The 72089-nt window shown below is 40.7% G+C and overlaps 1 protein-coding gene across 1 annotated transcript; it reads left to right on the top strand.

Annotated features, from left to right (window-relative positions):
- Window positions 1–20704: 20704 nt before the first annotated feature.
- LOC140738511 (uncharacterized) lies at window positions 20705–48707 on the top strand. The gene is made up of 3 exons (XM_073065884.1): window positions 20705–20747; window positions 25241–26500; window positions 48514–48707. Exons 2-3 carry the CDS (start codon window positions 25408–25410, stop codon window positions 48705–48707), a joined length of 1287 nt encoding a protein of 428 aa, XP_072921985.1. The 5' UTR covers window positions 20705–20747; window positions 25241–25407.
- Window positions 48708–72089: the final 23382 nt, after the last annotated feature.

Below are 72089 nucleotides of genomic sequence, written 5' to 3' on the forward strand. Positions count from 1 at the left end.
GGAACTGGATAAGATGTTTCCTCTGGAGGAGAATTCAGAACTAGTGATCACATATTTTTTTTAATTAATTCTGCATGCAAAGCGAGTGTGATCTATCCTGAGGGAAACTTTAGAGGGAATCAGCTTTGATTAGTCTTTTGTCTCTACACCCAAGCCAGACAAACAATATGCATGTCAGAACGGCTGTCAGCCTCCAACAGGTTTTGCCTGACTTTGCCCTGCCCAAGCAAAGTCCTGAATAAGGGCTCAACTATTTGAGATAGAATTGAGGCAATTTCTTTTTCTCTCAGGGATTGGAGACCAGTAGTGGCAGAGTCCTTCAATATTCCTGGTGGAGGGGGACATAAATATTATGCAAGCAAGAAGTGACAAGCTACTAATTGAGGAGTTAAAGTTGCAATTAGATCAGTCCGTTTTTATTAAATAGGAGAGGTGATTCATATGTCGAACAAGTGTGATACCTTGGTGGATTCCGCTGACTGAAAACTCCCTTCTTGAAAGGAATGGATAGCAATTATCAACATGTGGCAAGACCAAAAAATCTGGAGGAGCTAACAGAAAGTATATGTCTGTTGTCTAAACGATGTCTAATTATGTTATAGCCTCAAAAATATTCCATTGGAGCACTGTGGAACAATCCAAAATGAAAAATGCAGTTCATTTATTTCCATTTTTCTGAAGCCAAAGTGCTCCACCTTGTTTTAAAAGATCATTCTGATCTATTCTTTTGCACACAGCATTTCAGAATGAGTTAACAGATTGATTACAATAAATTTAATATTGACAAAGATGATGTTCTGAAGAATTAGTACCATTCAAGACAAAACAATGCACTAGAAATTTACAAAGTTGGATTAGATAATTTTGGGAAGTGGCTTCAAAAATATTATCTAATTGTTAATCAAAAGGAAAATGAAGTTACTAAAAACTGTGAGTTTCCCCATCCTTAGCATGCAAATCTGCTAACTGACAGTGGTAGAGGCTCTGAAGTATTGTTGAATATACTTGACAAAAATACAAATAAAATAGAATAAAATTATTATTTGTTTCAACTACATAAAGTTTGTTCATGGTAAGTAAATAGTAGTTTCTTTTTATGTATAGTCTAAATATTTATGGCGTTCTCATGTCTGTACACATTACTAAATAATCCATGCCTTGGCATTTGTAACTGAGAAGTCGGAAATCTTGCAGGAAAATGTTTAACCTAAAGACATACAAAACTCATCATAGTTTGTGCAGTAGATGTCTTCTATGTTGCCTGTCTGCACAAGTTCCATTCTTGAAATATGATGCATCTGACTTACCAGTTACATAATATAGTCAGCTTGAAGACTTAATTCAATAGAATAATTTCTGAGCAACACATACAAAATGCTGGAGAAACTCAAAAGACCAGGCATCATCTATGGAAAAGGGTACAGTCAATGTAACGGGCCAAGACACTTCAGCAGCTCCAGGGTCCCGCTGATTGGTCTCGGCCCAAAATGTCGATTGTACTCTTTTCCATAGGTGCTCCCTGGCCTCCTGAGTTCCTCCAGCATTTTGTGCATGTTGCTTGAATTGGTGACTGAATAATTTCTGAAGTAGGTTTCTGATATTACAACATGGAAACCTTGAAACTGGAAGAAACACAAAAATCTTGGATATTATTAGATACACAGGATATTAACTTCTCATTAATTAGAGCAAGGAAATTTCAATAAAGAACTGACAGATACAAAATTGGTTTTACTCAGGAGATTATTGGTTAGATGTCCATCCCATGAAGCAATATTTAAAAACAATCAAAAGCTAATTACCATCTTGATAAATAAGAAAAGCAATATGGTCAAATTAAATTACTATGTCTGGAAAGCGATACTGCCTCCTGTACCTAATAAAGTGGCCACTGAGTGTATATTGACATCTTCTGTTGTAGCCCATTTCGTCAAGGTTCAATGTATTGTGCATCTAGAAATGGTCTTCTGCACACCACTTTTGAAAGTCGAGATTATTTGAGTTACTGCCACCTTCCTGTCAGCTTGAACCAATCAGTCCATTCTCCTCGAACCTTTGTCATTGACAAGGCATTTTCGCCCACAGAACTGCCGCTTACTGAACTTTTTTTTTAGTTTTTTGCACCACTCTTTGCAAACTTTAGAGACTGCTGAGCACAAAAGTCCAAGGAGATCAGCAGCTTCTGAGATACTCAAACCACCCTGTCTGGCACCAACAATCATTTTCATGGTCAAAATTATTTAGATCACATTCCGTCCACATTCTGACATTTGTCCTGAATAACAACTGAACCTCTTGACCATGTCTGCATTTTTTTTTATGCATTGAGTTGTTGCCACATGATTGGCTGATTAGATATTTGCATTAGTGAGCAAGTCTATCAGTGTTCCTAATGAAGTGGCCACTGGGACTATATATAATAATTAACGGTGGAGCAGACTTAATGGGCCAAATGGCCTTATTCTGCTCCTATGTCCTATGATTTTACTGCCAGGAAATGGAAGCTTTAGGTGGTGAAATCTAAAATAGCTGTTTAAAGCATTTTAAAAGCTATCCATCAATTTTTTTCAGCTTTGATCATTCTTCAGCTAATCATAGGAAGTTATATTTTTGACACACATTTGGATGTTCTGAATTTTATTTCCCTTTTTTCCAAAAGTGCTTCTTCTTTCCAGGGTACAGTGCTGTGTGATATTATAATCAACAGCGAAGGGAAAGAATGAGTAGCTTGGAACTACTCATGAGCTATAACTTAAGTGGAGTGAATTTTTGGAGAAAATCACAGTGTGATTCTGTAACTATTAGCTTGTTTAATGCTTCCAGTCAGGATGAATTTCTTAGTAAATGTCTTATAGAATTTTCTCAATTATATTACATGCTTTCTTCTTTCTTTGCTCCAAAACCCATAATTTCTCAAATGTCTTGGCCAAATATCTGTTCTGCGCGTGTAAGACTTCCCAAGGCAAATTTTGATGAATAAGTTTTATACAGATGTGAAAAATGAGCCAAACTGCCAGAAATTTTCTTGGGACCACTTTGCTAATTTATATTTCAATGGCTCCTTGAACTCTCGGAAAACCAAGTGGAAATTAATAAATTTAAATTAGATTCCCCATTATACAATGGGATCCTGATTTTTAAAAAGTAATATATTGACAGGACTATTGGAAAATTTGAAATACACCATGAAAATGGCAATGGAGATATTAGTAATGTGTTGTGAATTGGCTGTCATTGTTAATATTTTGGATCAACTCCATCCCGATCTGTATTCATCTGTTATGATAGGCTCACATATTAGGAAAAGCAGAGACTTAGAGAGAGACAGAAGGAGAACAAACATGAAACCTAATTACATTGAGCAAAGAAAAAATGCAGGCACGCATGAAATCAACATTTTATACATACAATAAGAAAAGACCTTATAAACCTATTGATACCCACAGTTATCACAACTATTCATCTCATTGTACCCTACCTCTGATTAGACTCTACCATTCCCCGGTTCCTCATGTCCGTCCTATATGCTCTAATGATGAGATTTTCCACAAAGGTGCCTCTAAACTGTCTTTCTTTCTGACTGCATATTCTCCCTCTACCTTTGCTAATCAAAGCCTTAATTATATCTTATCTATTTTCTGCATCTGTGCCCTCACCAAGCCCCTCATGAGAAACAACAAGCTAACAGTACCAGTCCTACCACCTTATCAGCTTCTGCATTCAACAATTTCCATCACTTTCAGAGTGGTTTCACCACCAGACACATCTTCGCTTTTCTTCCCCTTTCATCATTTCTATGGGAAGGGTAAAATGTATTTTTTTCCAGGTTTAGGGGTGTATAGAACTAGGGTGCATAGGGGAGAGATTTTAAAACCATTTGACAGACAGGATTTTCCTACAGAGCATACATGGAGCAAGCTGCAAGAGGAAGTGGAGGTGGGCACAAATACAAAGCTTACAAAACATTTGGACACATATGTGGATAGGAAAAGTTTAGCGGGGTATGGGACAAATGCAGGAAAGTGGGATTAGTTTGGAGAGGTATCTTGGTCAACATGGAGAGATTGGGTCAGATTGATTCCATGCTGTACAATCCAATGAATATACGAATTTTTGCGACTCCGTGGACCACTTTTCAGTTCCCACCAATCACCACCATTACCACTTCTTCCAGCACTTTCCCTTGCATCTACAAACAATTAAAAGCACTCGCCCTTTCATCTCTTCCCATTCCACCATCCGGAGACCCAGACAATCTTTCCTGGTGAAGCAGCAATTCACTTGCTTCTTCCTGTCCAGCATGCTTCATTCAATCCTTGCAATGTAGCTTCTTCTACCCTAAAAAAAATCCAATGCAGATTGGTTGATCACACTGTGGAGTGTCTGTGTTCCACATGGGCAACCCTGAACTTCCAGATGTCTGACACTTCAGTTCCTCAGCCCATTCCCACTCTGCCCCATTGGTGTCTGGCCTCCCTTACAGCAAGCTTAAGCAACAACACATCGTGTTCCATCTGGGTATTGAATTCTTCTGGACTCTATTGAATTTTACAATTTCAGGTAACTTGATTTCTCAATCTTCATTCATCATTTATTCACCATGTTAACTCAGCTTCAGTTTTGTTTCCATCATTTTTTACTCTAAGCATGAAGGATATGCCCAGCTTTCCTCGTTATGCATTTTGTATCTCTTGTTTTCTTAATTTTAATTTACTTTTGTCTGTGTTCTCAACCTTCCACTGTTCCCATTCACTTACTGACTAAGTAACTTGTTTGCAGCTTATCCCCATGGTCAACCCAGTTTTACCCTCTCAGCGACCTCCCCTTTCAGCTCAAATGAAGGGTCTCTGACTCAAAACACTGACTTTTTTCTCTCTCTGCCTGCAGATAGAGCCTAACTTGCTGAACATTTCCAGCATCTTTGAACATAGAACAGTACAACACAGTACAGGCCCCTGGGCCCTCAGAGTTGTGTCAATATTTTAACCTAAATCTAAGATTAATCTAACACTTCCCTTCCACATTGCCCTCCATTTCTCTATCATTCATGTGCCTGTTTGAGAACCTCTTAAACACCCCAAACGTATCTGCCTCTACCACTACCACTGACAGCACATTCCACACACCTACCGTCTCTCAATGTAAAAAAAACCTCTGACATCCTACAGTCACCTTAAAATTTTATCCCCTCTTATTAGTCAGTTCTGCCCTGGAGAAAAGTCTCTGGCTGCATACTTGATCTATTTCTCTTATTATCTTGTACACCTCTATCAAGTCACATTTCTGCTATTGTTTTAGATTTCTAGCGTTTCCTTTTTAATTTTCAAGGTATATCTGTTGACTGAGTGAAAGCAATAGTTTAGGAGCTTAACTATTTTTATATATCCAAAATTTCCAGCTGGTGTTGTAGTGGCATCAGCACTGGACTCTGAGGCAGATGGTCCTGAATTCAAATCCAACCGGGTCCCAGGCTAGGCAGCAGCAGTATCTGTGCAGAAGGAAGGAAGGCCTGGCAATCTACTTCTGTATCTTGCCACAGAGACCCTGTGGACAACTACAAGATCCATAGGGTCACCACGAGTCAACGACAACTCAAAGGCACTCAACAACAACAAAATGGACTCAATGCTGGTAAAGAGATTGGCATGGAAGGGTACTGTTTGGTCAGCATGACCATGATGGACTGAGGAGACTGCTTCTAATCATAATTCTCTGGACTCCATAATTTTACGACTTTAAAGAAACTAAAGAGATTAGATATGCATAACGCTGATTTCCTCTTGCACCATAAATTTCTTTGCAGAAAGGCATGTGCAAGATGAATGGGATTATTTTCCAAAAGAAAGAGTACGTAGTTATATCACTCTTGGGCTGACATTTATTATCCTTGACATTTCATAGTTTGAAGGTTCAAACACCCTTTCAAGATTTACACTTTTGATCTAGCTTGATACTTTAATACGGACAACAGTGAGTCAGTAAACCAATCGTCCTTTCCCTGCTGAAGCAGATATAAAAAATCCCATGTCAACGTACCCAGTGTCCTGTCCAACATTTATCCAAGCATCATCATAAAACGTAGATTTCCTGTTCATTTATTTAATTCCTCTTTGTGAATTTTATAGTGAACAAATTTACTGCTGCATTTCCTAGCAAAATTATGGATGTAGAGCAAGTGAAAATAATTTATTAACTGATGTGCAATTTTCAGATAACCTGAGGACTTGAAGCAAGTCAGATTAATCTGAATTCTTTATAATTGTCCATCACTTCCTTAGTATGCCGAAAATACATTAATGTGTAATCCTGGCATCAATTTCTAACTTCTTCAGCCTGTTACCTCTTCCACCTATCACCTTCAACTTCCCCACCCATTCACCTTCCCCCGTCATCTGGTCTCACCAGCTTGTACTCCACCTACTCCCCAGCATCTGATGAAGGGTCTTGGTCTGAAACGTTGACTGCTTATTCTTCTCTGTAGATGCTGCTAAGTTGTTCCTGAACTTTGTTGTGTGTTGCTTAAGATTTCCAGCATCTGCAAAATCTCTTGAGTTTATTATCTGTCAGTCCTGTCTATTTTTCACCTCCCTGCCCATCCCCTTCCAATCCCCTTCCACACTTCTTTTCCAGAATTGTCAACCTTGCAGAAATACAAGTGACAGCAGAGGCGATAACCCGGCTCAGAGTGCATCAAAGCAACCGAACCCAGTCTTTGGATAACAATTTAAGTGCTGTGCTGAATTGGAAAGGTTGGGTACAGGCCAAATCGAAGCGGTGGGGTCCAGGCCAAGAGCGAACCCAATGTTTGGATGATGATTTAGGCACCAAGCCAGATTGAAAAGGTCAGCTTGTCAGGACTCGAGGTGAGGGATGAGCTGGTTCTGATCGGTGCTCCACACTGTGCTGAACTAAGTGCTGTGGTTGGACTCTTTTTGCAGATTTCAGATCCAAATGCTATTTGCTTGCATTTATTGTTTCAGTGATGTGTTTCTTTTCTCTGCACATTGAGTGTTTGACAGCCTTTTTTTTTTGAATGGGTTCTTTTGGGTTGCTTATTTCATAGCTGCCTGTTAGGAAGGAGACAAAACTCAGTCGTATACATTCAAACTCCACATAGCGCCAATTTATTACAACACTTATTCAATTCTTGGATATTTTTAAAATGACAAAAATTCATCCTAAACATCACTTACAACTTCATAACAGCAGCCGACATTACAGTACACATTCAATCAGCCAATAAGAGTGGTTTACATACACTCCAATCCAATCACATATTAGTTCACGCTCTGCTTCCACCACATATGTAAACATTCTTGCTCCCTCACCAATTTATTCTGGGGGTTTTTTCACCCATAATCTCTGGAAAATGGCCTGCAACTTTCAGTGAGGTTAGTACATCTAAGATGTCGAGGAATAGCATTAACATGGATGTGAAACTGGAAGTGACATGGGCGTTTGGAAGCTGACGCCTCTTTGAAACTTGTAATGTTCATCGAGAATGACCCTGACTGGGAGCGAAGCAATAAGGCAAAGAGAGGTGTTCTTGACATGATTTCCTGCTATCAACAACCGGTTCATGAGAGGAAGCTTAGGAAAAGGCAGTCAAATCTCGATGCCTACTTGCAGAAGGACCCATAGTTAGAGGAGAACCCAGAGCCTTGTCCCTCCTCTAAGACGTAGCCACCACTATCTGCTGCGGCTACAATGTGTTGCTGCACAACCAATGTACAGGTTAGGCGTATCTGTGTGTTTATTTGCATTAAGCAGGGTCTGAGTGCAATGTATATGTACTTTGATAATAAATGTACTATGAACTTTACTTGGAGTGACAAACAACTTGTTGAATCAATTTATTTTTGTCATCCGACTGTCCCAGGGGACAAGGACAAACTTCTATCATGTATGCAGAACAGTTCAGATGGGAGCCGGATAATCTGAGGCAAAATCTACTTGGAATGTCCTGGATATCTCACTTCAGAGCCCAGAGGGCGAGGAGCACCTCAAAGCCCCTCTCCATCTGCACCATCTCAGAGCACTGCCAAGGGCACCTGAAGTCCTTGCTGTTTACAGGAACTGAACATCTCTCTGGCTTGACCAACATCTGTCTGCCAGACGTTAGAGAGAGCCAGAGAGAGAAGGGCCTGGGGTTTATGGGGGGAGGGTGAAGTGGCAGTGGCAGAGAAGGTGAGACTTGGTGATGGTGGGAGGGAGCGCATGGTGATTTCCCATGTGAGGTGGAAAGTGTGCTATTGCGGATGAACACACATTGGGAGTCGCAGGGTGACTCTTCAGCTAGGCCTGCAGCGAAGGGCAATGGGTCAGAGGCAAATCGTCAATGATGCCAATATCCGTCTGTCCTCTCCCTCCTGTGACTAGGATCAGACACATCATTTTCTTTCCCTTTGGAAGCGGGCGCCAAACAGTCAGCCCACTCAATCTCTGAGAACAGGCACCTAACACACTATCTTTTCCTTTCTCTGGGACTGGGTAGCGTCATCTCCCCCATCTCTGGGACTAGTCATCAGACACACCATCCATTCCCTCCTCTGGGGCTGTATGTCAGACACACCGTCCATCCCACCCCCCCCCCCCCCATCTCCAGGACTAGTGATCGTACATCCCATTCTCCCCCTCTGGAATCAGGCATCAGACATGCAATCCTCTCTCATAAGCTTATGGTGCTTTATGTGTGCAGAGGACAGATGACATCAAAAAAGTCTCACTTGCACTCCCTGGGTCAGACAAGGAGTGTGTTCCCTCTACACCATCCCATCACTCACTCCCAGGTCAGAGAGTGAAGTTCTCACTACACCAGCCCCTCACACGTTCTAGGGGTTAGACAAAGAGTGAAACTCCTTCTATTCCTGCCTCATTGTAGAGAAAATAAGACATTGGACAGGAAATGATTCAAGAAAAGATGAGGGATCCCTTCACCTGTCACTTGGATGCGCAGAGGAAACATCTGAGTTATGGAAATGATGTGGAGGCTTTGGAGAGGATGAGGAACAGGTTCATCGGGACGCTCTCTGGATAAGAGGGCATTATCTAACAGGGGTAGTTGGACAACTAGAAGCAAAAAAGGCTGAGGGAAAACCTAATAGAAATATATAAGATTACGAGAGACATGGACTATTATCTGTAATCTTTCTCCCCTACGATGTAATTGCTAATACAACATACTTATACATTTCAGTGAGTTTACAGGAGAAGTGAGGGACAGGTTTCCTACACGTAGAACAATGGATGCTTGGAATGCGCTGCCAGGGATGGTGATGGTGACAGATACAGTAAAGTTAGTTAAGAAAACTATTAGAATGTGTAAAGACGGAGGGATGCGGGTGATGTTTAAGAAGAAGAGATCAGTTTTGTTTAGTGTTTAGTTACTATAGTTTAAATAATTTGGTAGAACATCATAATCTGAAGGGACTGCTCCTGTGGATGTCCCCCAAGGAGACTCTAGTATTGAAATATCCAAAGATTCAACACAAAAATATCCTGAAGCAGGAAGTTCTGCCTCACCCTCCTACAACTGTTAGGGCAGTAACTCAGTAAAACCAACCTGCTTTACTGAACCATTGTGTACTGTACTTCTGCATTTATATACTCACCCAATTTTTAATTTAATCTTCCCTTGTGAGACTTGAAATAATGTCAGCGCCTGACTGATGCCAAACCTCAGCTTCTGAGAACACTCTGTATGGTTCCGTTCCCCGTATCCTTGGGTCAAACCATGCCAGGAGCACAGGCCCGGTCAGTAACGATTCAGCAACTTCCCACAATGTTCCCAACCCTTCTGTAGGTCTGATTGTCCATCTACAATTCCCTAGGATGGGCAGCAGGGGACCCAGACAAGCCATAGCTCCCTGCCAGAAACTGCCCATCTTTGATGGGCCCTCAGGGGAAATGGAAACAATTCATGTGCACATGGATTATCAGATTCAAGTACTAAGGGTTAGGCAGTGACATTGTGAAATGTAGGTTAAATCCAGAACGGGCTGTGTCAGACTCACACCAGGAACACCGAGCACAGTTCCTGATTCCACATTCCTTGGAACAGACCTCACTCCGGGAATACCATGCACAGTTCCCATCTCTCTATCCCTTGGTTATACTCACACTTGGAATGCCATGCAAATTCCTGCATCCTTTTCCCTGGGTCAGACCAACAAGGGGAGTATCATGTACGATTCCCAACTCTGTCTCTGGAACAGAACCGCACTGGGAGCACTGTGCACAGATCAGGTCTCCATATCCCCTGGGTCAAAACAATACTGAGGGCACCATTCACATGTGGAAATTCCAGAACCATTTCTTTTAGTTTAGAAATTCTAATCTCTCGCCCCTCTCCCTCCTTCTCCCAGGATATGACCTGCCACTTGCTAATAATGTCCTGCCAATCTCTGTCATCCCTGGCCAGTTCCTGCTGCTCTTTTTTCACTCTGACAGGGTAGCCATTTTGTTCAAAAATCCACTCAGGTCCTGACGTCAAATAGGATTTTGGTGCTGATGGGGTCCCATTTCCTGGTGGTGAGGAGGAGCACAGTTCTCATGGTCTCTCAGGTCCTGGTGGTGAGAACGACAGTGGCCTTGGTACAGTCCTAGCCTCCATGCCCATTCACCTTCACCCTGACCCTCACAACTGTTCCCTACGGCCACACACTCACAACCCACAGGAGGACCAGTGTCCAGTGACTTCCTCAGTTGGCCCTTGAGCTTAGCCAGACCTTAGAAGATCAATCATCTGTCTTCATGGCAACCAGCCTCCTCCCCAGGACAGCGCTCACTACTGGTACCTCTTATCTGATGGGAGATGACCCACCGAAGTATAGGAATTCTCCCAGGATATGGAGGTATGGGAGGGCAGTGAATAAGTTGCCTGGGCCCCAAATGATATAGGGAAGAAGATCTGGGCAAGCACCTCCTCCCAGGACTCAAGCTGCAGAAGCAGGCTCTAAGCCAGCTGCTGATGGGACAGGACTCCCCGCTGCAGGACAACCAGCTGGTGTGGGCAACAATCTAGATAACTAGGCTACCTTCTACCTTGCCGGAGGAGTGGAAGTGTCGAGGAGGACACAGCTTCGTGGCTGGCCGCCAAGAGCAGATCAGTGGATCAAGTGGGATCAGGTCATGAGGGGGTGTTCCACACAAGTAGGGAGAGTATTGTTTTGGTCTCATGTGCAACTGATTAGTGAATGGTCAGCGTTAACAGGGTCTAGCCCCTATAAGACCCGCTTTGAGCCTAACAATGGGCATGGACTAGCACATGGCTCCACCAGTTTTAAATGGTACTACTGAGGTCAAGCGACAGCTGACTGGTGGGTTTCAAAGCAATAAATACAATTAAATACTTTTTTAATTACAGATGAATGTCAAGGTTGTATAATAAATGTACTTTGAACTCCAGTGTCTCCTACTATTCCTGGTGACCTCGTGTAGGTTTTAAGGGGGTGGGTGTGTAGGAGCTGGAAGTGGGTGTGGAAGGTGGAGAAGGAGTAGGAAGAGGTGAGGGAGAGGTAATAGGAAAGGATGAGGGAGAGGGGAGAGGGAGATTTGTATTAAACAATAAAGTGGTTATTTAGAAAAAGATGGCCTTCCTGCTGTCTCAGGGCTGGGTGGGCTTGTAACTTTCCAATGCCTTCTATGTGCTCAATATTTCCTCCCCATCCATCCCACAGCAGACTTGCCCTCCTTCAGGTCCTTCCCACAATATCCCTTGCTTCCTTGTCACCCCTCCCGCTCCGTCCCTACCCCTTCATTACCTCTGCCTCAGGAACAAGCATTGCAGAATCCTCCTGTCTCTGCGCAAATAGTGGGGGAGTGTGGTGTGGAGGGAGAGTGGGAAATGGACAATTCTACCTTCCCATTCCCATGCATAAGGGAACTGGAGAGAAGGGGAGCTCTGAAATTGGGGCAGTGGAGAATAAGGTGTTCCTAACAGAGAAGGCACTAGTGGGGAAAGGATGGAGACAGAGACTCAGAAACTGGGTTCCAGAATGAGACACCACCATCCCGCAGGAATTCCCAGAGATGGAGAGTGAGATAGAGGGAACGGGAAGGAGAGAAGGGCGAGAGTGAAGGAGCAAGAACCTGGTGAGAGAGAGAGGGGAAGGGGCAGAGAGGGAGGAGTACAGCTCAGGAACAGGCCCTTCGGCCCGAGATGAACGAATTAAACTAGTCATTAAGTGCCTAACCAAACTAATCTTCCCCTACTAACCCACACTCCACAATATTTGGGAACCGCCTAACAGAATAATTTTAAAACAATGAAGCACGGAGCTCAGTTATGATGAGGTGAGACTGGAGCAGGAGATGAAGGACTGGGCCATATCAAAGTGACAGTAACTAGTGAGGCTGAATCTACAGTAAAGAGAACAACAAACACAAGAGAGGAAATTATCCCACTGATACTGTGATATACAACATGGTACAGGCCCTTCATCCATGATGTTGCACTGACCTTTCAACCTTATCCAAAATCAGTCTCACCCTTCCTTCCTACATAGCCCTCCATTTTTCTTTCATCCACCAGCTTAAATAAGAGTCTCTTAAATGTCCCTAATATATCTGCCTCTGCCACCACTTTACGTGACGAAATATAACTAATTATAACAAACCTGAACTGATTGCTTTATTGCTTTGCAAAGATTTTGTAGCTTCGTAAACCTTGTACTGTATGTTTGCTCCCTGTGCTCTCTCGCACTGGAGCAGTGATTCATGTTAGCTTACTTATTTCTTATCATCTCTGCTTTGAAGGACAAATCTCTCATTTGGAGACTTTGACACCCCAGAGACACTCAGCCAGAGAAGCATCAGCTCCGCATCACAAATTTTGAACGGTGCAATGTGATCTACATTTGGGAGTGTACAAGTCTAATCTGCTTAACCTCACCTTACATGACAAACGCACTGCCCCAGAATAAATCTGACAAATCTTTCTTGCACTTGCAATATATCCTTCCAGGTGCAGAGGAATTTGTTAGGAGCAATTTGAAGGGTCTCTGCTCAGTGTGGGTGGTGATATTTTGGTCCCGTTCTGTACAAAACATGCAGAAAATATGTACAGCAATCGGGAATGTGAACCAGGGACCATGGAGACTCAGATGTGCGTTTGCACGTGAGCATCTCCTCCGAGGAGAGAGGTAGGAGCATCAAGCTTCTGGGAGTGCACATATGGATGGTTTCACCTTGACCCACAACACCATCTCTTAAGTTAAGAAATCACAGCAGCATCTCCACTTCCTGAGGAGGTTGAAGTGAACAAGGCTCCTTCTCATCCTGCACCCCTTCGCCCCACCCAGTTCTCACCAATTTTTACAGGAGCACCTTTGAGAACGTCTTGCCCAGCTAGATCATGGTCTGGTACAAGACCTTGAAGGCTTCTGTCTGCAAGACCTTACAAAGGATTGCGAGTACTGCTAAGAGGATGATTGGGTGTCTCTTTTCCACCATTAGAGATACTTATCAGGAGCGTTGTGTACACAGAACTCTTAGCATTATCAATGAGCCCTCCTATCTATCCAACAATCTCTTTGATCCCTACCATCAGGCAGGAAGTACTGCAGCATTAGGACAATGATTGCTAGGATGGGAAACAGCTTCTTCCCTCAGGCTGTGAGACTACTGAACTCCCTGCCACACCCAGGTCTCATCACGTATGAAGTGTGAGTAGCAATATACTGTCTGCTTTTTAACTTGTATTGTAAATATACCTCATTGTTAGTTTATTTATGGTAATATTACTTTATGCATTGCATGTGAGTTATATGTACTATGTACTGTGGTGTGCACCTTGGTCCAAAGGTTTCATTTGGCAGTATGTGGTTGACAGACAATAAAATTGTACTTGAACTTGACTCTTGTCTTTTAAAAAACAACAGAAGACAACTAAAAAGCCCTTAAGGAGAGAAAAGATGAAATTTATTAGTTAAGCCAGCTAATAATATAAAAGACAATACCAAATGTTTTTTTCAGATATATAAGAGTAAACAAGAGACGAGAGTGGATATTGGGCAAACTTAGTATTTTGCACCAGTCTTCACTGTGGAAGACACTAGCAGTGTGCCAAAAATGTGAGTGTCAGGGTCAGAAATGAGTCTAGTTACTATTACCTAAGGAGAAGGTGTTTGAGAAGCTGTGAGGTCTAGAGGTGGATAGGTCAACTGAACTGTATGGACTACACCCCAGGGTTCTGGAGGAGGTAGCAGAACAGATTGTGGTGACAGTAGTAATGATCAAGTTCAAGATCAGTTTTAATTGTCATTCAACTATACACAGGAATACAGGCAATTAGACAACATTCTTCTGGGGCCAAGGTGCAAAACACAGAACCATCAGTCACACATAGTGCATATGGCACATTCCGTTATGATAGCAGAAAAACATACAGTTGGGAAAAATATATTTAAAAAAGTAATAATAGACCGCAAGTCCCTAAGTGTCCTAGCCCATGGATTGACGGTACATGGATGTTGTCTTGGAGCCTCTGGACCATAAGATGAAGCAGCAGGATTAAGCCATTTGGCTCTTTGAGTTTGCTCTGAAATTCTATTGTTCCTGATTTATTATCCCTCATCCCATAAACTTTGAAGCCCTTACTTATCACAAATCTCTACTTTAAATATACCAAATGACTTAGCCTCCCATAGCCGTTTATGACAATGAATTCTCAGCACCCTCTGGCTAAAGAAATTCATCCTTAGCTCTGTTCTGAAGGGATGTCCTTGTGTTTGGGTGCTATACCATGCCACTGTACTGCCCCTTCCTTTATAGCTAACCAAAACTGGTCAAACTCAACTTTTGCACTGGAGTAGTGCAAAGTTTATTCTTTTCTACTGTACTCTAAGTATAATGTCCAAAATCCCGTTAACCTTCATGATTAATTTACCTGGCCAATGCTTTTGCAAAGTATGCACCCTGACACTGCTCACACTTCCAATGCCCCTAACTGTCTAACACTTAAAAGGTACTATGCTCTATTCTTTATGGGTCTGTGGTAAGTGGCCACACAGCTGATGATTTCAAATTAATTTGTCACAACAATCTGCTGAATTCAAATCCATTTTAAACCTTCCAAAAATACTTGGCACCTGGAGTCAACAACAGAAAAGAAATTTGCAATTGGATCACAAATCATGGCTATTATTTCGAGTATTGTATTCAAGTGAGGATGAAGTGTGATTTTCTCACATGAGGATAAGCTTCTAACTCACTACGATCAAATACTCGAACAGAACTGGATTTTTGGCTTCACAATTTACCTCGCTATGATGCTGTGACCCATTGCCTACTCGAATTGCACTTCTCCAGAAACTTTCACCTTTCATTCAATATTCAAAATTCAAGATTCAAAGTGCATTTCTTATCAAAGAATGTATAAATTATACACCTTGACATTTGTCTGCTTTCAAGCAGCCACAAAGCAAGAAACCTGTAAGAACTCAGTTAAAAAATAGAACGACACCCAGTGCAGAGAAAGAGAGAGAAAAAAAACAAAAATTGTGCAAACGATAGAAGTGAGCTCAGCATTCCCAACTAAATTGAGTCCTAAGATCCAAAACCCTGGAGCAGCCCAGTCTTGGTTTGAGTTCATCACATTAGCAGGGCAAGCCACCATGAAGCTTGCAGACATGGTGAAACACAGCAGGTGGGGTAGTCTCACAGCCTCAGTATCACAGAGAGAGGAGCGAACATCATGGAAGACTGAGTGAAGTCGGCCCAACTCTCACCACCAATCCCGACCTATCTGAGCTGGCATTTAAATCGCCCGAACAGCCATTAGGACCTGGCCCCTGCTGCCACAAAACGCTCTGGGCCTAGACCACGCTGCCCCAGCCCAAAGCCATTCTCAACTTCTCCAAGTCGGCTTGGCACTTAGAGCCAACCCAACCTTGCACTCAGATTAGTTGAACGGGCATCAAAACTCCTCCGCCTCGACTCCTCCTCTCCAAACTGCTCACTCCAACTCCATCGGCTTTGATTTTGTAATGCACCAGCACGCCTCATCCCTCAAATTCGCTTTGGACTCTGCACAGTTATTGTTTTACCTCATTCAAGCTCAATGCACTGTGCAATAATCTGATCTGTATTAACAGTATGCAAGATAAGCTTTTCCACTGTATCTTGGTATATGTGACAATAGAAATGAATATGCCTGTAAACATCAGATTTATGACCGGTAAGATTTTGTAAATTAAAAATTTATTCCACTAATAGCATAGACATAATTGCCTAGTGTTTGCACTTACCTTAACCTGTTCTACACAGAGTAGCTTTTAGATTGTTCCTGTTCCAACCTATTGGATGAGAAATGGACAATTTTGGGGTCAGCTACAGTATGTTTCATCACTAGGATTAAAATGGATTGGGTGCAAATGGATAGCTAGCTGTGCAATTTAAGAGAACATTTACGGCAGTCACTTCATTTGGAGTAAACAATCAGTGCTAAAATTGGCTTGTGGAGAGTATTTTCGCTAGAAGGGACACCTTGTGCCTATTCTGATGAACAGATGTTAATCCTAACACACTGTGCAATCTTGAAAATTAAACAGGTTTGTCTATGATTCACCTATTGATGAAACATTGATGTCCCATTCGTTCATTATGAGCCTTAGGTAACTGCCAAGTGTAAAGTGAAGTATCAGATACAGCACTTAGCAATATCTGGTATATTGCTATAGCAAAGAAAAGGATCAACTTTGCTTGCCGTATACATTTACATGTAATTTGCCTGACATGCAACACGTAGCACCTTTCAAGAATAATAAATAATAAATTATATAAAAACAAAGTTAGTGGTTAAATTGCAGATATAGAATGACATACATAAATACCAATACATATCTACAATGTAAACAGCATTATGAAAAATGGGTTAACACGTTTACAGTGCTCTGTGGTGACTATGCTAATAGAGGGAGGTGGGGCTAACTAATGGTTGATCAGACTAACAGCCTGGAGGAAGAAACTTTCAAGATGGTGTGAAGTTTTTATTTTAATAGCCCTATAGTGCTTTCCAGAAGTGGAATTTTTGGAGAAGACAGTTTGCTGTGTGTGTTGTGTCTGGAATGAATTTCCCCACCCACTTCTTTGTCCTGGACACATACAAGTCGTGCAGTGATAATAGACTGCAGCCAACGAATGACCTTTTCTACTGACCTGACAGTTCACTGTAGTTTCTGTATATTGCACAACGTCAAAGTCATTACAGTGAGGGCACACCACAACTGAAAACCCCTCCCCTTGCCCACTCTTCTTTGAAAGTTTCAACACTTTGTTTCATTTCTACTTTATCAATCAAACAAAGCCACGTTTGAACATCCTATTTGAAGGATAACACATCTGACAATTTAGCATTCCCTCAATACTTCACTCAATTATCAACTGAGAACAAACTGGCAAATCATTTAATGAATCAACAGACAGTTCTACATCAACTGCCAACTAGACTGAGTGAGTCAAGCCAATACTGGAGTGCTTAAGAGACAAAACAGCGAACTTGCTAGGAGACGACGACAAAGTAACACTAAATCAGCTGCAAATAATAAACATCATGCTCTAATCATTTTACAAAACATGAACGTTATTTCAAAAGAAATAAAGGTATTCATAAAGTTGCATTTCTCCTACCCCTATTCACAATGAAATGTCAACAGAGATAGCAATATCTGATTATCAACACGTACAAGGGGTTTTATTTACATATAAGGTTACTCTATCAAATCATGTCTTCATTTGCGGTTTCCCAATCCACAATAGAATTTCAACAGCTAAATATTGTAAAGACTAAAGCCATTTTCTCCAGACCGAGTCATAAACTCCACTCAATACCCCAGACTAGAAATTGTTATGACCTCTCAGCTTTTCCCATCATTCCCACTTCCCTCCTTTATCACCCCACCTACCCATCCCTCTTCCATCACCTGAATTCACCGATCACCTGCCAACTGAGCTCCTCACTCGTAATTCCACACCCTCCCTACCCCCCCTTCTATACTGGCTTCAGCCATCTTTCTTTCCAATCTTGATAAGGAGCCTTAGCCCAAAACAACAACAATCCATTTCCCTCCCAAGGTGCTGCCTGACCCATTGATATTCTCTAGCAATTTTTGTGTTGCTCTAGATTTCCAGTACCTGCAGTCCCTCTTGTGCCTACAATCTTTATTTCTTTCTTTCATTCTGGTCTCCATAATTCAGTGTACACCTCTATCTCTTCAATTAATCTATTGGCTATTTGCTCTGTAATCTCTTTATTCGGTCAGTACCAAATTTAATTTAATAATGCCCTGTGAAGGGTTTTCCTGCCATATAAATACTTACTGTAGAAATGGAAAATGATGGAAATATTGAACCACTCAGGCTCAATGGGAGAAATATTTCTCTGTGGGAGAAATAGCCAATGATTTAGACTCATTAACTAAAAAGTCATTAACATGATAATTTTACCCGTGTCTTTCTCCACTGCCTGATTGCTATCTCCAGAACTTGCTCTCATTTCAAATTTACTGCTTTTTCTCCAACCCGCCCCCCCCACCACTTCCAAATATAATTTTTGGAGTTTGCGGGTTTGCTGACTAGTACACAGGGGATAACTTCGCCTCCCTTCTTCAAAATTGTGATTATGGAGACCAGATGACATCTTACTATAGTAGTTCACTGAAAAGACAACACCTCCGGGAGAATAAACAGCACCCCCCTCAGTAATGGTTTATTAGTTTAGATGTCTGTGCTTGCAACTGTGGTGTGAACTTCGAATCTCCTAACATGAAGTGTGTTACCAACTAAGCCACAGCTGACACTTCAGTAATGGATGAATGATAGCAGCTATTATAACAGTCGGTAGCAGGAATAGAAATAAAATACAGAACTGGGGGACCCAAGTTTTAAGACGATAGTATTTTGTTAAAGCAACTGTGAGGAAACTCATAAATTAACCAGTATTTATCTGTAATAACTTCTTAAGATTTTCCCAAAAAATAGCAGTAATTTTATTTAACTGCACTTACAGTTTGATTAAGACTGGCTAATTTGAAAATCAGAACCTCGACATGGGCTGTTTTATCCTTCATGGTTGTTGCAAAGCCTGTGACTATTTGTACTCACAAGGCTCAGCATGATTGGCAAGTGAGCAGGATCATGAGCCCATAGTCAAGCTGTTCTTTTATATAAAACAATGAACAATGAACTGGTATTGAATAGCACTGCGTGTCTCCAGCAACTAGAAATGCCACTTGAATTTAAAATATTTTAAAACATTATCAGTTGTATTAAATCAAACATTTTACAAATGTTTGTACTTTAAAAATTCCAGTACTCAGCTTTTGAGCAATGAATGGCTTTTAGTAATTGGAATAATTTGGAATGCTCTGCCAAGTGCTGAGGGGCCTGCCAAACATTTTGTTTTGAAGTGACTGTTTCTGAAACAAGACTGGCTTATTTCTATTCAGCACATAGAATATGAACACACATTCAACTCTCTGAATGCATTTTAGATTATGACTTTGAAATTCTCATTGCTTTTTAGACCCAAAACAAATAATCATGTATTACAAGAACATCAACTCCTGCTCTCTATGATTGTACGTATAGAACACAATAATCAGCACTAGACTGGTTCATGACATGTTCAACACCAATTGGTTTATAGCATTTCCAGAAACGGCCCTCATAATGGAAGTGATTAATCGGTATTAACTGAGAAAGCAAATTATATTTGATTAACACAAAACTCTGTGAGCACAGGTAATACGCAAGACTGATTGTCACTGCAGGCAACCTCTAGTGCTCATTGCCAACATCCTAAACAGAATGTTGAAAATATATAAATCAAGTAAACCCACAGTTGACAGCTAAATAACAGAAGTGCTGAACCCATTCCAACAGAGACAGTCCACTTAGCTGCAGTCTGTTTGTCTGTACATGGATCCCTAGTGCTTTGTATGTTAGTGTAGTAAATTCTCCACTGGAAGGCTGCTGCCAAGTCTGCAGCACAATCTTGATAACATCCTTTTCAAGCCAAAAATGAAAGCCTCTCCAGTAAGCTGAGAAGACATGCTGTTTCTCTGGCTACATTTTTTTTAACTGTGGCTCTGTCAATACTGGCAAAGGCACTTATTTATTTGACGTGTTCTGGAAGGCTTGAATCGCCCACGGAAACTTTACATTCTTGTCCAGCCTGGTTCTTGCGACAGGTATTTTTTTCCACCCCAAAGTGCCTCCCTTCAGTTCACAAGGTTCAGAATATGAACTGGATTTAAAAGAGCGAAAACTCAAAGCTCCTGGGTCTATTTACAAATGAATGCTCAGACCTGAAGTAGTGGTGAGCATTCATCACAGCTTCAGAATGGCTTAGTTTAATCACAATGGAGCAGCAGGAAGTATTTCTTTGATATCACACTATAGTCGATCTGCAGTATAACAGATGACACTAGTGTTTCTGCTACTTATAGGCTGACATCCAAGGAATCATCACCTCATTCTCCAAAGCCTATGAGATGATGAGCCTTGCATTTAAAATCCATAAAACTTTCTCCCCCATTGCAGTACGCTGCCATCCAACATTCAAAATTCATAATGAGACTTAGGAAATCATGGGCTACTTCCTCTATTTCAGGAGCCATTTCTCAGTGAAAGCAAACATCAATAAACTCATTCCCAACTCTCACTGTGCCATCACAGCCTTGGATCATTTGAGGGAAACCTGTATCTGAAGACCAAGACCACAGACCAGATACAGAACTCTACTGGAGGTTAGTGATCCCTGCTTCTTTAACAGAAAGGATTCTGCAGACACTGGAACTCCATAGTCGTGATGAGGGGTCTCAGACCAAAATGTCAACTGTTTATTTTGCTCTATATATGCTGCCTGGCCTGCTGTGTTCTTTCAGCATTTCGTATATGTTGCTCTCACCTGCTTCTGCAGGCACTTCAGGTCACTGGAAAATATCACCAAAGTTGTCACCACAAAAATTTACAAATTCATTGGAAGGATACACCAATCAAAATCAGTGCCCTGCTCCAGGTCACAATGTTCATCATCTTGTTATTGGTCCCTTGTCGTTCTTTGGCTACTTTAAGCAGGGCATGTCAATCATACGCCCAAAACCAGACTCCTGAAACAGACGTACTTTCCTATCTCTAACTGGAGATGACTAGGCAGATAGAAAACAAAGATTCAAAGATCTGCTCAAAGCTTCTCTAAAGAAATGCAACGTTCTTATTGACTCCTTAAAATCTCTGGTTCATGATATCTCAGAACAGAGAAGGAGCATTTATTATACTATAAAGAACCCTGCAGAAGTCAATCTCAAATTATAGTCTTAGATTAGAAAAAACATATTATAGGCCCTTAAACTGAATTATCCACAAAAAGCAGGATAAAATCAATCCAATCATTTAATGTCTTATTGGCCTTAATTAAGTCAAAAGTGAAAAGAAGAAAGGATAGCTGACAGCCCTATCAATTGCTACCTACTCACCAGAACATGCTGAGCCTTCTTCTGTACTCCCTTTTCACCTTTGACTGTGTTCCTGTACATGGTTCTAACTTCATAATCAAGTTTGCAGACGACACCACAGTGGTTGGCCTGATCAGAAGGGATAACGAGACGGCCTATAGGGATAAGGTCCAGCACCTGGCCGCGTGGTGTGCCGACAACAACCTGGTCCTTAACACCCAGAAGACCAAGGAGATCATTGTGGACTTCAGGCATGCTAGGAGCCACACTCACATCCCCATCTACATCAATGGAGCTGTAGCGGAGCGTGTATCAAGCTTCAAATTCCTTGGTGCCCACATTTCTGAGGATCTCACCTGGTCCCTGAACTCCTCCATCCTGATCAAACCTTTACTTCCTGTGAAGCATCAAGAAAGCTCACCTCTGTCCCAGGATACTGACGGACTTTTACTGCTGTACCATTGAGAGAATACTCACCATCTGCACCTCAGTGTGGTATGGCAATTGTCCCGTATCGGACTGCAAAGCACTCCAGCATGTGGTGAAAACTGCCCAGTGGATTATCGGCACGCAATTGCCCACCATTGAGAACATCTACCATAAATGCTGCCTGGGCAGGGCAAAAAGCATTATCAAGGCTGAATCTCACCTTAACCATGGACTTTTCACTCTCCTTCCATCTGGTAGGTGCTACAGGAGCCTCTGCTCCCGCACCAACAGGCACCGGAAGAGCTTCTTCCCGGAGGCTGTGACCCTGCTGAACTGCAGATCACAGCGCTAAACAGTATTGCACCCATATTGGACTGTCTCAGTACTGCTATATTTGCGTGCTGTAGCACTTACTTTTTATTTTCAGTTATTTTGTAAATAACACTATTCTTTGCATTTCTGGTTAGATGCTAACTGCATTTCATTTATTTCTTTGTATCTGTACTCGGCACAATGACAATAAAGTTGAATCTAATCTAATCTAATTAATTACCTGATTCCTGAAGCTCAGCATGGACCTCTCAACTAGAACTATTTAGCTATAGGCCTCATCACAGAATTGGTCCAAGAGTAGACAATGTAACAGGTGTAGTTTGAGGACATACTCAGTATAATCTGTAAGGTATAGTACAGCAGAATGTCAATATTTCTTCCAAAGAACTTCCAAACACTTGATTTCTGGCCTTTAGATGGACAAAACTCATGCATGCAAATACAGTAATCATCAAGTCACATCGTATCCTAATTTTAACATTGCTATTGGGTCAAATCATTGGAGCAATTTACATACAAAATTAAAATCAAATTTAGTAGTATGCATTGAAAAACTTAATTGCAGCAGCATCACAGGCACATGGTGTTAGAGATACAACATTCACAAGAAGAAAAAATAAATTAAACATGAATTATATACCAGAAAATTATACAAGAACAATATAAACAAAGGCCATTGTTGTGCAAAGTGGTCCAACTGATCATAGTATGGTTTTACAGCATTGTCGGGGTGTATTCACCACAGAGACTTCAACATGCAAGAATTTTCCAGTGATGACCATGTCTAGAGTAAGAACAGAATGTAGCTAAAATAGCTTTGAGAGTCTAAATAATTCTCAGAGGAAGTATAAGGAAATTCACCCTCAAGCCATTCTCAGATCCCTTCTGTCGTCATTTTCAGAACAGTATTGCCAGAGTTCTGGGTAGAGGAGGTCCATCCTCTCCTCCTGTTTGGCAATGGTGAATAAAAATGAATGAAAATCATATGCATACACACTGGGATCAAATATTGTAATTGTGATCCCTAAAATTACACGAGCAGATCTAAACCCATTGGAAATATTGAAGGCCCAAGGCGTGTGTACCTAATTATACAGTTAGGGGACACTTTAACCTTTGGGCTGTTGCCATTATTTTATTGGTGGCCAAGTGTTTATACTCACAGCGGGAGCAATGGCATGGTGGCTAGTTTACTGAAGTAATGATCCAGAGACAGAAAATCAAATTCCACCACGTTAGCTGGGGAATTAAATTTCAGCTAATTAAATAAATCCAAAATAGAAGCTGAGCATCAGTGACAGTGGCATGAATTTACTAAATTTTTCAAAAGCCCCAGCTACTTCACTAGTACCGTAGATTCCGGATTTTAAGCCGCTACTTTTTTCCCACATTTTGAACAGCTTTGAACTTTGCGGCCAATAATCCGAAGCGGCTAATGCATGATTTTTTTCATGCCGCCTCGTAAACATTTTGCCTCGTAACAGTAGACCAATAAAATTGATGAGTAGTTCACAGAGGTCCAATGAAATTGTACGATAAATCAAGCGCACTTTCACAATTAAATTATTGTAAATCAGTCATTTGTACTCACCCTCATCAACATGGAAAACACTCGAAGCATTGTGCTGCCTAGTTAGTTTAAACTATATTTGTTTTCTGTACTACATCGCGGGATGCTATGACGTCACACCCGGTTTCGCGGTGTCTTGTGGGAAAATGCCGGTTTGCGATGAAACGGGACGGAGGGGGGGAGCGCATTACGCGAGCGGCTTTGGATCCGAGCGAACTCTGCTTTTAAGTTAAAGGCAATCAATAACTTTTCCTGGTAGGCTGCAATATATATATTTTTTTACCAGTCGTTAGGAGATATTGGAATGTTGTTCAGTAAAGAAGTATACGCAACGTATATTTAAAAGTAGCCGCGTACGGGCACAGTTCGAAAAAAAGCATTTGCAATATGTATTTGTTTTTGTTACCATATGGATTTAATTAAAAGTTAAAAAAATCCTCACGTGTAATATCTTTCTGTGTAAATATCTCATATTACAACGTGGGACACCTGCGGCCGAAAATCCGGTGCGGCCTAAAATCCGGTGCGGCCTTTACAATTAAAAAAATGATTTTATTTCTAAAATTAGAGCCAGCGGCTTAAAATCAGGTGCGCTCTGTAGTCCGGAATCTACGGTACTTGACAGGTATCAACCCTTATTGTGTCAGGCCTGTTTGTCTCTAGACATACAGCAATATGGTTGACTCTTAACTCTCTTCTGAATTATCTCAGCCACTTGATTATAATCTAAAATACAGAGACAGCAATAATATTGAGCAGGACACTAGATTCAGTCTGGCTTCAGATTCAACGAAGCCTGCCTGCTCAATCCTGCCATGTCCCCCTGCAAACAACAATGTTTGCCCACAACAAAGGCCGTATTCACTAAAACATCCCAGAGCTCCCTATTAATATCAATGGGTATGTGCTGCCTTTATGGCAGTTAGTTAGTTTATAATATTTTCGCTTAGTAATTCGTTTGTTAGCATTTTTTAGTTAAAGTTAGGATTGTTTAAGTAAATTCATTTGTCTGTAATACATCGCGGCTGCGATTACGTCACATCCGGTTTCGCCGCGTCTTGTGGGAAAATACCGGTTTGGGATAAACGCAAGGGTGGGGGGCGCTCACATGTGGCACCACAGCGCGAGCAGTTTTCTCTCTACGCACCAGAGACACAGTGAAAGCAACGCTGTATGTCATAAGATAATCGATATGTTGAATTAAAATGTTAACGCTGATTCTGTTAAAAGTAACGACGGTCGATAAGGTTTATGTTTTCGTTAGTTAAAGAGTCGGGATAGTTTGTGTTGAAGTGTATTTAAAGCAGTCAATGGAGTAGGTAGATTCTGACTGTATGCTGCACTTTAATGTAATGTAGTTGTTGTAGTTTTACCTTTGCAAGTATTCACGATGTAAATGTGATATTTAGAAGGAAACAAACACTGTACCAATCTTGTATTGTTTTATCAACAGTTTTCACCATACGTTAATGTGAAGAGTGAACAGTAAACGGTTAATCTTACTGCGACCTTGTTTTCATTGACTACGGTTTATCTCGACGTTTAGTTCGGCGTTCCATTACACCCGAGCGAGAACGTTACAGTGAAAAAGCGGCATTATCAGGTGTTTCAAGTGCAGCAATGTCAACTCGGTCCAGCATCAAGTCATTGCCATCCTGCGACAGGGGCAGTAGGGCATCAAGTAAGGCCACCCAAGCAAGAGCTAAAGCAGAAGCCGCCAATGTGCAAGCGCGCTTTGCCAAACAAGAAGTAGAAATAAAAATGGACGCGGCTGCCAGAGAAGCCGAAAACCAGAAGGAAGAGGCTGCCAGAGAAGCCGAAAACCAGAAGGAAGAGGCTGCCAGAGAAGCCGAAAACCAGAGGAAAAAGGCTGCCAGAGAAGCCGAAAACCAGAGGAAAAAGGCTGCCAGAGAAGCCGAAAACGAGTTGGAAAGAAAAAGGGTAGAGGCAAAGTTAGAAGTGCTGAAGCTAGAACGAGAAGCAGCAGCTGCCAGGGTGGAAGCAGAGTTAATAGAAGATGCTGAAGAAATGCATGATCCGGTTGACGGAAAATCTACTTCAGAAAAGATCAGGTTGGAACGCACAAGAGACTATGTCCAATCTCAAATAGAATGGAAGACTCGTTCTTCCACTCCACACTCATTCGATAACGTCCCACTTCATGAGGAGTCTCAGAGAGGCCCGACTGCATCACATCCATCCCAGAAAATCAATTTACGCGTGCAACTCTGCGACGAATCCAGGAATGAAAGGGCTCACGACAAGTACTTCTCGACACCAAACTTACCAGAATTGGGCAGAAGAGAGGAAAAGACCAAGTCCAGAACAGCAAATTCCATAACAGATGTACACCCTCAGTCGTATATCCGCAGCCATGTTTCCTCAGCCCGCATGCCACTTGCAGTCGAACCCGTAGCACGGTATTTAGCACAACGGGATCTCGTCACTTCAGGACTATACCAGTTCGACAATAAACCTGAAAATTACCGTGCATGGCACTCCACGTTCACCAACGCTATCGACGGAGTCCAGCTCAGAGCAATCCAGAAGTTGGATCTTATGGTGAAATGGCTGGGAAAAGAATCATGTGAACAGGTGAGACGCATACGTTCAGTGTACATCAACAAACCCGAGCTAGCATTGAAGAAAGCATGGGAGAGACTTCAGGAGGGCTATGGGGCCCCCGAAATTATTGAAGCGGCGCTATGCCAACGTTTGGGAAATTTTCCTAAGCTAAGAGAACTCGGAGATTTACTCATGGAGATTCAAGGCGCCAAAGAAGATGGCTACTCAGCTGGTCTAGTATACCTAGACACTCCAACCGGGATTAGATAACTCATGGACAAACTTCCATTTGGGCTGCAGGACAGGTGGTTGTCCCTTGCCTCAGAGTACAAGGAAGAACACAGAGGTTGATTTCCTCCCTTTGAGTATTTCACTAGGTTTGTGTGCAAGGAGGCAAAGAAGCGAAATGATCCTAGCCTCATAGGTCCAGGAAGCAGTACAATTTACACCAAGCCAGATAAATCCTCTCCGAATAATTTCAACGTTATTAAACCAGTCTCAGTGCTTAAGACTGAAGTCTTTACAACTAACAACGACCCTAGCAAGAATTGTCCATTGCATAACAAACCCCACCCCCTCAAAAGATGCAGAACGTTTAGGGAAAAACCCCTTGAAGAGAGGATGGCCCTTCTCAAGGAGAAAAGAATATGTTTTAAATGCTGTTCCTCAACCTCTCACCTTGCTAGAGAGTGTACGATCGCTGTGAAGTGCCCGGAATGTAATAGCACTAATCACGATGGGGCCATGCATCCCGGCCCGTTACTGCAAACCGACAACGCTCCTTCACCCCCACAACAGGACGGCGGGGAGGGAGAAGCTCACTCCAGGACAACTGTTGTCAGCTCGAGCTGTACAGAAGTTTGCGGTCAAGCTCAGTCAAGCCGTTCTTGTTCAAAGATCTGTCTCACTAAGGTGTACCCTAAGGGAGCCAAAGACAAGGCCATCAAAGCCTTCGTAATTCTGGATGATCAGAGCAATCGCTCGCTAGTCAGTCCAGAGTTCTTTAACTTGTTCAACATCGAGAGTGAGCAGTTCCCATACTACCTTAGAACTTGCTCAGGCAACATGAAAACTTACGGAAGGAAGGCTGAAGGCTTCCAGATCAAGTCCCTGGATGGTAAAGTCGTCATCTGTCTCCCTCCACTCTTAGAGTGCGATGAAATCTTGAATAACCGCACTGAGATCCCGACGCCAAGTGCGGTGCTGCACCAGCCACATCTCCACCACATCGCCAAACACATCCCAGAGCTGGATCCAAAAGCAGAAATACTCCTGCTATTAGGAAGAGATGTTCTCCAGGTACACAAGGTTAGGCAGCAGGTCAATGGACCACACGACGCCCCCTTTACACCCGAGTGAGAACTTTACAGGGTATATCTAGCCTCCCCATTAGCAGAATAGGCCAACCTATCTCAGTGGCACAATGTTGATACAAAGGCTCTGGCATTGAGATAGAATCTAATGAAGTTCCTTGCATTAGGCAAAACCAGGAAACACCTTCAAATTTCAGCTTAAATTGACAAAACAATAGGCCTCTGTTCTAAGCTTCTCATGAAAGAAACATGAAGGGCAATATGGAAAACAGATTGTCTATCATCAGGAATTATCCAGAGAGCACCACTAATGCCTCTGCACAATGTAAGATCACAGAACGTTACTGTGGAAACAGCCGGAGAACAAATAAATATCCTTGTCATAAATGGTATGACATCTAGAAATCCAAAAGTCAAGATGAAGCATCTTCACTTTTGGACAAGTGCTGAGTGAATGATCCATACTGACGGCTTCATCATCACAAAAGCCCGTCTTAACCCAATTCACTTCAGATTATATTCTTTCCGAAGAGTAGATCCAAACACTTACATTGCCACCATAGCTCAGGTCTGGAATGAGCCATAAAACAAACCAATGCTGTTTAATGGAAGCTGGAATAAAATGATAAGAAGGCACCTATTTCCTTCAGAAATCAACAAAAAATCCAGTTCCATTTCATCTTAATTAGCAGAAAAGAAGTGAAAGGTGCTGTCAATAAAGAGCTGTTCTTATAGCTTATGTCTAAAGATGAAAAGAGAATTATATGAATTCCAGAGATGAGTTGGAAGTTCATAGTTCCTTACTGATTGATTGCTGTTGCCATTTCTCTCTGACAACTGTGTGGCTAAGCACAGCTCAAATGCCATCTATAAATTTGTGGATGACACAACTATTGTTGCAGAACCTCAGATGGTGATGAGGAGGTGTATAGGAGTAAGATAGATCAGCTGGTTGAGTAGTGTCGTCACAACAACCTTGCACTCAATGTCAGTAAGACAAAGTAATTGATTGTGGACTTCAGAAAGGACAAGTTGGGAGAATTCATTGAGGGATCAGAAGTGGAAAAGGTGAGCAGTTTCAAGTTTCTGGGTGTCAACATTTCTGAGGATCTATCCTGGGCCAAACATATTGATGCAATTACAAAGAAGGCACCACATCGGCTATACTTCATTAGGAGTTTGAGGAGACTCCGTATGTCACCAAAGACGCTTTCTAATTTCGACCGATGTACCATAGAGAGCATTCTAACTGGGTGCATCACTGTCTGGTGTGGAGGGGCCATTACAGAGGATCTGAAGTACTACAGAGAGTAGTAAACTCAGCCAGCTCCAACATGGGCACTGGCCTCCCCATCATCCAGGACACTTTCAAAAAAGCAATGTCTTAAAAAGGCATCATTAAGGACCGCCATCACGCAAGACATACCCCCTTCTCATGACTACCATCAAGGAAGAGGTACAGGAGTCTGAAGACACACACTCAACATTTCAGGCACAGTTTCTTCCCCTCCGCCATCAGATTTGTGAATGGACAATGAATCCATGAACACTTCCTCAGTATTTTCTTTCTTCTCATTTCTTTTTGCTCTTTTTAAATTATTTATTAGATATAGTTCATATTGTAATTTATTGATTTTATTACTACATATTGCAATCTACCGCTGCCGCCGAACAATAAAGTTCATGGCATATGCAGAGGTATTAAACCTGATTCTGATAGTGAGTTTCCCAAGAATGTCATGATGTTAACAGTTTTAGTTTTCTGCTATTGGCCTTATAATGGTATTTGGCCATGTAAGGTATCAAGAAGCCACGATAAGATTGAGGTCAATAGAAAACATAGGGAAAACTCTCTACCAATGTGATTTTATTTGGCATGAAGAAAGATGGTTGTAATTGAGGCTTACTGGTCACTTCAGCCTTCTGACAATGCTGTAAGTGTTCTTTTCATCAACATCCAATGCCCAATCATTCTCAACTGCTTTATCAATGCATTTTTCTTCATCATAGGGTCAAATATGAATATTAAATATGTTCACGAACTTTTCCATTTACAATTTGTCAAATAATGAAGTAATCTGTGCCTTATTGTCACAAGACTTGGGCTGAAATAAGAGTGTGCTTAACTATAGGTTAATATTCACACCATATAAGCACAGTGTGTGACCATCTTCAACAAAAAAATGAGACTAAGTATATTCACCAACCTGACCATCATCACCATGAACATTCCTATCAATCACCATTGACCATGAACATAATTGGACCAGACACATATATACTGCGGCCTCAAGAGAATGTCAAGTGTTGGAAGGTCAAAAGTGAGTGATGATAAGAAGGCGAAGATGTTCTAGGAGATTTGAAGACAATTTATCCGATTAGGCAGTTGAGTGGCAGGTAAAGTAAATTGGAAAAATTAGAGGTTATCCAGCTCAGCAGAAAAAAAACCAGCATAATTTAAAGGTAAGAGGAAAAGAAATTAATATGAAAGTGGACCTGGGTATCCTTATACACAAGTCAATGAAAACAACCATGAAGTCACAAATTAGGGAAACAAATGGTATGTTATCTTGCATGGATAGATTTGAATCTCTGAGTAAGTATGATTTATGATTAAATGGGACTTCGGCAATACTACGCCTGGAACGTTGTCTACATTTTCTATTTCCTTACCTAAAAAAACAGGAATTACATGCTACAGAGGGAGAACAGCACAGATTTACCAAACTGCAACTCAAGATGGTAGATCTGTCTAATCAGAAGAGATTGATCAGACATTATATTCTAGAATTTATCAAAGTAACAGGTGACCTCAATGTAATGTATAAAATTCTTAGAGACCTACCTATGAGGGTAGGTCTGCTAGTTAAGGAGTCAAGAGCTCTGGTCACTATCTCTATACATGGGGAGGCCATTTTTCAAAAAAATGAGAAGAAATCTCTTCACTCAGAAGGTACTGAATCCTTGGAATTTTCTTCTCTGGAGGGTTATGGATGTTCATTTATTGATATATTCGGAAGAGATTTATAGATCTCTGGCTACTAAAAGAAACAAGAGATAAAAGAGTAGGGCAAGTGTGTTTGAGGAGGATCAGCCATGGTGGTGAAGGTTCAAAGAGCTGAATGGTTTAATCCCTCTGTGTTTTCCTAGCTTTTTATATTCTGCAGCAAATAATTCACCTCCTAGCACTGCAATCTTTCCACCATCTACAGAGTCAGGCATAGAATGGAATAACCTCCACACACTGCGATGAGTTCAACTCCCAGCAATATTCAAGAATCTTACCACTGCAGGGTACAAAGCAATTAGTTTCACGAGCACTTTCCAGCTCCTTAAAGATTCACTTCATCCATAATGGCTGTGGTAGACTGAACTGCTCAGCCCAACTCACCAAAGTGCTATTTGACAGTGCTGCTGCCAATATTAGACCTTGGATGCAAGATAAAATGGTCCAGCAATCAAATATCAAGCCCAAATAGAAGGAAGCAGATCTGTATGAGAACTCATGAGTAGAGCTACTCGGACCTGATGTTTCAATCCCAATGATAAAGTCGGCACTCTCAATGTTGGCAGTAGGTTTGGAGTGGTGACGAGGAGGGTAGCTACTTCATCGTGGTCATCAGGTGGGCACCCTCCTTCTTTGACGTTTCATTGATAAGCCCACAATGTCTCCAGAGGGCTCAATGGTGCTACCTGGCATCCTAGATACACCCCCCTCAGTTCCGTACACTCCTGTCTTCACCTTGCAGCCCAGTTGTTGTCTTTCCTTTTAATCCAAATCCAATTGCTGCTTTCCTCTGCTGCATTTGACAAGGACTTGATTGCTTGTTGGAGGGAGACACCCCTCACCCCCACCTTCTTCAATAGACTGGTCGCAAATGTAGCAACGAATCCCCTGCATCCCACTTCTACAAGTGAGAGCAGCATACATTAAAAGTTCCATTGTTGGGTATGCACCATACGTAGATTATGTAATATTGGATATTTACCACTTGAAGAATTGTAGCATATGATCAAATGCTCTAAATATTGTTGATGCAAATGAGCTACGCTTTCAGATGGAAAGCTAAATTTTCCTGTTTAGTGAAGAAGCCTTGTGGTCAGTTTGAATCATGACATATGGAGTGAAATACTGAGAAAGGGACATCATCTACAGAAGGAATGATGGGCTTGGCTTGGGTGTAACAATTAATTAAATTTCTCTGCAAGTTTGGCGGTGAGGTATTCTTGATGGCTCTGATAGCAAACTACTTTATCCAAAATCACCCCTTATCTAAAACAACATTGCTTCCTTGCACAATACCTTGTACGTTATGTGGGCATGAAAATCATTACCATGAAGTCCCAAGGTGAAAGGTACACTGACCTCAATGCAGCACAGTTTAGAACACATTTCAATATGCCATACAATTTTTAGCCCGATAGATATATATATAGCAATATACTGAAGAGAAATCATATGCATGTACGAAATGGCAGAGACCAGACATTTGCATGCCAGTGAAGCAACAGCTGGGAGAATCTGGTATTCGAGCTGCAAGGTAGCTCTACTAGACTTTTGGTAGTTCCAGCCTATTTTCTCACATTGGAGGGCAACAACATATCTGCCATCCATATCTTCAACATGGACATTATTAGCTGATGCTTTGCAAATCACTTCAATTACAACTTTCTTTGGACAAACAAAATTAATTCTGTTTGGACAGAGATGAAAGGTTTCATTCAATGTCTGGGGAAGGCTGTGCTAAGGAAGAATCATCAATTCTAGAAGTGATATATATTACTTTACCAGAAAGGACTAGTTGTTCCATTAAGGGTATTTCATAAAATTTGAATTTATCTTTCAGCTATTTCCAGAAGCTCAACCTTATGTGAGTATGTCTCCATTTTGTCTGAAATTTCCTCATAGATGTTAGGATGACTTCTTAAATGTTCCTTTAGGCACAGACAATCAGACTCACTCCATCCCAATCCTATTGGTATGCTAATTACCACATTCTTATGATTTAATGGATTCTGCGTTCATGACTGTTGACATTCAGTAGCAATATGATCAAGACTGCTGAAATTTGAGTGCCATTATTTTTACTCTTAATTCATTTTTGAAATCTTTCACCATTCTTTCATTGTCACTGAGTTTAAATGGCTGAACTCCCAATATTATAGCACTATGTGAATACCTTCATCCAAAGTATTATGGCTATTCAGGAAGCTAGACTGCCATCATCTTCTCAGGGGCTGTGAAGGGCACTCAGATTATGTTCTGGGATCTGAGTATTGTGACAAGGCTAAATTTATTGCCCATCACTAACTGCTCTTGGAAAAGTGTTGCTATGCTTTCTTGAACCATTTCACTCCTTCATGCTTTGAGGCAGGGAGTTTTAGGATTTAGACCTAGAAACGATGAAGGGCCCCTCCACTTTGAAATATGGATGGCGTGCCATGTGGTGGGGGGGGGGGGGGGAGATCTACAGATTTTGGAGTTCTAATGAGTTTAGTGGCCTTATACATCGTGGTGGCAGATGTTGCAGTTAAGGAGATGCTGTCAGAGTAGCCTAGGGTGAGAAACTGCAGTTAATTTTACAGATGGTGGCACTGCAGTCTCTGTGTACAAACGCTGGAAGGAATGAAAGTTTAGGGGAGTTCACTGAGTGTCAGTAAAGCAGGGTGCTTTATTCTGGATGATGTTAACCTTCTTTAGAGTTGTTGGCACTGCACTCATAAGGACAAGGTCTGAATCCTGAAGGATTTCAGCCCAAAATTGTTGACTGCTTACTCATTTCCATAGATGCTGCCTGACCTGCTGAGATCCTCCAGCATTTTGTGTGTGTTGCTTTGGATTTCCAGCATCTGCAGACTTTCATGTATTAAAGGTGTGAATATTTCATCAGCTCCCGACTTGTACATTGCAGAAGGTGGAAAGACCTTGTGGAAAAAAAGATGAATTGCTATTGCTATTAGGGAGCTGTCCTATTCAAGACACCAAACTCTGTATAGTGACATGAATGTGCTATCAAGGGTCAAGAACAGTTTGTGAAATGAGTTTTTCAATTTGCTGTTATTCCTATTGGGACAGCAGTAGGGCAGAATCTCTGTATATTTCTGTAAACTGATTTGAATAAAGACTGCTTCCATCTGTGGCACCTATTTTGAGGCAGCTGACTGTGGCTCCTGTAGTTTGTGTTTGTGCAGCTGAAAGTAGGCAGCTGCCACTTGGCAGCAAGAAATATTAGACACTGATTAATGGCAAAAACTGCCTTGAGGGGCAGATCATTGATTGCCACACAATTGATTGCACACACTAGACTGCCCTTTTAAGTTTTAACTGCCCTTCACTGCACCTCGTAATGCTGGACATCAATAAAATACTGACAGACTGCTGTCCAACATCGTTAAAACAACCATAATGGAAGATGCGACATAGGCTGTGACCTTATACCATTTAAATATGGGACAATATCTGTAACAACTCCTGCAATTTTTGAACAGTTGACTAATAACACTCCAAGTAATATTCATTCCTATCTACCGACAGATTGCGCTATAGCAGATAACCTTTGCCTATGATTAGATACACGATAGCATCGCCTTAGAATAGCTGAAGTACAGAGGGCATGCCAATATATCAGGCACATTGGCTAAGGCTTCATTGGTTTTACCACACACACTGAATGTGCAGAAAGATCTTGGGTCAATACTCAGAGTTAATAAAATATCTTAGAAGCCATCCTCTTCACTTTTATTCAGGTCACAATTGCACGAAGTGAAGGCATCCCACAATGCATTGCGACTGGAAACGATAGGCAGTAAAAACTGACTCTATTGTCAATCTCCCTTTCACAGTGGTTGGAAACGAGCAAATATCCACTTTGTAGCCCCTTTCAAACATTTCTTGAACCCTTTGAAGCCCAGCCTGTAGGATTGTCAGAGAAACAGACAACTGCAATCTGATAGATGAAGAACAACATTAGAATCTGGTCCTTTGGAGTGGCATTCGAGTGTTGGGTGTCCTCAAAGCTGACCATAAATGTTAAAAATTCTGTCCACAATTAACAAAACTTCACCTTTAGCAGAGAAAAAATAACTTATTGAATTCTTCCTTTATTTTGCTTCTTTTTATTTTTGCCTAATTAGACAGGTTTTCACCAATTCACTAGTGCGATCTTGAAGTGTTCTCCATTTTTTTTAGCTTTATCTACTTTTTAAAGATGTATTTTTGAAGCAATTAAATCCATATCTCAATTTTTTCCACAAATGGAATTACTTATAATTCACACTTTCTTCTGTTGTTTTCCGTGCTAGCCATCTGAATCTGTTTTAACATAAGTTGTCCCTGAGAACGCTGAAAAGCATATCTGTTCTTCATTAATCCAGATATATCATCACTTTGTTTTGTATTTGGACACAACTTTTATTTTTAATTACTAAAGAGTGATTAGAAAATTTCTATCCAATAGAATTTGTTAAGCAATCAAGGTGTTTATACTTCATATATACACATTTCAGTTTAAGCAAAATAGTTAAAATAATTGTTTCACTTCCATGTAAATTAACAAATAGATTTGGTAATTAAATAAAGATAATAACTTTGCTGTCTGTCATCTTTCTACAATACATTATTCCTCTCTTTCCTATACAGGTTGTAAAATACCTCTCGTCTCCTGCTTTCATTAGCATAACATCTTGATATCACTTAACCATGCGCCATCTGAATTTTTTGAAATTACCTCAGAGCGAAAAGTGCTTTACATTTACATATCTTAATTGTACCAAGTTCATAATTTGAGGCTAGAATAGACAGACTCAAACCAGGAGCCTCTATCTGTTGTCATTCACTCAACTGTAGGATGAGTTCAATAGTTTAAATGTCAGGACTTAATAATAATGGCATCAAAACCAATTTGGAACATGTTATAAACTTAGTCAACTAATTTCACTTCACTAAATGTGAACGGAAATTCTATCGGCTGATATGTCAAACATCTTAGAAATTCTACTTTTAAAAAAATTCCTTCAAGGGACGTGGGCTTCATAGGCTGAGCCAGTATTTAGTTGTCCATCAGTTATTGCCCTTGAGAAAGTGATGGTAGGCTGCCTTTGGAATGACTGTAGTCCCTGAGGTGTGGGTATACCCACAATGCTACTAGAGGGAGAGCTTCAGGATTCCAACCCAGCTGCCTACAGGGGTATACCACTGTTTGGTGAAAGAACAGCAATATACTTTCAAGTCAGGATTTTGTGTTTTGAAGAGCAATTGTGTTACATACTTTCACTGTCCTTGCCCTCAAGGTTATGGGTTAGGAAGATGCTGTATAAGGAGTCATGGTGCATTAGTACAAACTGCTGCTACTGAGCATTAGGCGCAGTCAGTGAATGGGTGTGGATAGGGTGCTTATCCAGCAGCTGTTATATCTTGTATGGTGTCACCCTTCTTGAATATTGTTGAAGCTGCACTTGTTGTGGCAAATCCCATCGTACGCTTGACCGGAGCCTTGTGGGGAGGCACGTTGCATAATAGCACAATGCTTTAAATTGGTAGTTGTAAGACCAGGCTTCGATTCCTGCCACTATCTGTAAGGCGTTGGGATATCCCTCCCTCGATCTGTAAGGCGTTGGGATATCCCTCCTTTAACGCGGGTGCTTCCTCCAGGCATTCTGGCCTCCACCCACATTCCAAAGACACGTTGTCAGTGGGTCAGTGGGTTGTAGACATGCCATTTTAGCACCAGAACCATGGCAACACTTGCTGATTTGCAAGATTTCATTCATGTGATTTGACACAAACTATACACTTCACTATTGTTTGAAGTCCATGTGAAAATATAAAGGTAATTTTTAATCTTTAGATAGCCGACAGGCTTTATGGGGGTTATGAACTGGATTACTCACCACAAGATTCCTAGCATTGGATTTATAGCCACTTATCTTTTCCAAGCAGAATTATCAGACTTCCAGAGACCTGTATGGCTGGAAAAATCAGACAATCCCTCATCCTTAAGTTTCTGCCCCTTTACGAAATCTGTAACTTATCTTGTGACAGAAGAGTTTGTGATGGAGGAGGAGAGGGGTGGGCAGACTGAAAAATGCTTCTTGCATTAATTCCCTTATTTTGCAAGGATGAATCTGGGTGGGACTTTGTTGTCCCTCAAGGTCCTTTCCACAGAAATCCTGCTCATCAAGTAATCTCTGCAATAAGCAATCTGTCCTCCTGGAGGAAGCTGTAGTAACTCTGATACAGGGTCAAAGGTGGCTCCCAAAGATCCACAGTGAAGTGAATTTTGATCAGAATATCAATTTGGAACAGTGAAGGTCAGTACTTTCAATTTTCCCTGATACTTTGCAATAGACTTGGTAACATTGGCTTCTCAAAAGAACACTCAAAAGCTGTCTAATATCCTGCGAGTTATTGATGGAGTAAGTGCATTAGTAACCCAAGTCCTAGAAGAAGTGCCCACACCAATCTGAAAATGACTCTGTTTTCCGGATTTGGAAAAGATATATGTATACCACCCAGAAAAGATAGTCTCAATGCCATTTCTGGACTTGGGTTAAACTGAACTGTTATTTTTAAAATCTGAGTTATTATCTGTCTTATCAGATACTAGTGGGTATTTTGTGTATTTCCAGATTTTTTTTATTGTTACTATTTTTATTTGACTCTTATTCCACCTACCAGTGCTCATAGTCAAATCTCTAGCTGAAATCTGCTGTTAATGTCCAATTTTGGATTTAATATTAGGTTATGAGCTCTTAAGGGAATTCACATCTGTCAGTTATCTCTTCCAACATTCTTGCTTTCACAGCATGTGCATATTGAGAAATCTGCTACAAGTTGTTGAATAGAGAATGAAAATTGATTATACTGCTGGAGCAGCACTTAACTTAATTGAGAATGCACTTAACCCTTGCATTTGGATAGGGAGGAGCTGGCCAGTTCTCAATAATTTTTCACGACAAATGAAAGAATCCATGTATTTGAGATCTTTGCTATAGACGTTCCCATTCAGCAAATCCTTGAAAATAAGTCTGCAGCATGTGAAATGGAGTATCATTCACAATAAAGTGTTATTCAGCTGACAGATGAATATTGCCAATGGTTATATTATTTGAATGCTCTGGTTGAGACATGCTAGTATTTAAGATATCAGGGCTATTGCAAAACATTGAAGTTAGTAGAAAAGAAAATTGAGCAGGATTTAAAACAGATTTACCAAATTGCTATATCCTCTCTTCGCACTTCCACTGAACACCAATTTCACTTAACAGTGGCATTGGATGTGCCTCAAAATGAAATTGGTTGTTGTCAAAATTTGCCACAGTGAATCTGTAAATTGTCCTCTTACCATTAGCAAATGATTTTGTACTGACCCATCTCAAACATTCATGGAATCCAATGCTGTTCACTATATACACACCATTGAATAATGGATATGCATGGATGTAATTTACCATGTCACAAATACAAGCACAACATAGCACTGATACTAAACATGATAGAAATGTTAACCAGGCTTGACACAAAAAAAAGCCTTGTAAGCCACTGCAATGACTAAAGCATGTTTCTTTAGCATCAGCCAAGAAATTTGGCATAGGATTGGTACTTATCCGTCCAAAAAGGCAGAAAAATCTGGAAACTGTTTACCTGTTTGCAGATAAACTAAACATGACATAAAATCAAACAGTGCAAACTGAGGGAAAGCAAATTCAAGACTTTTGACACCATTTATATAGGCCTGTCTAGGTAATTTCCTTTGAGAAATTCTTGGAACAAGTTAGATTTTTTTTTATCTTTTGCTCACCAGAGAAACATCTGCTCTTTATAACTCATTTGGAGGCCAAATTTTCTGCTTGGAACAGGTACACAGGGACTTGACAGATTACAGTACTTCAAGCAAGAATTTACCTGTTTAGTTTTAGGTTTGCCAGACTATTTTTTTTAAACATGTTGCCCTTCATTAATCTTTGCTTGCCAAGTGTCTTGTTGTGGGAAATACTTCCACAAGCCTCTTCGTCTAAAGGACATACTGTCATATCATTTAACTGCAGATTCCAAGTACTGGTTCAGACTGAATAGATAAAAGTAAAGAAAGAAAAACAGAAAATAAATATTCGATAAAAGTTTATGCCTTAAACAATATAACTGTTTATACTGACAGCAGTGGTCTGACCTACTGTTGAAATAGAGGAAATAACATTTTACACAGGTAGGGTCATTAATGTCAGTAACTTGAGAGAAATCCTAAGAGCATATTACCATTTCATATATTCACAGAGTAAATCCAAAGGCTCTCTGCAGGTTTGTTCCCAAGACAAGAACTGACAGCCTAATTCCCCAGATTAACAAGATTCATTGCAATGCTGTGTGAGGTTGTCACTACTGAACAATTTTGCACTATTTGCTATTCCTGATTTCTTTCTGCATTTTCATTACAGTAAAACTGTATCTCCAATTTAATTTTACTGGGGCCAATAAAACTGGAGTGGAGATTTAGCCCTCCATCCACACTTCAAACTGATAGCATCCTCTTTAAATACCTATTAGCCTCTGCTATTGTCATAGAGGCCTGAACCACCAAAAGATCCTGAAGTATGAGGGTGAGCAGTGACAACTAAACTTTGAACTGAAGGATGGAACAAATGTAATAAGGTCAAATGTTTATCCCCTTAAATTCACAATTTCAAATTATTAATGAATTTAATGACTGAAATATTGCCTGCCTGTTCAGGTAGATATAGAGCAATTAGGTTCAATTGTAGATGAATGTGGGCCAAGAAGAGGAGAAAATCTGCCTGTGACCAGGATGGTTTCCAGGTTGAGTTGAACCAGGCAAAATTCCATATCTTTAACCAGTGGACTACCAGGGGAGACTTAAACCAGGTGGACCCAGGTGCAGAGGAGACCAGAAACAAGGATGGAATTGAACAATGAATCTTTACTTGTGGATTGTCTCGTAGAGAACACAGGGCAGGTAAACTCAAGACTGAGCAAAGACAATCAAACCAAAGGGGACTTAAATAGAGAAACAAAACAAGGCACTTTTGCACTGATAATTAAACAAGACATAGGTAAAAATAATTGACTAACAATCGGGAGAGGAGGAGGAACGTCAGAGCCTGGAGGATGCTATCACCCTCTGGTGATCAGACCAAAGCATGACAGGGAACACCCACACCCACCCCCACTGCCACTCCATTTTCTGGCTGGCAGCTGATGGCCCAGTGCTATCCAGATGGTAACAGTGGAAGTCTCTGATCAGATCCAGGTCCAGGATGGTTCAAGAGAGAACCAGTGACCTTTCCTCTGAGCCATAACCCTCCCAATCCAGCAGGTACTGAAGCCAGCCATGAAGCAGGCAGGAGGACAGAAGTTGACAGATGATGTACACCAGCTGAATGTTGATGAGCTGGGGCGATCTCAGGAGCAGTTCAGCAAATTGTACAGAAGGGGTTTAGACCGGAGACATGGAAGGTGGGTGGCAACTGGAGATGGTAAGTAACTGGGTTGATCCAACAGAGAGCCTTGAATGGTCCAATATAGTGTGGTGGAATTTCTGACACTTAACCCACAGAGGAAGTCTTTGGTGGAAAGTCAAATCCTTTGACCAGAACAGAACAAAGGCCCCAGCTGCCTTCGCCAGTTAGCATGCCACTAATTTTGCAGAGAGGCCTTCAACAAGGCTGGCTGAGTTTTCCGCCACTCCTTATGGCAACAATGGACCAGGACTCCCACCTTGGACTCCTGCTTGAAAAACAGAAGGGATGGATAACCAAATTGACACTCAAGGGGAGACGTATCTGTAGAAGAGTGGTGCAAATTCTGCCCAGAGCAGGTTATCACTCCAGGTGGTTAGTTTGCCCAACACAAGGCACCTCAGGGTCTTAAGGGTCTTTTGTCCACACCCATGGCCATCACCGGTTGGTCAAAATGGGCCAAGGGGAGTCAGAGATGACTTGCTAACACAAGATCCATGAAATTATCTGCAGCACAGAATCCATGAAGGCTCCAGGGGCATGTTGTTGTTCATCCCAGAAGGTGGATGTAGACAGCACCACACCAGATGTAGTTATCTTGGGATGAGTCTGGATGCTTTCCAAAACTTAAGACAGACAGAATGGAAATGTCCTGGCTCACCACAGTAGAGGGAGCATTTTTCTTTCATTCTCTGGTACCACATAGCTGGAGTAAGTTGAGTTCTGCCCCATTGCATTGGCTCCTCAGGAGGAAGTTGAGGGGAGCTGGGGCATGTGCGTGAGTGCACTGAGGACAGTCAGGCTAGAGGGCTCAGAATCTGGCAACCCTGGAGGACTCACTGTGGCACCCTACTCTTCTTTCCTAGAAACGACCGTTAACCTGGATAGAGCTATCGATTAGTCTTGAGATCCTCAGCTGAGTTTCAGGCAGCAATTCATCTTTAATTTCACCTGATAACCCACAGTGGAACATAGCTATAAAGGATTCAGTGTTCCAACCACTCTCTACCACCAAGGCGCAGAACTCAATTGCATCATCAGCCAAGATATGGGTATCCTGACTAAGCTGGAAGAATCATTTGGCCACCTCTCACTCACTGACTGGGTGATCAAACGCAATTTTCATCTCCTTGCTGAAGAGGGATACAGCTGCACAACTTGGAGAGTTCTCTTAGAGCACCTCGCGCAGGCAGAGTTTTGTCAGTGAGGAAAGCGATGATATAGGCAACTTGGCAGTGGTTTGAGGGGAACAGTGGAGAACAATGCATAAGAAACCCTCTACATGTCCTAGGGTTGCCATGAAGTCACTTGGGTACCAACAGTTTCTGAGAGCCACTAAGAAAATCATGGGGAACCAGAAGAGGACAAGTGGGTGATGCTTCTATGTTGGAATGAGACTCAGCAGTTCAGATTCAGAATCTGATTCAGTTCATTGTCATTTAAAAACCACAAATGCAATGCAGTTAAAAAATGAGACAACATTCCTCCAGAATGATATCAACAAACCTCATGACAAAATAGACTACACCAGAAAATCCACATAACGTTTGGCAATCCCCAATCCAGAGTCCGGAGAGGCTGCTGCATATTAATATTGTGCCACCATCTTAGCGCGTTCCCCGGAAAGGAGCTCCAAATCCACCAGACAAAACAAGACCAAAAACTAAAGCTACAAGACCTGCACAAAACCACATAGTTACAACAGTGCAAACAATACCATAATTTGATTAAAAAACAGACCATGGGCATGGTAAAAATAGTCCAAAGATGTTAAAAGACTATAAATTCGAAAGAACCCACCACACAGTTTCCACAAGTCCTCAGGGTCCCGATAGACTCATCAGTTGGAGTAGCTGCAGGGATTTGTTGGCTCAGCTAGATGGCCTTAGTGAGCGACTGCAGAGTGTCAAGATCTGCTGGAGCAGATGCTCAGGTCTATCCATCGTGACTTTTTGACTGGATTAGATATGCACTAATTGGATATGCTCAAACTTTGTTGGGTCCATGAGTGGCTCAGTTTTGCTGTAACCAGCAGGTTTCCGGGCTGGGTTTGAACTTGGGATGTTATCACAAAGTTCCATATCTTTAAACAGTGGACTACCTGGAGAGACTTAGACCAGTTGGGTTCAAGTGCAGAGGAGACCAGAAACAAAGATGGAATTGAACAAAGAATCTTGACTTCTGGATTGGTTTACAGAGAACACAGACTAGGCCTCAATGATCACTACACAGAGAACAGACAAACTCTAGACTGAGAAAAACAGAAAGAACTTAAATAGAGAAACAAAACAAGGCACAGTTCCACTAATAACTAAAACAAGACACAGGTGAAAATAACCAACTAATAATCAGTGGAGAAGGCCTGTCAAAGCCTAGCAGACTCTGGTGCACCCCAGCACCAGCCCACTTCCAGTCTTAATGAGATGGGATAGGATTTGGGAATCAAATATTCCTAACATTTCAAGTCCATATTTAACTTATGTGTTTAGTCTAGTGAGATGGACATCCCAAACTCTCAGAAACCTGCCAAATAAAGTGAGATGAGTGTTTCTGCAGGTCTATCCATGGACAAGCAGAATAAGAGTGATTTCTATGTGCCGACCCAATTTACTTCCCTCTCTCCCTCTCTTACACCTGGATCACATCCTACAACATGACCACCAAACAACTGTGGTAGCTCACTCCCACCCATCCCTTTTTATCAGTTTCCCCATGTTATCAGGTCATACCTCACAGTTGGGCTTTGAAACCCTGATTGATCAGCAACCACCACATCCACACTCCCAGCTACCACCTATCTGACTGCAGCATCCCTTCTCTTTCCAATTCCTCATCTGATTTAGAGCAAAGCCTGGGAATTAGGCAGTCTTCTGGTGTCGTGCTCTGCATGCTGTTTGACCAAAGCTCACCCTTTCTTCTCACAAAACTGCACATCTCAAAATTGGGCTACAATGTCGCATGATACTATATTGTGAATTAGCTTGCCCATATTCTTTTCGAACACAAACTCCAAAGCAGCATGCCTTATTGTCTCCTGCTTTTGGCACCATTCTATATTCAAAATGTTGCATTTGCCGCACATTTTATTTAGTTTGAAAATTCTGTGACATCCTTAGTGCATGAAATTATAAAAGTGTGAATTTGATAGAAAGCCATACTGAGTGGGCAACAGACTTTGAAAACTTTGGGCAAATGTATGTCTGGAATTTCCAAGCCAGAATATTCTATCACATAGTATAATGCTTTATGTGAGAGCTTATAGAATATGACCACAAAACATCATCATGGACTTTAGGCCCGTGAAGTGCATTTCCAGGTCTTCCATCTGTGTCTACACTGAGGACATCCCTTAATCAATTTCCACACATACAGTATTGGTCATGACAAAAAGGTTGAGGTCTACTTAAGTTTTAGTCAAATGACTTGACCTTACCTGAGCTAGGTAATTGAAACTGGGTTGAATATAACAACAAGGGGAATCAACAAATTGTTACTGGCAGCTTCACACTCCCACCTCCAAATACAGTCGGCCCTCCTTATCCGCGGGGGATTGGTTCCGGGACCCACCGCAGATACCAAACTTCGCGGATGCTCAAGTCCCTTATTTGACATGTATCAGTGCGGTGGTCTTTAGGACCCAGCAGAACTCCGGACTTTATTTAACATGTCTCCATGTGGTGGACATTAGGACCTGGCGGCGCAGCTCTGAATCCGCAGTGTCTCTGTTCACGAAAATAATTACGATTGTGATTGAAAATAAGGTGGAAGTAATAAAGTGATCAGAAAGAGGTGAAATGTCATTGGAAAAGCTTTCGGCTACAGTCGGTCAACGATCAGAACAATTTTAATGGAGCATGTGAGAGGCCCTGCCCCGATGAAAGCTACAATTATTGAAATACATATGTTTCTTAAGTGTTTTATATGCATAGAAAGGTAAAATATGTACTATATACTAAGAAAAACGTTTGACTAACTGACGCTAAATAATACCGGATGTACCTGTTTCGATCTCAAATCCGACTTAAAGACGGACTCAGGAACGGAACTCATTCATAACCCAGGGACTGCCTGTAGTTTTAAGTCATTTCTAGATTACTTATAATACCTAATACAATGTAAATGCTATGTAAATAGTTGTTATACTGTATTGTTTAGGGAATAATGACAAGAAAAAATAGGCTGTACATGCTCAAGCAATGAGTGCTGGAGAGAGAACTTCAAGGTTTTCCCGATCCGTGGTTGGTTGAATCCGTGCATACGGAATCCACGGATAAGGAGGGCCGACTGTAATGCTGTTTTAGATTTGTTTTAGGAATTGTAATTTGTAAATGTTGTTCTCTTCAGGGGCAGAACTCAATTATGTTAGAACATAAGCACTACCTCTTTGGGTCATGTCTGCCTCTAATAGGTCCTTGTTCTTTGCAATTGTGATAACAACTGACAGGACGGGATGATGAGCGCTTTCTCCTTGGTCCTTAGCAATATCACATCACAAATAGGTGGCTCAGAGAGAAAGGAGCAGAATGGAAATGAAAATCTGAACATCAGAAATAGCTGAAAAAATGTAATTGTAGGAACAGTAGCCTATGATACATTTCACTTAAATCCCCTAATCTCATGTTATTTCTCTAGTGTGCAATGGGTTCAATGGAGAACCAGCTGAACTGTTCAAAGGACATTTTGTTTGAATATGATTGATGACTGCATTAAGTATTTTAATGATTCATTGTCTTAAGTGAACCTGACATTTAAGCCAATCAGTGTGTGTTGAGTTCCCAGCCTCCAATTCAATGGTAGGTTATTGAATAAGGGCATTTATCACCATGTGGTATGGCCTCAAGTGAGACAAGGATAAGTACTCTCATCAATGAATTGTGGATATGTAATCACTACTGGGCATATTCACAACAGTGTGCTGATGAACATACACTCACCTTTTCATCAGTGTATTTTGGTGAAGTAGATATGAGTGCCCAATTCATGAAATGCTGAATTCATGCTGAATAAATTAAAATTTAGTTGGGATTTGAAAACCTTGTACAAAGAAAGGTTTAGAAACCCAAAACTGAATGTAAATGAATGCTAACAGGTTCCATAACAAATTATCATCCATCTCCCTTTCATCTATTTAAAATAGCCCCTGAGGGGATTATTTTCTTCTAGCCTTTATGCTTTTAATAATGTGAGTGACTATTTACTGCAGCATTATAAATTAAAAAAGAACTTGTATTTAAATAGCGTTTTTCAAACCATGAATACGTTTCAAAACAGGGTACTATTCCACTTGCTCACACACCTTCCGTTTGAAGTCTTCTGATTATTCTTTCAGCCTCTTTTGTCAGTCCTTTCCAAAGTCTTTTTCTCTCTTTATCATGAAATGACCTACACAAAAATTCTTGCTCTTTTCATTGAGCGTGTTGTTAACATTAAAAATAATTTCAAAAGATTAGTCTGATTTAAGTGATTAAAAAGACATGACAGGAGTTACTTGAAGCCACAGATAACTGCAGTTTTGCAAATGAATATATGTTAAAGCAATAGAAGAATTTGCAAAAGAATAATATGGTTACATGCAAGGCTACGATAATCTAGCCAAGTATTAGGAAAAAAGAGTAATAAAAACAGAAGCAACATGAAGGATAAGCCAAATGCATTGATTAAAGGATTATTTCTGTTTATTTTTAGCAAACTGCTCAATATTTTGAAATTATATTAAAATGCTTCAGTCCATTGGCAATATCACAGAAGATAAAAAATAAATAGCTTGCTATCAATGTTGACAAGAGCCTTCCAGCTAACTCTCATCTACAGTCCTTAGTTCAGTTCTTTCTAGACTGCCAATTTTCAAATATATTTATATTTACAGTGCCAATGAGGTAAGCAGATAGAAATTTAGATGAGCAATGTGACAGATTATTAAAATAAACTATTTGCAGTGCATTAACTGAGAGAATTCTCAGACTGAGTAGAATAAAAATTAGTTCCTGTCTCAACACTGGGATAAATTATGTAAATAAGACATCACTAAACTGCAAAAACTTGACAATATGTTTCTCCACACAGACTGTATAGTGGGAAAAGATATCTTCACCCAATAGATGTTCAATGTTGATTTTCCATTATTGATATACAAATCTCAGATTCTGAATATTGGGAGTGTCTCAGTTGAAGACAGGTTTCCATTGTGTACAGACACACAAATGTGCTTAAAAGTAATACATTTATTATCATTGCACACAATTAACAATGAATTCTCTTTTCTTTCATTTGAGTAGTTCTGAAGTGTTTAACCAGAGAACTAAAGCTATTTACAGAAATATGCACAGATGAGGGGAATGAACAAATATAAAACATTAAGAAAACAGAGAAATGGGCTACTTGGAGTCTGATACCTCAATTAGACCATGTCTATATTTTTTACCTCAGTATTAATTCTAAAGCGATATCCCTGATTCCCTTAATATCCATAACAATAAATTTCTTTCTTGAATATCCACAGTGACTAAGCCTTCTCAGTTCTGGAGTGTTGTATATAGTTCAAGCTGCCACACAAGGCAGGAAAGATGTAATTGCTCTGGGGAGAATGCAGAGAAGTTTCATCAGGAAGTTGCCTGTTGAGAGATTGGATATGGTGGACTTGTTGCTAAAGTTCAAAGTTCAAAATAAATTTATTATTGAAGTATGTACATATATGTCACCATACACAACCCTAAGGTTCATTTTTTTGTGGCAGTCGAAGTAAATACAAGCAACACAATTGTATCAGTGAAAGACCACCCCCAACAGGATGGACAATAGCTGAAGTACAAAACAAAGCAACAAACTGTGCAAGACAAAAAGAAAATAACAGTAAGCGAACCGCGAGTGATGCACAGTGGAACAGGTGGACAGGCACCAGGAAACCCAAAAAAGATACAGCCAGCATTCAAAGTAGCCCGCCAACATCATAGACTGTGACTGCTGCAGGTGTTTTTCGGAGGAGCAGTCCACCTACAACACTCAAGCAGTTAAGAGAAGAAAGACACACACAAAATAGTCATTAGAAGTGAATGCAATCATAATATGTGTATATTACGAGTAATGGAACTTGAAACTGACATGACAGCATGCAGGGACAAACTTCATCAACAGTTTATAGCACAACATCCCTTCATGCAAATAAATGCACAATGATTTGCAGATCAATGCAGAGTGATAATTTTAAAATAACTTAATCCCTATAGACATGTTAAACCAAATATGACATAAAGTTGCACAAAAGCTATAAAGAAACCAGCCTAAATACTATGCAGGAAAATAATGATGCCACCCACCAAAGCACTGGCAAAAATACAATTACTTCAACTGATCCACAACCTGACAGTTACAGCAACAACACAGGTGTAGAGCCTGTGTAGAATGCTAAAGACAAAGCTGAGCTTACAGACAAAATTTTCCTAATATCTAATACCACACTAAGAAAGTACATGGGCATTGACCCAACAAGAGAGCCCACAAACCAAAACAAAATATGTCATCAAAATTTGCAAAAATTGTTGATACTCTCAACAATATTATATTACCATAATAATTAGGAAAACTTGAAACATTTGAAGAACTACACAGAATAACAGACTGTACAGCATTAACAGCAGTGTAGTACAATGGCTCCAAAATAGAGGTATTCATTAGTAGAAACTCAAAAATGAGTGATGAAATGAGAACACTGAAATGGCAGAAGAGATTAACAAAACAAAATTGAAACCTTCAGAGCAGAAATTGCCTGCCTACTAGAGTATAAAATGGATAACCTGAGCAAGAAAGTTAAGGAACTATAAGGTATGCACAAGATACAATCAACCTAACAAAATCACTGTAGAGTTTATTTAACAACTAATCACCACTCACTTAGATAACCACAATATACTTACAGAGGAGCAGAAATTATGTTGTAAGGGTATGAAAGGTTGTAAAGAACAGCTGCTAATAGGTTTTCTAATTTCAAATCAAGCCCAGCAAAAAACAAAAATCTTTCAGGTTGTTATATTGACTATCAAAAAGAATTTGACTCTGTTAAACAATCATGGTTAAAAGAAGTTTATGTATAAACTACACCCAATATTTGAGACATTTCTTCAACATCTGATGAAATATTGGCATAATTTTATCACCCTAACTATTAACAACCAAAAAAGAACAAACACCATTATCAAATTAAACTGACACATTTTTCAGGTTGAATCTCTAAGCTCACCATGGTTTTGTCCAGCTTTAAACTCACTCTCTAATTTACTGAATTGGATAAAAATTGGGTATTAAATCAGAAACAACCAAAAAATTTATACCTTGACACACCTTCTGTACATGGACGATTTGAAATTATATGCTCCTTTATCAGTAAAGCTAAAGCAACTAATTCAAATAGTGGAACTATTTTCAAAAGATATAAACATGAACATTGCACTAGCTAAGTGCAGAATATTAAACATAAAGAAAGATGCAATAGATGTAATAGAGTACAAAATGGAGCAGCAGTATACAATAAAACCAATGGATGAAAGTGAAGCAGATAAGTATCTGAGATATCAATAATGAAATAAAATAGATCATAGTGCGATAAATGGAAAACTTTCAACAGAATTTACTTCAAGACTTAAGAATATCTACCAAAGAGAACTCAATATTAAAAATATAACAAAGGCAATAAACACTTTTGTCTTGCCCATATTAATGTATTCTTTTGGTATAATATCTTGGTCCGAAACAAGTAAGAAACAAACAGGAAAATAAGAAGTGTAATGACAAAATGAGGTAAAACACTATGTACACTCTAAGTGAACCAATGGAAGAGCATGACCCTCTATGGAAAACATCCCCACAATCTGAGCAGACTAGATGTCGACAAGGAAGCGTCAAACGCCTGGCTTAAAGCTAGAAACCTCCTCCCAGAAATAGAGGGTTTCTTGCAGTAATACAGACCCAGACGGTTAGCACAAAAAATTATCAAAAGTATATGATAGAAGACCAACAAATTCAAGATGATAAATGCAGAAAATGCCAAGAGAAACCAGAAACAATCCAACACATTACAGGATCCTATAGCAGTTTAACTCAGTCTGATTACCTACCCAGGCACAATCAAGAGGCAAACATCACTCACCAAAATCTTGCTTTAAAATACAAACTCATAAAAGAAATTATACCTTACTATAAGTACAAGCCTAATCCAGTTTTAGAGTCAGAGTCCCTGAAATATATTAAGATCGATCCGTTATCACTGATAGGACAATCTATAATTACCATCCGGATATTATAATACAGGATAAACAAACAAGAACAACTTCCTTACTAGATATAGTCATTCCAAACACACATAATATACAGAAATCAATAAATGAAAAACACCAGAATTATGCTGAACAAAGGGAGGAAATTGAAAGACTATGGAACATGAACAGGATATACATTCTCCCAATGCTAATATCCACAACTGGTATCATTCCAAAGTCACTACACAATAGCATTAAACAATTAGGCATACACAGTAATATTTATGTAAATCTCCAGAAAGCCACAATACTAAACACCACTAGAATAGTCTGAAAGTTCCTCGTAATTGACATATGAGTGTGCTTGGCTATGCCCATACCTTAAATTTTACCAACTTGAGCCAAGAAAAAATAAAAATACAATAATAATAATAAATAAGCAATAAATATCGAGAACATGAGATACAGAGCCTTTGAAAGTGAGTCTACAGGTTGAGGGAACAGTTCAGTGAAGGGTGAGTGAGGATGAGTGAAGATATTCCCTCTGGTTCAAGATCCTGATAGCTGAGGGGTAATAACTGATCCGAATCTCACAGTACGTTCCTGAGGCTTCTGTACCTTATTCCTGATGGCAGCACCAAGAAGAGAGGATGCCCTGGATGGAGCAGTCCTTGAAGAGGGATGCTGCTTTCCTGCAAAAGTGCTCTGTCTAGATGAGCTCAATGGTGGGGATAAACTAGGCCATTCCACTACCTTTTGTAGGGTTCTCCATACAAGTGCACCGGTATTTCCACAGCTGGCCCCGATGCAACTAGCCAATATACTCTCCACTACACACCTATAAAAGTTTGTCAAAGTTATAGGTGACATGTCAAATCTTCACAAACTTCTAAGAAAGTAGAGGGGCTGCCATGCTTTCTTTCTAATGGCACGTACATGCTGGGCCCAGTACAGATAATTTGAAATGATAACACAGAGGAATTTAAAGTTTCCGATCCTCTCCACCTCTGATCTCTCAATGAGGACTGACTCATGGACCTCTTGCTTCCCCCTCCTGAAGTCAATAATCATCTCCTTGATCTTGCTGACAGTTGTTTTTATGGCACCACTCAGCCAGATTTTCAATAACCCTCCGTTCTGTTGATTCATCACTACCTTTGATTTGGCCAGTGACAGTGGTGGCATTAGCAACCTTTAATAGGCATTGAAGCTGTGCTTAGCCTCACAGTGAGAAGTATAAAGCGAGTAGAGCAGGGGGCTAAGCACACAGCCGTTTTGTGTACCTGTGTTGAAGGTGCTTTTGGAGGTGATGTTCTTCCCATTATGAACTGACTGGGGTCTGCAAGTGAGGAAACTGAGGATGCAGTTACATAAGGGTGTTTTAAGGCCTAGGACTTGATTAGTTTTGAGGAGCTGATAGTATCCTGATCTTTGCTGTCCAGATGTTTTAGGAATGAGTGAAGAGCCAATGAAATGACACCTTCTGTTGACCTGTTGCGACTAGGAAAACTGGAATGGATGTAAGTCACTTCTCAGGCAGGAGTTGATATGTTTCATCACCAACCACTCACAGTGAATGTACTTTCAACTGGATGATATTCTTTTGGGCAGGTTACCCCTGGAGCAGAGGAGACTAAGGTGCCCTCACAGAAATGTGTAAGGTTATGAGGGACATAAATAGGATAGATTGTCAAAATCTTTTTCTCATTCCCTGGGTGCGAAAACAAGTGAGCATAGTCTTATGGAGAGAAGTAAGAGATTTAAAGAATATCTTAACAGCATTTTTTAACAGAAAGTGGGTGAAATCTGAGATATCTTCCTGAGGAGGTAGTGGAATCAGCTACAATCACTATGTTAAGAGGTATTTAGACAGATACTGAAAATAGTCAAGGCACGGGATACAGCATAAATGAGATTAGTGTAGATAGGCAAAGAAGTTCAGTATGAATCTAATGGTCGTGAAGCCCATTTCTGTCCTGTACACCAACCCTTGGCTGAAGAAGTGATTTCTTATCTCAGTCTTGAATGGACAACCTCTTACTTTGAAACTGTGAAGTCTAGTGAACCCTAGTCAGTGGTACTGCCATTGATGTTGTCTATCTTGTAAAACCTTTTAAGGATTTTGTATGTTTCAGTAAGATCACCTCTCATACTTCTGTAATCAAGCATGCAGACATCATGGACAAAACTCATTCCAAGAGTCAGTCTAACACGAGGAAATCTGCAGATGCTGGAAATTCAAGCAACACACACAAAACGCTGGTGGAACGCAGCAGGCCAGGCAGCGTCTACAGGGAGAAGCGCTGTCGACGTTTCGGGCTGAGAGATGCTGCCTGGCCTGCTGCGTTCCACTAGCATTTTGTGTGTGTTCCAAGAATCAGTCTGATGAATGTCACTGCACTCTGTCTATCAAATGCATGACCTTACTTAGGTAAGGAGACCAAAGTAGTGCATAATATTCTAGATGCAGTCTCTGCAAGGTCCTTTGTAATCCCACTGTCATTTTTACCATTGTACTTTAATACTTTTCTTTCTTTTCTTATTACAATATTTTTATTCAGGAAAAAAAAAGATTTACAGACTGCAACACATAGATACATCTCAACATAACTTGTGTACATTCATATATTGTAATAAAATTGATCAAAATGTTATAGCATAAAATGCTTTTCAAATGATTTGCTGAACCTGTGACTTGTACAACAACATTCAGTGGTTTACTGTAAGTCATGGACAAATGGGTTCCTCTGAACATCAATACCATCCAATCACTTACCACTTAAAAAAACAAATATTAACTTTCATCCAATATATATAAAACTAGCTGACGTAATTCTCCACATTATATTTCAAATGCCATACCATCATTCCACATTCACTAAACTTTCATCACGTATCCTTGTAGTCCCACTGCACCCTCTTCACAACTCACATTGCTGGTTACCTTTGTGTCATCACAATGGACATATTATACTTGGTCTCCTTGGCCAAGTCAGGATTATGAACAGTTAAGGCCTGAGCTCTAATTGCCCTTGCGTCCTCTCAGTTACAGCGTCCAACCCAAAAATGGTCCATTTATTCCTAATATCTGCCCATTTATCAATCCTCACTCCACACTACCACTTTACTCCAATCATGCATGCTTCATTTTTATTCAATAATCTGTTATACAGCATAAAGTCATTGATACAGATTCTTTTCAAGACCCATTGAAAGTTCAAATATACTACATCCACTCATTCACATTTATCTGTTGTTAACTACATCACAAAAATCTGGCAGATTGTCGAACATTAATATTCTATTAGCGTTCTACTTCAAGTTTTTTAATCTTGGTTCCTAGCATCTTCTCCACTATCATCATTTTTAAAAAAATAATGCTGATGGCTTCCACGTTCCCAGGTTAATTGCTCTTTTTAACAATATTATAAAACATTCCTTATTCCCTGCACTAATTTCTTCTGTTACCCACGACAGGACTACATTTATTGTTGGGTACTTGTGACTTAAAATGAAAAATGTTTGTTGTAAACTGTGCATTGATTCTCTAAACGTAAGCTAATGTTTAGTTATGAAAATATGCTGTAATATACTTTCCCAATCTATCAAAAGAAATTCATGCTTCGTACCATTGTAGCTGACTTCCTTTATATTCAAGACTCCGGTTTTGGACTGTGTTAAATCACATTCAGTCTTGTTCTAATTTCTACCATACTTGTGATCATTCTTCCCGAAATATCCCTTAATAGATTATTAATTAACCCTTTCTAATTACACAATAACAGATCAAAAATAGCCAGAATTAATATTGGAACATCTAACCTAATGAAAGGTTATTACCCCCCATACGCAGGTTCCCAACCTGGGGTCCATGGACCTCTTCCTAAATGGTATTGGATCATGGCATAAAAAAAGGTTGGGAACCTCTGTACTAAAGTACTAACTCTTTCCATTCTTCAACATTGCTGAGGATTTACAACACTTTCTGCTTAATTATTCAGAGAAATATTTTATTCAAAGTCTTGAGTATCAAACATGAAACTAAATATGTTCACTCGGAATTTCCATGAGACTTAGTTTTGTTCGGAGATCAATGAATATCACAGGAAAAGGGTGGAAACTAGCTATTGAATTGTTTTTCCAGTGATCGTCCTAATTTCATTGATGTTCTCTTCATTCTTCACAACTAAAAATTTTAAATGTATTTTCCTTTATTTTAACTTGAGTGAGCACTGCTCCTGATTGCAGATTTTTAAATACTCCACAGAAGCTATTGGGGACCTCAGCTTAAAATAAGCACTCCAAAGCATCATTGTTGCTAACATTCCCAACGAGGGAATGACATGGCATTAAAGATTCCACAAACAGTTAATTATTGAGAGGCATCACTTTACACAGAGGGATTTTTTTGTATATGCTCTGAGAAAAGTTATTTAACTTGTAGACCTTCGATTTTCAAGGTCTTTGCAGTAACTTGTCCTTTGAATTTCTTTAAGTTTTCACTTCATCAGCTGCGCTTCAATTATGAACAATTTTAGGGCAGATGCTAAAACAGGGGTCACCAACCTTTTTTATGCCATGGACCAAGGAAATTAAGCAAGAGGTCAGTGGACCCCGGTCTGGGATCCCCTGTGCTAAAACAGAAGGACCATCTGCTTGGAATTGCACTACTGTATGTTGCAAATTCGTTAGCTCAGGCCAAAGTCCAGCCTTTGACTCAATTTGAATATCAACATAAATACATCTGTATTACACAGCAACTACTTATGAGCCAACGTAGTACGTCTATGATGTTCCATCTCCTAGGCTTGAAATCGCAGGACATTTAATGGCTGTTCTGGTGCAGGAGTAATAACTTCATTGGAGAGGGATGACTTACCAGAAGACTGTAAGTAGATCTTCTGTATGTTTCAGCTCTGTTACTTGAAATGTATCTAATGGTTTCAAGTGTATGGGAATATTATAAGTAATTAAATTATTTTAAAATACATTTTTAGCTGTCAGTGATCGTTAAGTTCAAGCTTAGTGTAATTTGGACTGTACATATACACAATCAAATGAAACGATGTTCTAGTCTATGGTGTACCCACAAATCATATGTCACACAGATCACATAAAACAAAATATTGCCATAAATAAGTGAATGAAATATAATTCAAAATTCATGTAGTGTGTAGTGTGCAGCACAGGTAAACAGTAAGCAGCTTGCAACAGCCCTTAGTGACAAATCCTTGGTGATGGCAGGATACTCATTAGTCTCACAGTCTGGCAGACTTTGTCCTGGTGCCCCTGCACTTCCTTCCAGATATCCAGCAAAGTGGTGATGTGACTGTTTGCAGCGGCTTCCTCGAGGTCAACAAAAGGTGCTACCATTCTACTTAAAATACATCTAATGATCGCAAGATCCTGCTATACATTAAGAGCTTAAGAATTTAATGTACTGCAGGTCAATACCATCAGCGAGTTGCTCGCAGGCAGAGATAATGAAGGAACTGTGCAACTTGCTGCTGTCTGAGTCGATGGAGGCTTACAGTCAAATAGTCGCTTTTCTTGTGATTGTGAGACCCCTTTGGACATTGTTAATCTGGTAGGCCGCATGATTGATTTGCTGAGAGCAGGGGCGGATGGAGGGTTCTAGATTAGAGTCATAGCAAGGACTAGACCTGAAGCCTCAGTGCCGGCTGTTTGCAGCCACCCAGAGTGAGGGGATGAAGCCATCGTGCTTCACAGACGGTGGTGTGGCTGGGTGTCCGGAACGGAGTCGAAGTTGTCCTCCCAGGGCTTCGCTCTGCAGAAGCCAGGCTCTGTTGTTGGCCACTGCAGATTTTTCATTTTTGGCTGCACTCAATGGGACTTGGGGCTTCCACCTGTGGGGTCGCTTGCACTTCAGCCGTCGGATGACAAAGCGTCCAAACTGACGCGCTCTACCGAGGGCGGCCTAGCACAGTGGTGACGACTGAAGATTTCAAATGGACTGAGAGGTCTGGCCTATATACATATAAATGAGTGTGGTTGTGTTCTTATTAATATTCTATACGTTCTTGTACATATAAGGACTCGGCCTCAAAGCCATGGATTCGCCTAGTGAGAGTTGGGCGTTGGGGTGAATACTAGGCCTCAAAGCCACGACGTCACCTAGTGAGCATTGGGGACCAATCAACAATAAAGAGATTGTGGGATGGGTGGTAGAGATCCTCAACAATGCTTTGGTCCCTTTGTCTACAATGCTCCCTATAGATGTCACAAATGGTGGGGAAGGGAGATGCCTTTACATAAGCATCTTTGAATTGTTGTGGATTATTAAAGGCACTTACAAGCATTCAATGCATTTACAGGTTACAAGTGCATTTGTGTCTATTCCAGCTTCTGCATTCTCTATTGGGGAGAAAGATTTTGTTCTTAATTTTCTGTTTTTAGTCAGGTATCTACATGACACATAGCAAAAATCCCGGCTAGATTTATATTACTGTTAGGTTCTTGGAATCCTTGGGGTTCTTGAACTTGAAGACATCCACTGTGATGTGTTAGAATAAGTAATATGATGTGACAGGATACTTGTAACTATCCTGTACATCACAAAATGTTCACAGAAAACTGTGATATTTAATTCTACAGGAAGTCATGGGAAGCAGATAATACTGAAGTTGAATAAGATAGTGCTTCCAATCGGACGGACAATCTGGAGACAGCATATGTTGTAATATGTTAATCCCTATTTCTTCAGAAAAAAATAAACAGGTTACAACTAATTCAAACATTGATTAATGAAATATTACCATCACATATGGTCCAAATTTATCACATAATCTCCAAAATCAGAAGCAGTTTTCGCTTCTTGTGCCAAAACCTATTCAGATGATGCAAACTTTTGCCAAATTCGCTTATGGGCAAAGTGAAAGGTTCAGTTTCATAATGTCTAATTTGCATTACTCCCTAGCTGTGGAAATTTCTGGACTCCTCTCTGTGCTTAGTCAGACAACAGTTGCCTTCTGTATCCTGGAAAACAAGTTAAAAAGAGTATAGTTTCAATATGCAAATGAAAATCCTGTGGTATTATGTTTTCTAATTTGACTAACGATTTTCAAACTGTGCAGAACATAACATCTGTTTTGTTGAGATTGTGGTGCTTATATTTTAAAAGTAACAACATTTCAACTATTAATAATTCCATTCTGACCTCCCTCCTAAAGAAACTGACACCACATTGGATATTTCTCATCCAGAGGTAATCTCTATTCATGTTTGAGCAGTTTCAAAGAGTTATTCAGCTGTAAATGATATCACAACAGAATCTGATCTCCTCTTCTGAATGAATGCATATTCCAGCATAAAAAATCATAATCAGAGCCATCACCCAATATCTCTCTCTCTTAACACAGGAATTTGGAGGCTCTGCATTTGTTACTACTCAACCACTCCAGCATTCTAAATCAGTAATTTAGTGCAGAGATTAAAATGAAAATCTCCTTTTGCCTGATAGTCAACTTTCAAGTAGACATGATTACTGAGGTACAGGAAGATTATTTCAGCAGGTTATGACACGTGTGGAGAGACAAGTTAGGGTTATATATCACAGGAGACCTTGCCCACGCCCAGGATTACGGCTGCACAGGTGGAAGGTCAACTGAGGAAGATCTGTACAAGCAAGGCGGCTGGACCGGATGGAGTTTCCCCACGATTACTGAGGGCCTGTGCGACTGAGCTGGGAGAACCACTACAGCACAACTTCAACATGAGCCTGGAGCAGAGAAGAGTACCCAGACAGTGGAAAACATCCTGTATTGTCCCGGTACCGAAGAAACCACAACCAAAGGAGTTGAATGACTTCAGACCTGTTGCCTTGACGTCGCACGTGATGAAGACCATGGAGCAGCTGATAATACAGAATCTGAGGCCACAAACCAGGCACGCCCAGGATCCTCTTCAGTTTGCGTATAAGGAGAAGGTGGGAGTGGAGGATGCTATCACGTATTTGCTGCACAAATCACTCTCTCACCTAGATGGGGTCAGTTGTGCTGTGAGGATTACATTCCTTGACTTCTCTAGTGCCTTTAACACCATCCAGCCCAAGATCTTAAGGCACAAACTAACGGAGATGGGAGTAGACTCTCACATGGTGGATTGGATAGTGGACTACTTGACAGATAGACCTCAGTATGTGCGGTTGGGAGACTGTAGGTCTGACACGGTGGTCAGCAGCACAGGAGCGCCGCAGGGAACCATACTCTCTCCGGTCCTGTTCACCCTGTACACATCAGACTTCCAATATAACTCGGAGTCCTGCCATGTGCAGAAGTTCGCTGATGACACGGCCATAGTGGGGTGTGTCAGGAATGGACAGGAGGAGGAGTATAGGAAACTGATACAGGACTTTGTGATATGGTGCAACTCAAACTACCTGCGTCTCAATATCACCAAGACCAAGGAGATGGTGGTGGACTTTAGGAGATCTAGGCCTCATATGGAGCCAGTGATCATTAATGGAGAATGTGTGGAGCAGGTTAAAACTTACAAGTATCTGGGAGTACAGTTAGACAAGAAGCTAGACTGGACTGCCAACACAGATGCCTTGTGCAGGAAGGCACAGAGTCGACTGTACTTCCTTAGAAGGTTGGCATCATTCAATGTCTGTAGTGAGATGCTGAAGATGTTCTATAGGTCAGTTGTGGAGAGCGCCCTCTTCTTTGTGGTGGCGTGTTGGGGAGGAAGCATTAAGAAGAGGGACGCCTCACGTCTTAATAAGCTGGTAAGGAAGGCGGGCTTTGTCGTGGGCAAAGTACTGGAGAGTTTAACATCGGTAGCTGAGCGAAGGGCACTGAGTAGGCTACGGTCAATTATGGAAAACTCTGAACATCCTCTACATAGCACCATCCAGAGACAGAGAAGCAGTTTCAGCGACAGGTTACTATCGATGCAATGATCCTCAGACAGGATGAAGAGGTCAATACTCCCCAATGCCATTAGGCTTTACAATTCAACCGCCAGGACTTAAGAACTTTTTAAAAGCTATTATTAATGCTTTTTGAGATAGTGATTTAGATGCATATCATATTTTTTACTGAGTTAAGTATTGTATGTAATTAGTTTTGCTACAACAAGTGTATGGGACATTGGAAAAAAGTTGAATTTCCCCATGGGGATGAATAAAGTATCTATCTATCTATCTATCTATCTATCTATATATATATATATATATATATAGAGAGAGAGAGAGAGAGAGAACCATGGTGCCTAAGACTTTTGCACAGTACTGTAGTAATTTTATGTACTACATTGTACTGCTGCCACACAAAAAAAAACAAATTTGTGACATATATATGTGATGATAAACCTGATGATATGAGTCTCTATTATGGACTGAGAGTGGGAAGGGAGCAGGAAGAGGGGAATCATTGTTGGGAAAAGTGGTAAGAAGAGGGGAGGGAGCAGGAAGCACCAAAATAACATTCTGTAATGAACAATAAACCGATTGTTGGGAATCAAATTATATTGCAGTATCTCAGGGCAGGGTGTGTCTGCACCTGTGACTCCCCTGCCGCTGGTGCTGCTTCTCTGGTACCTGTCCCACACCCTTCCCATGGCACTCCTCCATCACCATTTCCATCTTCCTTTGCTCCCACCAGATTTACAAACTTGTTCTCCGCTCCACATTGACATACAGCTATATATATGTGCCTAAGACTTTTGCATGGTACTGTCAATGAGTTGCTTGGAAATGCACAAAGCTTCATCCGTAAGTTTGCAGATGACACAAAATTAGGAGGAATTGTTCATAGTGAAGAAGGTTATTGGAGGTTACGGGAGGACCTTGATCAGTTAGGGAACTGGGCTGAGGAGTGGCAATCCAAATGAGTATACAAATTCAGTACAATGAGTTAATAAATTTTAGAAAGTTAAACAAGCATTGGAGTTATACTATGAGTGATACAGCACTAGGGAGAGTAATAGGACAGAGGGACGTGGGAATACAGATGCATTGTTCATTGAAAGTGGGGTTACAGGTCGACAGGGTGGTGAAAAAGGTTGTTAGCATGCTTGTATTCATCAGTTAAGATACTGAGTATGGGAGTTGGAACATTAGATTGCAGTCATATCAGTCACTGAAGCCACATTTTGAGTACTGCATCCAGTTTGCTTACCCTTTTATAGGAAAGGTATAGTTAAAATGGAAAGTGTGCAGAAAAGACTTACAAGGATATTGCTGGGACTAGGGAGCGTGCTTCACAGGGAGAAGCTGCCAGGCTAAGTTTTAATTCCTTAAAGTGTAGAAGAATGAAAGACAACCTTATGGAAACATTTGAATATATGAGAGGCTGGATGGGGTGGATTGTAACAGTCTTTTCCCCAGGGCAGGGGTGCACATAACCAGGGGGCATAGATTTAGAGTGAAAAGGGAACTAAAAATCAAAATGGACCATATGCAGAGTTTGGTGTGTAAATAGAACAAGCTGCTGGAGGAAGTGATTGAAGCAAGTGCAGTATCATAATTCAAGAAGCACTTAGATAGGTACATGCAGCAGTGTGTTTAGATCAATATGGGCTGAACATAAGAAATTAGAATTAGCTGGCCATAGACATTTCGAGCTTAAGGTCCTGTATCCAAGCTGTATTTCTCTATGACCCAATGATAAACTAATTTTCCCTCCCTTTTTTTAATATACTATCTTGCCCACCCTCCACTGCCTCCCTCCTCTGGCTTTATAGTCCTTCTTACTAAAGAGAGAGAGAAGTCAAAGTTCTTGTTCCTATATGGTCTGTCAAATGAGTGTTATGAACTAACCCTTGCTTGAAAACAGATGCAGAAGTGTAAATTATCTTGTTTTCATAGCGTGCAACAAAATCTGGATCTTGGCATGCAATCTAGAAGACCAACGAGTGAAATGAATTCCAGACAAATGTGATTGGCTCTAAAGATGTTAATTATGAAACATTTCTGGATGGAGGTTGCCTCATGAGCTCTGATAATAAGTAATTATGCAAAAGGAAAATTTTACTCTGTACTAAATTGTTTTAGTACAGTGCATTATTGGTTTAACTTGCCAGTACTTATATTGTTAAGTTATTAAACTTCATCAAGCATTCTGTGGTTTTACACAGGCTGGAAAAAACTGGAAATGGCCAGATCCATTCATTGCCTTTGAACAACACTTGCTGGAATACTGCTGCATTCTGAGTCACGGTGAAATGGAAGTAAATCTGGCTCAGTTGCAGGCGATTATTATTTCCACTACTGATTTGTTCATATTTATGTGCAGCAATTCATTTTTTGCACTTTGGCTGTCTTTCATTCAGATTCCTTACACTTCAAGCATATTTTTTTTGGATTTCAAAGTTATAAGTTATTTCAAGATACAAAATTGTTTAATGTCATTTGCTGTACACGTGTGTAAGGAGAACACACTACTATTGCTACTCCGGATATAATATAGCACAAAAAACCCCACAAAAGATAAAGAACACAATAATAATAATAATAAACACAATAAATATAAATTTGTAAGATAGCTTACAGGATGTGCATAAATTGATTGTATGGTATGTCCATAAAGTGACACTAGGCTGTGCACAAGGTAACTGCAGGGAAATAATTATTCATGGGGCAGTTAGTAGGTGGAGGTATTGATCAGCCTTACTGCTTGGGAATAGTAACTCTTTTTGAGTCTCGTGGTCCTGGCGTGGATGCAATGTGGCATCTGATGGGATTGGGACAAACAATCTATGAGCAATGTGCAGGTGATCCTTCCTGATGTTACTAGCCCTTTTCTAATACCTTTCTGTATTTATTTACATATTACCTTGATGGCAGGAAGCTGGTGCAAGTTCTGGTGATGAGACGTTTATTTACTGAGCAATCTGCTTAGGAAACTATTCCATATCACATTCAATGCATTCTCTGATGGACTTGTGATGAAAGGTGTACTTCTGCAGAAAGCTTCTACAATTGACAGGGTCAGTTAAACAAGGTTCAACTGAAGGACTATTGAGTGGCTACAAGACCACACCATCAACATAAAGTAGAACCTCAGCACATAGAATTTTTGGTATTTTTATGATCCTGCACCCAATAAAATGGTCACCTCGTGTATGTTCATAGTCTTCTGCTGCTGTAGACTATCCGCTTTAAGGTTTGACATGTTAATCATTCAGAGATGCTCTTTTGCAGATCACTGTTGTAATACATGGTTATTTGAGTTGCTGTTGTCTTCCTGTCAGTTTGAAAGAGTCTGGTCATTTACCTGAGACCTCTCTCATTAACAAGGCATTTTTTTCCCCACAAAATTGCTGCTCATTGTATTTTTTTGTTGTGTGTGTGTGTGTGTGTGTGTGTGTGTGTGTGTGTGTGTGTGTGTGTGTGTGTGTGTGTGTGTGTGTGTGTGTGTGTGTGTGTGTGTGTGTGTGTGTGTGTGTGCCTTGTCTGGCACCAACTATCATTCCACAGTCAAAGTCACATTTCTTCCACATTCTGATGTTTGGTCTGAACAACTGAACCTCTTGACTACGGTTGCATGCTGTTATGTATTGATTTGCTTGCAGATGATTGGCTGATTAGAAATTTGCATTAACGAGAAGGTGTGGAGGTGTACCTAATAAAGTGGCTGCTAAGTGTAGGTTGATGCAACTATGCATGGGTGAGCATCAGGAGGAAGTCAATACTGGGTATGATCTCCCTCCTTTGTCCAGAGAACTATACATCAAATTTTAGTGAACTCAATCTTTTCTGGAACTCCAGATGAAATGGCAACTTTGCACAAGCCATTTTTGAACTCCATCACATGCTTCAACACTGGGAACACTTTGCAATGATGACCAGACTTTTGCCCTAAAATGAGCACTTTAACCCATTCCCAAATATATCACCCTAGTTCTCTGCTCCCATCAGTCCTTGCCACATGTCCCTGGACTTCTGAGCTACAGTCTTAGCACCTTCAAATATTCAGACTTGATGGTGAAGGGCCCAGTGGAGCAGTTTGGCCAACTACCAAAGAACATAGTTGTGATTGTCTCTGGCTCCCTAAAGTCAGTTCAAACTGGTCACAGGAGCTAATCTACTTAAGGATTGATTTTGGATCTCAGCAGCAGGTTGAGTGATATTGTTCATATATAGGAAGGCTTTGCTTACTCCACTACCTGGCATTTTCTCCCTTCATGCCTGTAGCCTTTCTGATGGGTTCAAATACTCTATGCAAAAGTTGTATGACTTTCCTCAGATTGTTTGCTAAGGATCTCTGCCCTAACTAGTAAACTAACAGATGATACAGATGAATACTTTAACCACTAAACTACTAGGCTAGTACATCCACTGAAGCCAGTAAATTCATGAGGCATATAAATAACTTCACTGCAGAAACTTTGTCGGTTAATTGTGCACGCTTTGGTCACCAGCTGCATAAACATTTGACATGGTTTCACACGGGAGGCTGGTCAAGATGGTTCAGTCGCTTGGCATTCAGGATGAGGTAGTAAATTGGATTAGACATTGGCTTTGTGGAAGAAGCCAGAGAGTGGTAGCAGAGGGTTACCTCTCTGACTGGATGCCTGTGACTAGTGGTGCGCTGCAGGGATCGATGCTGGGTCCTTTGTTGTTTGTCATCTATATCAATGATTTGAATGAAAATGTGGTTAACTGGATCAGCAAACTTGTGGATGACACTAAGATTGGGGGTGTAGTTGACAGTGAAGAAGGCTGTCATGGCTTGCAGAGGGATCTGCATCAGCTGGAAAAACAGGCTGAAAAAATGCAGATGGAATTTAATGTGAGGTTTTGCACTTTGGTAGGACCAGCCAGGGTCGGTGCATGCGAGCATGACTTCAATGTTTAAAAGAATTTTGGATAGGTACATGGATAGTAGGGATATGGAGGGCTATGGTCCTGGGTGGAGTTCGAGGGAAATAGGCAGTTTAAATGGTTTTGGCATGGACTAGATGGGCTGAATTGCCTCTTTCTGTGCTGTACTTCTCTGTGACTTTGACTCCAAGCGTATTTAGAATATAAATTGGGTTGATGTAACATGTTATACTTTGAAGGAAGTTCAAACTGCAGTGTGTTAATGAATGAGTTAGCAATAGGATAACAATTACAATTCCTTTCATTCAGATTAATGTTGTAATTCCTGTGGCAAGTGACTGTGGATCTTGGATCAAACTGAAATTTCCAGGATTGAGATTCATAGATTTTATTAGGTAAGCATGTCAAAGATATAGATTACATGAATGAAGATCTAATTGAATGGTAGAACAGGCTGCAGAGCCTAACAAGCTGCCTCACATTCCAATATTCCTTGCTTTAATTGTAGTCAGAAAAGCTCTGATGCCATGAATCAATTGCACTCACATCGACGGTTAATTTTCTGCTCCATGCTCCCGCCAAACTAGCTACAGGGTGGGAAAAGAATCTTAGAAAATATAATTTGTTATTGCTCGTGAAAATTTGCCAATTAACAATGTTCTGAAAAACAGCTGACACCTTACAGTAAAGAAGAAAATGCTGGGAAAAACACCCAATTATTACAGAAGGCTCCAGAATATTTTCAAGTTTGAATACTCAGGAAATTAGCAACTAGCCTAAAACCCAACTGGCTGAACAATGAGTTGAAAAACAACTTACCCAGTTCAACGCACACAAATGCTGGAGGAACTCAGCAGGTCAGGTAGATGTGAATAGACAGTTGACATTTTGGGTTGAGACCCTTCTTCGGGACTGAGAAGGAAGGGGGAAGATGCTAGGATAAAAAGGTGGGGGAAGGAAGAAGGCTAACAAGAAGGTGATAGGTGAAGCCAGGTGGGTGGGGCAGGTCAACGGCTGGAGATGAAGGAATCTGATATGAGAGGAAATTGGACCATGAAAAAAAAGGAAGGAAGAAGGGACCGAGGAGAAGTAATACGCAGGTAAGAAGAAGTAAAACGTAGAGTGGGGTATAGAGGAAGAAGAAGAAGAAAGCCCTTAACTCACGAGTGGAGTCATCGGGACGCCATTGTGACAGTGATTTTTTAGCAGGCTTTCTTGTTTTCGCAAGGCCGAGTTGCTAGCTCGAAGCTCAACCCAGCACAGATGGAAAGTGTGCAAGGGAGCCGGCTGGATTCGAACTCAGGCGCCTTCGCTCCAAAGTCTGGCCCACTACGCCACCAGCCAGCAATAGAGGAAGAGTGGGGTGGTATTTTTTACTGGAAGGAGAAATCAATATTTTTGCCATCAGGTTGAAAGACACCCAGACAGAATATAAGGTGTGGTTCCTCCATCTTGAGAGTGACCTTATCTTGGCACAAGAGAAGGTCTTGGACCAACATGTTGGAACGGGAATGGGAATCAGAATTAAATGTTTGATCCCACTTTTGGCGGATGGAGTGGAGCTGCTCGACGAAGTGGTCCCCCTATTTATGACAGTTCTCACTAATGTAGAGGAGGGCACATCGGGAACACTGGACACAATAGACTATCCCAGCAGATTCGCAGGTGAAAGACTGCTTGTGGCCCTGAATGAAGGTGAGACAGGAGGTCTATGGGCAGATATAGCACTTGGGCCGGTTGCAGGAATAAAGTGTTGGGAGGGAGATCAGTGGGGAGGGACAAAAGGACAAGGGGATCACAGAGAAAGTGATGCTTGCAGAAAGTGGAGAGGGCGGAGGTAAAGATTAGTGGTAGGATCCCTTTGGAGATTTCAGTAGTTGTGGAGGATAATGCATTGCACATGCAGGCGGATGGGGTGCTAAGTAAGCACAAGGGAACTTTATCACTGTTAATTTGGCAGGAAGATGGGGTGAGTACGGATGTTAGGGAAATGGAAGACATGTGGGTAGGGGAAGCATTAGTGGAGAGAGGGAACCCCTGTTCTTTAAAGAAGAAGGACATCTCTGGAGTCCTGGAATAGAAAGCTGTGTCCTGGGAACAGATGCGGCAGTGGCCAAGAAACTGAGAGAAGGGAATTGCATTTTTACAGGAGATAGGGTGGGAAAAGGAATAGTTAAGTAACCATGGAAATCGGTAGGTTAATAAAAGATGTTGGTTGACAATTTGTCTCCAGTGATGGAGACAGAGTGATCAAAAAGGGATGGAGGTGTTAGAGATGGACCAGAGAATTTAAGGACAGGGTGGAACTGAATTGAATTGACTTTATTACTTTATTGACTCCTTCAAATACATGAGGAGTAAAAATCCTAACGTTACGTCTCTGTTCAAATGTACAATTATAGTAATTAATAATAAATATTATGTACAACAGGATAGTCAATATAACATAGAAATACAGTAGTGTCAGCATGAATTAAGCAGTCTGATGGCCTGGTGGAAGGAGCTGTCCCAGAGCCCATTGATCCAGGTTTTTATGCTCTGGTATTGTTTCCCAGATGGTAGCAGCTGGAAGAGTTTGTGGTTGGGGTGACTCGGGTCTCCAATGATCCTTCGGGCCCTTTTTACACAACTGTCTTTGCTAGAGGAGTTGATAAAGTTGTCAAGTTAGCAGAAGTGCAACTTACCCAATTGTTCATCTGAAACAGGAATCTCAGCTTTTGATGTTCATTAAAACAGTGGTCTCTAAACTCCAGGCCGCGGACCGATACTGGGCTGCGAAGCATGCAGGGGTGCAGCAGTAGCTGGAACGAACTCAGCACATCTTTAAGAAAAAAGCCAAAATAAACAAGCTAATTAATCAGGTGCCACCCAACACGTAAATGTCGGCCCAGATCAGAGGCGATTGCCGATTTCACTTGCTCTACGCAATCGGCAAACGCCTCTGATCTTGGCCGACTTTTGCATGCCGGGCGGCACCTGATTAATTAGCTTGTTAATTTTGGCTTTTTTCTTAAAGATGTGCTGGGTGCGTTCCGTTTACCCGCTGCACCCCAGCATGCTTCGCGGCCCGGTATCGGTCCGCGGCCTGGAGGTTGGGGGCCACTGCATTAAAACATTATGATCTTTGTAATAATGTGACCTACAGTGAGTACAAAGCAAAAATCAGCTGTAACAAGTGTCATGTCTGTACAACTACATTTCAAATAAATAAAGACATGCACTCGGAGGGCAAGTTAACTTGTAATTCATTTTGCAGAGAGAGCAACAAATTAAAGTTAACAGTCAATAATTAGTGCTAAGGGGAGTAATTGTGCTAAAAGAAATAGATCCACACGTTACACTACATCATCCTCCTTTAGATTAATGTAACATAAAGCTGTATATGTAATAAAACATTCAATTTCCCTTTAACAGACCATTTTCAAATAAACATGCTTCCACAACAACAGTATTAAAATAACAGTCCATAACTAACTTCACTATACTAAAGATCCAGTCTTTTTGGTGGCGCTCTGTTTCTTTCAGAATCGTGCCCCTGGACCTGTGGAGTAGCATTTGGTTTGGCAGGTGTCTTATCAAAGACAACTTTCTCTATTGCAGGTGTCATGTTGCTGTTAGTGACATTATCATCACTGAGAGGTAAGTTGGTGGATGCAATGTGTTTATCTTGTTGGATGCGGACAACCCAAGTGTGTTCTTTGGCTGAGCACCTAGTATCTGGTCTACATGACGTTTCCATGTATGACCTCCAACCTCCACTGCGTACATCCATGATCCAATTTCTAGGTAATCACGTGCTGTGATTTCCTGTCCGACCTCGAAGCTCCTTGCTGATTTACTGGGCAACTGGTTGAACTGCTTATTCTGCACTTTGTTCCACAAATCTGGTTTCAGGAGTCTATGCAAGATCTCAGATTCCTGTTCATGAGCAGCATTGCAGGTGTTTGACTTGTCAGCACATGATCAGAGTTCTGATACACAAAAAGAAGTTGTCCACTTTGTGCTGAAGAGAAATGTCCTTCTTGTCCTTTGCTTTAATGGACATCTTGAGCGTGTGGACAAGCCTTTCAGCTAACCCATTCATTACTGGATGGTGAAGACCTGACTTGAAATGTTTGATGCCATTTTTCTTCATGGAGAGTCTGAACTCTCCTGATGCGTATTGTGATCCATTGTCGCTCACAATTTGTTTAAGTAAGCCCTTTTTGGAGATGATAGTCCTCAGAGTGAAAACAGTCTTTTCTGATGTGGTTGACTTCATTTTATGACCTCCAGCATTTCAAATGAGCATTCACAGCAATCAGAAACATGGAGTGCATGAATGGCCCAGCAAGGTCAATATGTACTCTTTGCCATTGTGATGGCGGCCACACCCATGGGAGTAAAGGTGCATCTGGGGGTGCATTTTGAACTCTCCGAAGTTACAGTATTTGGAAAGTTTATGCGGTTCTATGATGTATTCAAGAATGCATTCATCCTTTGACCAGTTCCTTCTGTGAACTCTGAATCTCTCAGCTATTGCTAGTGGTTTTGGGCTCAAGTGATTTTGTAAACTTTCAACAATTTCATCGAATGTCATGCATGCTGGCTTCTCAGGAGTTACTAGGTTGCGAAGGTTTAGCACCCACTAAACTAAGAAATGTGGAGACTTCCTTTTCTTCATCCATATTGTTAGCATTACAATACAGTTCAACTCACTCAATATACAATTCCCAATACTCATTAGCATGTCAGATTCATTAACTTTCCCAACAAATGCTATTGTCACATTATTTTCACTTCAGTTTGCTAGTTGTGTGTCTCTCACTGTGCACTGTCACTCACGCATCCTTTTGTTAGCTTCCACAACAGCATCTCTGTACTGGTTCACTCTTTTCTCTGGCTGTCTCTCTCCCGTCCTCCGTGTTCAGTCATCTCAGAACTGTTGGTGCAGTTGGTTATATATGCTGACATTCGGAATCGTACTCATCGCCAATTTGTTGTATCTGTACAACTACATACCAAATAAACAAAGTCACGCACTCGGAGGTGAAGTTAACTTGAGTATTCACTTTGCAGAGGGACCAACAAGTCAATGCATGTGAGTCAGTTATCAGTCAATAATTGGTGCTAAGTGGAGCCATTGTGCTAAAAGAAATAGATCTGTACACTACAACAATTTTTGAACTATTAATAATTTGATGGATGATGCACTTATAATGTAGTTCCCATTCCTGTTGGCTCTATCACTTTGGTTACCTGGAACAGAAAATAATAATAAACTGATATTCATCTTTGTACCTGACATGGCGGAATGTTTTAACAGATTAAAACTAAAGTTTATGCTTCCAGCAGGATAATTGAACATGATTCAGCTGTCTTCAGTCTTATTTTGATTTTGATCAAAATCTTTTTTGATTTTGTGTTCACACTACTATAGACAGGTTGGAGCACTTTAGACCATGACTCAGCAAATTTAAAACCCGTGATAAACCAGATTTCACTGCAACAGCAGTGGCAAATGAGTTGCCTTCATACTAGTGACTTGCATTCAGTCAGATGTCCTCTGTAGCCCTTGGGAGAGCTACTGTTACAAGTTTCTTGGCGTTCATTCAATGTTCATTGCCATGGTTTGCAAAAAGTAAGACATTGTTCAACAAAAATACTGCTTGGTGTCTTCAAGAACACAGCCATAGACATTATTGATGAATAATTGAGAGGATTTGGGTGGCATGCAAGTCTAGGAGAGAGAAAGTGTTATATAACTACCGTAGATTCCGGACTACAGAGCGCACCTGATTTTTAGCCGCTGGCACTAATTTTAGAAATAAAATCATTTTTTTAAATGTAAAGGCCGCACCGGATTTTAGGCCGCACCGGATTTTCGGCCGCAGGTGTCCCACGTTGTGATATTTACACAGAAAGATATTACACGTGAGGATTTTTTTAACTTTTAATTAAATCCATATGGTAACAAAAACAAATACATATTGCAAATGCTTTTTTTCGAACCGTGCCCGTACGCGGCTACTTTTAAATATACGTTGCGTATACTTCTTTACTGAACAACATTCCAATATCTCCTAACGACTGGTAAAAAATATATATACTGCAGCCTACCAGGAAAAGTTATTGATACCTTTAACTTAAAAGCAGAGTTCGCTCGGATCCAAAGCCGCTCGCGGAATCCGCTCCCCCCCTCCTTTCCGTTTCATCGCAAACGGCATTTAAAAGCAGATTTCGCTCGGATCCAAAGCCGCTCCGCCGCTCCCCCCCTCCTTTCCGTTTCATCGCAAACGGCATTTAAAAGCAGATTTCGCTCGGATCCAAAGCCGCTCCGCCGCTCCCCCCCTCCTTTCCGTTTCATCGCAAACGGCATTTAAAAGCAGATTTCGCTCGGATCCAAAGCCGCTCCGCCGCTCCCCCCCTCCTTTCCGTTTCATCGCAAACGGCATTTTTCCCACAAGACGCCGCGAAACCGGGTGTGTCGTCATAGCATCCCGCGATGTAGTACAGAAAACAAATATAGTTTAAACTAAGAGGGTAGGTAGCACAATGCTTCGAGTGTTTTCCATGTTGATGAGGGTGAGTACAAATGACTGATTTACAATAATTTAATTGTGAAAGTGCGCTTGATTTATCGTACAATTTCATTGGACCTCTGTGAACTACTCATCAATTTTATTGGTCTACTGTTACGAGGCAAAATGTTTACGAGGCGGCATGAAAAAAACCTTGCATTAGCCGCTCCGGATTATTGGCCGCAAAGTTCAAAGCTGTTCAAAATGTGGGAAAAAAGTAGCGGCTTAAAATCCGGAATCTACGGTAGTTAGATTCCTTGGTTGTGTAATAATTTCAATTCCTATTGGTTGTGTAATAATTCCTGGGTTCAGGAGATGCCAAATGATTGTCTCTCTTTACAAATTCTAATATTTGCTTTATTTGTTGTATTCATTATGCAAAATATCACTATCCAGAAATATAAATAAATAAACTCAGAAACAGCAACCTATACATAACCAAACCTTAACATTCTGAATTGTGGCCAGAGGCAGGTATCAACTCATTTCACATCATTGCCTTAAACGAGGGAACGTATGGCAAGGATGGAACAGAGCTTGGATCATTTATAATATGCATAAAAGGTGGAGATATTGCAAGACAGTGAGTTGCTGATAAGCAAAAGCCTAACATGAATACTCATCCATTGTGAATGTGATCTCATGGATACAACAGTGCAATGATGGTACGTGATGAACATGAATGGATGGGCATCACCTGTCTTCTTGCAGAAGAAAATGCAATCCTGTCAGGTCGTGCAGCAGAATTCACCTCTTAGCTTCACACTGACATTCAGGAAGTGTTTTCTGCTCTGTGGGTTGCCATTATAAATACATTCAAACCTAGCAAGCATACTGTAAAAGCTGACTAACAGTTTCAAAATTCTGTCAGTTCAAACCCCCACTGTGAATATAGACCTAGGACACATTGGATAGGGAAGCTGAAATAAATCATTGTATTCTCCTGATGATCCACTATAATTTCATGGCATGGGCTTGTCATAACCTTTTCAAGAAAATCCAACACTCCTCTTCCATTATAATTTACTCCAGCAGTAATTTAGAGATTATTGAAGTAAAAATGAATGTTGAAGACACAGAGTTTGTTTTCTCTTGAAAAATGGTTCATTATATTAATGTTTTTAATAATTGCATTTGTAGTTTTTTTTTCAATCACCTAATCTACAATTTGATTTTGTAGTCTATCTTAATTAAACACAAGCCTCAGTGTAATGCTTTAAAAATGGTGCAGTGATTGGAATAATTAGTTCGTATTTTCACAGTAGAAAATGCCTACAATAGAAAAATCAGCTATTCTTTATAATTCACTCATTGGATATGAAAATCATTGGCAAGGATGGCACTATTGTCCATTGCTAATTGTCTCTCTGAACCGAATAGCTTTCAAGCCAGTCAGAAAGTAGTTAAGTACCAACCAGTTTGGTCTGCAATGACATATGGTAGACATCTGGGTGGGGGGCTAGATGTCTTTTGCTGAGGGTAATACTGTAACCGTGTGCTGGTTTAAAGAGCAGTCCAGTATTTGCTCATCACTATTAATAATAATTAGCTTATTAATTGAGCTTTATTTTATTTAAGTGTTAGGTTGGATGATGGAGCAGTTGGTGTACAGGTAGATGAAATGTGCAGTGAGACTATGAGGAAGGATAGGCAGTGTATAGGGCATACATTAAGTCCGTTGGATGGATTGAAATGTTTACTTTAATGCAAGAAGTATTAATAACAAGAATAATAAACTTAGAGCATGGATCAGTACATGGAATTACAATGTTGTGGCCATTACAGAGACTTGGCTGTCACAAAGGCAGGATTAGCCACTTGATGTTTTAGATTAAGATGTTTCAAAAGAGATGTGGAAGGAGATAAAAGATGAGGGTGAGTGTCATTGCTAATTAAGGTAGTATCACAGCTGCAGAAAGGGAGGATCATCTCCTGAGACAGTGAGTGGAAGGGAGCATAGGAGAATTCTATGACACCCCATCCCCTCAACCCCAATAACAACAGGGACACTGAGGAACAGATAAGTAGACAGATTTTGGAAAGGTACAACAATAGCAGGTTCATTGTTATGCGTGATTTCAAGTTCCCTAATGATGATTGGCACTTCTTTAGTGCAAAAGCTTTAGAGGCACAGAATTAGTTAGGTTTTTCCAGGAAACATTCCTGTCACTTTATATGGACTAGCTGACTACTACTAGGCAATGAACTTGGAGAGATGACAGACTACTCCATAGCCAAGCTTTACAGAGACAGTGTCCACAGCTCCCTGACCTCTAGCATGGACAGGAACAAGAGTAGATGATATGTGCAAGCATTTAATTGGTGGAGGGCTGATTACAATGGTATTAATCAGGAACTT

This window comes from Hemitrygon akajei, chromosome 2, assembly GCF_048418815.1.
Source record: "Hemitrygon akajei chromosome 2, sHemAka1.3, whole genome shotgun sequence".
Classification (NCBI taxonomy): domain Eukaryota; kingdom Metazoa; phylum Chordata; class Chondrichthyes; order Myliobatiformes; family Dasyatidae; genus Hemitrygon; species Hemitrygon akajei.

Coding starts and splice junctions, on each gene's coding strand:
- LOC140738511 (XM_073065884.1), top strand. CDS start 25,408: ATGTCAACTCGGTCCAGCATCAAGTCATTGCCATCCTGCGACAGGGGC. Junction 26,501..48,513: donor TGAAGCGGCGCTATGCCAAC/GTTTGGGAAATT, acceptor CTCCTTTATCAG/TAAAGCTAAAGCAACTAATT.